Below are 60948 nucleotides of genomic sequence, written 5' to 3' on the forward strand. Positions count from 1 at the left end.
GCAGTTTGTCCTCCAGGATATCCACCATCAGAGAGGGGACCACCAGAGTAGGAAGCAAGGCAGCAGGGGCATCTGTGCCTGTCCCCTCCATTTCAGCAGACCCTCCAAAGCACTCACTCGGACTGCCACAACTACTCAAGGCTGGGGATGCAGGCCTAGTAAAGAAGCGATCGGGCATGGAAGGCCTCGGATCCGGAGGAAGCGGCATGGGTGGCTTCCAATGCCCAATTTTGCCCATGGGTGTGCCTGAGAGTGTCCTGACTTGGGGGAGAGCACTCCTGGATCTGTTGCTGCTGCAGAAGAGTAGCGGGAGGTCTGTAAAGGCTGAGAATCAGCAGAGCTCACCCTTCACACATCCACCATCTTGGGATGCCGCTGGTGTATGTTTTTCTTGACAGTTTAGGAAGGAGCCAGGTCTTTGTACAGACATATAAATGATATATGAAATGTAGACAACCAATTGTAATAAATAGATGGATAATTTTTTTTTGCACCAGTACTTGATCTTTTATACCAGACCTTAATCTGAAGGTTGCCAGGTAGGGCTTCATTATCTGGCCATTGAAATCTATACCTCATATAATTAGATTGTACTCATGAACGCAGAGAGGTTTTTGTACCAGACCGGCACTTACCAGGATTTGTATCTGGATGGATAGATGAAAAGACATAAACATCTCATTTATTCTTCCATTTACAGTATATGTGTACCTGTATAGCTTTCCCTCATATCTGGCCCATTTACTTTGGATAGATTAATTGATGACCAGCCTGGATGAGGGACTCATCAACACAGGGTGCAGGGAATTGTCCTTGAAGTGTAGAAATGACATCATTATTTTATAGTGGGTACTGGACATAACAGAAGAATAGAGTGGAATATGGCGAATGGTGTGTGTGGATCAACAGGCCGGCACTTCATTTTTTTCAATGTGAGGCCAAGAAACGCTTCAAATTCTTGAACTCTGATGGGTTTCCACTCACATAGGTGGTCCTAAACAAAGCTGAGGTTTTTGGTAATATACTGCTGGGCATAAAGATTGCATTGATCCACAACTGAACTAAAAAATCGTTTGTGAAAAAAAAAATAGAAAAATGAATAGGTGTAAAAATGTGGGGTTTCTGCCTGAAACTCTGGCTGTGCTGTAAATGGAGGGATTAGAGGTGCTGCTGAAATTGGATGCAGTTCTACAGTACATAAAGTGCCTCTGGGACACTAGTATTGGGCCCTGATCCTTGGTGGGTCATCTGACACTCACTACTTGTATTTGGTCATTCATCTGGGTGTACTGCATTGCTGGTGCTCACCACTTACATGAGATGCTGGTGGTTGCCTGCTGCTCCTCAGATCGCCTTATTCTTTTTGTTGGGACCCTTTCCTCCTCTGAATTGGTTACTGAACCACTGCTCTCCAAGGATTAATATGCAGAATTGGAGTCTGAATGTTAGAGTTCCATCTGTCATGCTGAGAATCTGGACTGTCTCCTTGCTGGTTAGAGTTGGGTTAAATGTTCGCGTTGAACCTAAGCTTGACTTGAACATTGACCGCTCATGTGTTCGCTGAATCCATGAACAATACAGACATACGGCAGGCTGTTCGTCTGCCACACCCCACAATGCACTGCGCCCTGACAGTGCATTGTGATTGGTCAAAGCAATGCACCGGACCACAGGTCAGGTGCAATGCTTTGGCCAATCACAGCACAGGATTACAGTTCACCCCGACCCCTTGTGACATCATGACAGTATTTAACTGTCATCGTGGCGCAGCTGTCAGACGGCGGGAGCCAGCATTGCGAGCGGACCGTTTTTGTTTTCAGGTAGCGGCAGGCATCATGATTGATGTTGGATCTACTACAGGGGGGGCATTTTTTTTACTTTTATTTTTAATAAAGGACTTGTCAAAGACTGCCTCCTGTCTTTTTTACACTACACATTATTTTCTGAATGGGCAGCTATACTATGTACCGCATACTTATTCACATGGGGGGATGGGATCTGGGGACCCTTTGTAAAGGGGGCTTCCAGATTCTGATAAGCCCCTCACCCGCAGACCCCCACAACCACAGCCCAGGGTTGTGGGGAAGAGGTCCTTGTCCCTATCAACATGGGGACAAGGTGCTTTGGGTGGGGGAAGTCCACCTTGCCTCAAAGTACACCCCCCATGTTGAGGGCATGTGGCCTGGTATGGTTCAAGGGGGGTGCTTGCTCATTACCCCCTTTTCCTGACCTGCCAGGATGCATGCTTGGATATGGGTCTGCTATGGATGTTGGGGGGGACCCCACACCATTTTTTTCAAATTTTGGCTTGGGGGTCCCTCTCAAAATCCATACCAGACCCGAAGGGCTTGATGCTAGATGCTGGTGCAGCACCCTCCTAGGTAGTTAGGGGGAGCCTAGAGTTTTTAGGCAGAGGCTGAGTATCAGCCTGGTACAACAGTCAGAGGAAGGTCAAATTCAAGTCAGGGCTGAGAAGCTCTGCAGACCATCTCTCTGACACTTCACCCTGTGCTAGAACTTTGGAGAAAGCAGTGGGTGGAGGTAAGGAGTGGCTGGACTCACTCATAAGGGTTCCTGGCCAATCCCTAACAGGAGTCTTGGCAAGGGGCCAGGACAGCCCTCAAGAGTGTGTGAGAATACTCAGTAGCAGGGAGAGTTCAGGTGGAAGATGGAGAAGTGAAGCTGGAGAGCAGGAGCCTGGGAGGAAGCCCAGATGGGCAGGGGCTCAACTACAGGCAGGGAAGCTTGGAAAGAGGAAAGCTCAGGACTTCGTTGGCCCCCAGAGCAAAGACCATCAATGCAGCGATTCAACCAGAACAACTGAGTAAGGAGTATCTAGAGCAGGGGTGGGCAAACTTTTTGACTTGAGGGCCGCAATGGGTTCATATATTGGACCCGGGGGCCGGACCAAGAGTAGATGAATGATGTGTATGTGTCATCCATAGTAAGTATAGTAATATTTCCCCATAGTAAGCATAGTAAGTAATCCCCCATATAGTAATTCATCCCCCATAGTAATTCATCCCCCATAGTAATTCATCCCCCATATAGTAATTCATCCCCCATAGTAATTCATCCCCCATAGTAATTCATCCCCCATAGTAATTAATCCCCCATATAGTAATTCATCCCCCATAGTAATTCATCCCCCATAGTAATTCATCCCCCATAGTAATTAATCCCCCATATAGTAATTCATCCCCCATATTAATTCATCCCCCATAGTAATTCATCCCCCATATTAATTCATCCCTCATATAGTATTTCATCCCCCATAGTACTATTCCCTCCCAAGTAGTAAGCCAAGTCCCCCCTGTGTCAATTTACTTACCTTTGCTCCGTGCGTTCCTCTCGCCGTGTTCCCGCGCCGTTCAGGTCTTCAGGGCGGACTGTAAGAGGAGCCTAGCTCCCCTCACGTTCGTCACGCTGCCCCGCCTACACACATCCTGACAGCCATCCTGACAGTATCACGCTCTGCGGGCCGGATTAAAAGGTCCGCCGGGCCATATACGGCCCGCGGGCCTGTAGTTTGCCCATTGCTGATCTAGAGTCTGGGGTGGTACAACAGGAGATGCTGGCTAGCTTTCCAAGAAGACAATTTAGAATAAAGGTAAAATTTTACACTCAAAAGCCAATTTTTTTGGGGTCCATCTGTTCAACTGCTTGGTAACACAAATTGCTAACCAGCCAACTCAAAGCATTTAGGTATCTAGATGTGGTGAATATGACTTGCCGAAGTTCAAACTGAGCATCACAATGGGGAAGAAAGGGAATTTAAGTGACTTTGAACGTGGCATGGTTGTTGGTGCCAGACGGGCTTGTTTGAGTATTTCAAAAACTCTTGATCTACTGGGATTTTCACGCACAACCATATCTAGAGTTTACAGAGAATGGTCCAAAAGAGAGAAAATATCCAATGAGTGGCAGTTGTGTAGAGGAAAATGTGTTGTTGAGGTCAGAGGTCAGAGGAGAATGAGCAGACTGGTTCTAGGTGATAGAAAGGCAAAAATGACTCATATAACCACTCAGTACAAACAAGGTATGCAGAATACCATCTCTGAACACACAACATATTTAACCTTGAAGCAGATGAGCTACAGCAGCACACCGGGTGCCACTCCTGTCAGCTAAGAACAGGAAACAGAGGCTACAATTCACACAGGCTAATCATAATTGGACAATAAAAGATTGGAAAAATGTTTCCTAGTCTAATGAGACTGGATTTCAGCAGCAACAATCAGATGGTAGGGTCAGAAGTTGGCGTAAACAACATGAAAGCATGGATTCATCCTGCCTTGTATCAACGATTCAGGCTGGTGGTGGTGGTGTGGTGGATCCATCCTGCCTTGTATCAACAGTTCAGGCTGGTGGTGGTGGTGTCATGGTGTGGTGGATCCATCCTGCCTTGTATCAATGGTTCAGGCTGGTGGTGGTGGTGTCATGGTGTGGTGGATCCATCCTGCCTTGTATCAACGGTTCAGGCTGGTGGTGTCATGGTGTGGTGGATCCATCCTGCCTTGTATCAACGGTTCAGGCTGGTGGTGGTGGTGTCATGGTGTGGGGGATCCATCCTGCCTTGTATCAATAGTTCAGGGTGGTGGTGGTGGTGTCATGGTGTGGTGGATCCATGCTGCCTTGTATCAATGGTTCAGGCTGGTGGTGGTGTCATGGTGTGGGGGATCCATCCTGCCTTGTATCAACGGTTCAGGCTGGTGGTGGCGGTGTCATGGTGTGGTGGATCCATCCTGCCTTTTATCAAAGGTTCATGGATGTGCAGCCGACAAATCTGCAGCAACTGTGTGATGTTATCCTGTCAATATAGACCAAAATCTCTGCAGAAGGTTTCCAATACCTTGTTGAATCTATGCAACGAAGAATGAAGGCCGTTTTGAAGGTAAAAGGGGGGCCAACCCAGCAGTAGCAAGGTGGACCTAATAAAGTGGCCGGTGAGTGTGTATAATTGTCTAAATTAGGCAACACTGTCATGTTTAATTAATACCATTAGTATTTTACTGTTTGTATTACATGTTTTCTGCCATACCTTTTAAATTTAAATTATTATTGTTCTTGCTGAAAGAAATTTGTGTTAGTTCTGATGGAACTATGAACTGCGCCCAGGGGCGGACTGACCATTTGGAAACTCGGGCACTGCCCGAGGGCCCGGGGTCAGTAGGGGGCCCCATGAGATGCCCCTGGTACCTTTTTCATAGGCTTTTCTGAGTTTGGGCAAGGACACAGGGGCCCCATGATCTCTTATTGCCCAGGGGCCCCATGAGTTGTCAGTCTGCCCCTGACTGCGTCCAAACTGTAATCTTAGAACTAATCATTTTGGGTCATTTTAAACCTCTTCATATCCTTCAGTGTTGACATTGAAGAGTACAAAAGCATCTTGACGATGATCTTTGCTGTCAAAGAGATCAACATGAACCCCGATCTTCTGCCCAATGTCACCCTGGGCTATCATATATTTAATACTTGTAATGATCCAAAGAAATCTTTGGGATATGCCATGAAGATATTGTCTGGAGAGAAGGAAGCTCCCAACTATTACTGTAAGGGACGTGGAGAAGTGGCCGGATTTATTGGTGACAGTAGTTTCCATTCAAGTCATGCGTTGGCTCAGTTACTTAGTCTGTATCGGTTTACACAGGTAAGTTATCCTTTATTTATTTCATGTATGTAACATGGTACATGGGACATAGTATGTTCAATAGATGACTTAGTACAGTCTGAGTGGAATATTTGTAGCTTTACTAACCTGAAAAGGATGCAGATGAAAATGAACAGAAACATATTTATACTATTTAGGTTACCCAGAACTTTGTAACCTGAAGAAATTATCCAGAGATAATTTTCCACACACTGGATCCCACTGGATCCCACCATATTACTAACCAGAATAAGAGAGCACTCCAGATGGCTTAATCCCACCATGCCCCTTTGTTGGTTCTTGGAGTTCTCTTCTGGTGTTTGGGATCGAGTGCTCATATTGTAGGCTCTGCAGTCAGGAGGTTCAGGAAAACAAGTGACGCTTCTTGTTTAGTTCTCCTTCGAGTAGCCTGGACATCTGCCGACATTACTGTATTGTGAGTGCCGGATCTGATTGGAAATCATTTCATTTATTAGAGTAGTCAGAAGCTTCCTTTACAATTAAAACTCGCCGAGTGAAGCCATTACTTCCAGTACGGAATCTCAACATTCTTGGACTGCATTGTTGTCTTATACCACAAGGATGACGAGTGTATTTCTAAACGTATTTTCCCGCAGCAACAAGTTTGACGGTTCTTTTCCAGAGAGAGATTTAATGGGCTCAGCAACAATCTATAAGACAAGTACAGACAAGGCAGATGAAAGAGTACTTAGAGTATTCATGCAATTATCAGACACCTTCAGAGGACCCACTTTCTCCTGTCATCATATAGCCAAAAAGGACCTTCCCTAATATACACATCTTCCCCATTCAGTAAAATGACAAGCACTCTGATTGGCCACTTTTAGTAGTCCCTTTGATCTTCTGGGTGACAGGTAATGCCTTTTGGCCTTTGACAGCTGCAGTCATAAATTCTAACCAAAGTTGTCCAGATATTTCCTAAACTGCATTCTTTTACCATTAATTAGATACACAAGTTATCCCTTGAAGAATGCTATTTACCATACTTAATACCCCTTTCCATGTTATTAGATGTTCGATGCTGGCCACGTCCTTTCAAGTCTGACTGAGCAAATTGCATTATACCACACTTGGAAGTTTGCAAATGCCTTCCTTTGAAATGTAACAAGTTGGCCCCAAGTGCCAAGGTGATGTTACATAAAATGAACATAGCATTAACATAGAGTTGTTGGCTATGCTTTTGTTGTATAAAACTACCTCAGTCAGATGCTGGCCTGGTCAATAACATTAATATACACCATATATATTGTGACATTATGAAAGGTGAGGTGGTTGATGTGCAACCTCGCATGCGTTCATATATTATAACCTTTTTGTGATGCAATAATAATACAATAAAACCTTAAAGTGTCATATATAATCACCAAAAACCCCCATAAATTGTCCAAAAAGAAAGAAAAATCCAACGAAAAGTCCAGTGTTCAAAAAAAGTCCCAGATTTCCAAACTTTATCATCCAATAGGAAGGATTGAATCCTATTCCATCCCGTGATAACCTCAAAGAAAAAATATAGATACTCTAGTGCATTATCCTTATATAAAAGAATATTCACTCCGTGCAAAAACACAACCTATAAAAATGTGCAAAAACTTTTTAGGTTGAATTAATAATTATATATAGTGCACATATAGACTACAAATTAAACTGTGAGCACTCCGTGAACACTGCAACACTGTGCAACCACCAACACCAATAGTATTACATACTATTACCCTCTGTATATATAAAATCAGCTCATCAGCATTAAATCAGAGATCTTCCATTTCCTCTTCAAAGATATTTTTCAAGGTCCTCAAAAGACAAGAAGGGTCTCAAGACTCATATTCAAAGTATAGGGAAAATTTTAATAGCCACTTACATTTACAATTCCAAATTTCCAGCTCCAAACATGGCTCCTATGCAAGTTCTAACAAACAAATGCAGTAAGCCATGTGTGAACAACCAACAAAATGGCCGCGGCGACACTTCCGGTCTGCGTACGTGCGTCTTGACGTCACACCTCTAACGCGTTTCGTCACTTCCGGACTTCGTCTGAAGGGATACGGACGTCCCACTTCTCACTCCTTTTAGATCAATGCCTCTCAATAGTCTGAGGCTACCGCCGCCATTTTAGAAGAGGGAAAAACAGGCAATACCAATTCCTCTGTCATTCTTATAGGTACACAAGACCTAACGCATATCGGTCTTATCAAAATACCATACCCAAAGTATAACAGGGGACTGCAGGTTACTTATACATATAACAAATCACAATTACAATATACAAATATTACTCCACTAATTCTTGCCTCAATATTAACAAAGATAATTTGATAAAATATTGCACCACATACCTAGACTATCTTACATATAATCATCACCATAATTCTAAAACCATTTTAATAAATACAGATAAAATAATGATAATTATATTAATATTAATAATAGCCCCTTAAAATTTCATTTCTATCATTATATCTTGGACTCTCATTAAAATCTTAATACTATACTCCCTCTAGTGGTCACTCTCATGAACTATCCGACCTTACAAATAAAAGCATATTTTATTATTATTTAATAGCTCATACCATTTAAAATATCAAGGTCAAAAATCTTTTTCACCTCAAATCATATAGTTCAATTCCCTTTACTACAACTACAATAAGACTGCAAATAAATGCAACTATAAAAATAAATAATTATATTAAATATAAATATATATATATATTATATATCATATTACATTATATTCTATTGCTCTCCTTAACTACCATCCTAAAATCCTAAAAGAATCCTATTAACAGCTCCCAACTAATATACTTAACTTTTCACTATTAAAAATCTGAAATAAAACAATTTAAGTCAAGTTCTATATTTAGACCCCTCGGTTTTAGTGTATTCATCCTAAATATCCAAAAAGTTTCATTTTGAGACAATTTTTGAATTTTATTCCCACCCCTCCAATGTCCTATTACAGTATCAATCCCACAAAATTTTAAAACACTTGGATATGAGTTGTGAAATTCTTTAAAATGTCTCGAGACACTATGGTCTTTTTTGCCCTTAATGATATTCCTCACATGTTCTTCCAATCTAACAGATAAATTTCTTTTCGTTCTACCTATATATTGGAAGCGGCATGGACATTGCAACATATACGTTACATAACGTGCGTTACATGTAATAAACCGCTTAATGGAAAATTCTTCTCCGGTTGAATGGGATCTAAAGGATGAAATCACCCTATCTTTTATCCCAGTAGCTCTACACATCCTACACTTTTTGCATGGAAAAAAACCTTTAAAATTGAACATCTCAAAAATGTTATCTTTTGGTGGAGAAATCACGCCTTTCACTAATGTACTCCTTAAATTATTCGCCTTTCTATAAATAAAGGACGGTTTGGCTGGTAGCACCGAACTTAAAATATTATCTTTTTTTAAAATTGGCCAATGTCTCATAAATATATTTTCAATTTCTTTATATTGACAATTAAAACCTGAAATAAACGCGTACTCAATTCCATTCTTCTTTTCTTTAATTTTTAATTTATTCTTAATTTTCCCATCCCCTAAGTAATTCTGACTTATTTTAAATCTAATTTTTTCCAATTTAATTGGATCATATCCCTTAGCAATAAACCTATTCATAATAACTTCTGATTGCAAAATATAGTCCTCCAATCTGGAACAATTCCTGAAAATTCTAGTAAATTGTCCCTTTGGTATGCCCTGTATCCACCGGGGATGGTGACAACTACTTGTAGGAATGTACCCGTTTCTGTCTGTATCCTTAAAAAAAGTTTTAAAATATAATTTATTATTCAACTTAAAAATAGTTAAATCTAAAAAAATTGACCAATTCCTTAGTGACATTATGGGTAAAAATTAGTTCATAACTATTTTTCCCAATATAGTCTAGAAATTGCTGCAGACTCTCCTCCGTACCCTCCCAAACTACCAGAATATCATCAATGTATCTTTTCCATGTTTTTAGCCCTTTCCAGTTTTTGCCATAGATTTCCTTATCCTCCCATTTAGCGAAAAAAATGTTGGCCAGACTGGGAGCAAATTTCGCGCCCATCGCGACACCTTTCCTTTGCTCATAATATCCACCATCATACCAAAAATAATTCTTCCCTGTAATAGGACATTGGAGGGGGGGGAATAAAATTCAAAAATTGTCTCAAAATGAAACTTTTTGGATATTTAGGATGAATACACTAAAACCGAGGGGTCTAAATATAGAACTTGACTTAAATTGTTTTATTTCAGATTTTTAATAGTGAAAAGTTAAGTATATTAGTTGGGAGCTGTTAATAGGATTCTTTTAGGATTTTAGGATGGTAGTTAAGGAGAGCAATAGAATATAATGTAATATGATATATAATATATATATATATTTATATTTAATATAATTATTTATTTTTATAGTTGCATTTATTTGCAGTCTTATTGTAGTTGTAGTAAAGGGAATTGAACTATATGATTTGAGGTGAAAAAGATTTTTGACCTTGATATTTTAAATGGTATGAGCTATTAAATAATAATAAAATATGCTTTTATTTGTAAGGTCGGATAGTTCATGAGAGTGACCACTAGAGGGAGTATAGTATTAAGATTTTAATGAGAGTCCAAGATATAATGATAGAAATGAAATTTTAAGGGGCTATTATTAATATTAATATAATTATCATTATTTTATCTGTATTTATTAAAATGGTTTTAGAATTATGGTGATGATTATATGTAAGATAGTCTAGGTATGTGGTGCAATATTTTATCAAATTATCTTTGTTAATATTGAGGCAAGAATTAGTGGAGTAATATTTGTATATTGTAATTGTGATTTGTTATATGTATAAGTAACCTGCAGTCCCCTGTTATACTTTGGGTATGGTATTTTGATAAGACCGATATGCGTTAGGTCTTGTGTACCTATAAGAATGACAGAGGAATTGGTATTGCCTGTTTTTCCCTCTTCTAAAATGGCGGCGGTAGCCTCAGACTATTGAGAGGCATTGATCTAAAAGGAGTGAGAAGTGGGACGTCCGTATCCCTTCAGACGAAGTCCGGAAGTGACAAAACGCGTTAGTATTGTGACGTCAAGACGCACGTACGCAGACCGGAAGTGTCGCCGCGGCCATTTTGTTGGTTGTTCACACATGGCTTACTGCATTTGTTTGTTAGAACTTGCATAGGAGCCATGTTTGGAGCTGGAAATTTGGAATTTTAAATGTAAGTGGCTATTAAAATTTTCCCTATACTTTGAATATGAGTCTTGAGACCCTTCTTGTCTTTTGAGGACCTTGAAAAATATCTTTGAAGAGGAAATGGAAGATCTCTGATTTAATGCTGATGAGCTGATTATATATACAGTTGCAAGAAAAAGTATGTGAACCCCTTGGGATTACGTGGAGTTTTGCATGAATTGGGCATAAAATGTGCTCTGAATGTCATCTAAGTCACAACAATAGAAGAACACAGTCTGCTGAACATAATACCACACAAACATTAGATGTTGCCATGGTTTAATTGCACATAACATGTAAACATTCACAGTGCAGGGAGGAAAAAGTATGTGAACCTTTGGACTTAATAAGTGGTTGACCCTCCTTTGGCAGCAATAACCTCAACCAAACGTTTCCTGTAGTTGCAGATCAGACCTGCACAATGATCTGGAGTAATTTTGGACCACTCCTCTTCACAAAACTGTTTCAGTGTAGCAATATTCTTGGGATGTCTGGTGTGAATCGCTCTCTTAAGGTCATGCCACAGCATTTCAATCGGGTTGAGGTCAGGACTCTGACTGGGCCACTCCAGAAGGCGTATTCTGTGCTGTTGCAGCCATTGTTTTGTTGAATTACTTGTATGCTTTGGGTCATTGTCCTGTTGCATCACCCATCCTCTGCGGAGCTTCAGTTGGCGGACAGATGGTCGTATGTTTTCCTGCAAAATGTCTTGATAAACTCTGGAATTCATTTTCCCATCAATGACAACAATCCGTCCAGGCCCTGAGGCAGCAAAGCAGCCCCAAACCATGATGCTCCCTCTGCCATGTTTTACAGTGGGGATGAGGTTTTGATGTTGGTGTGCTGTGTCTTTTTTTCTCCACACATAGTGTTGTGTGTTCTTCCCAAACAACTCAATCTTGGTTTCATCTGTCCACAGTATATTTTGCCACTAGTGCTGTGGAACATCCAGGTGCTCTTTTGCAAACTTCAAACGTGCTGCAAAATTCTTTTTGGACAGCAATGGCTTCCTCCGTGGTGTCCTCTAATGTACTCCATTCTTGTTTAATGTTTTCCTTATTGTAGATGTGTCAACAAAAATGTTAGCATGTGCCAGAGATTTCTGTAGGTCTTTAGCTGACACTCTGGGATTCTTCTTTACCTCATGCAGCATTCTGCGCTGTGCTCTTGCAGTCATTTTTACAGGACGACCACGCCTAGGGAGAGTAGCAACAATGCTAAACTTTCTCCATTTGTAGACAGTCTGTCTTACCGTGGACACATGAACATCAAGGCTTTTGGAGATACTTTTGTAACCCTTTCCAGCTTCATGCAAGTCAACAATTCTTGATCGTAGGTCTTCTGAGAGCTCTTTTCTGCGAGGCATGGTTCACATCAGACAGTGCTTCTCGAAACCAGTAAACCCAAAACAGGTGTGTGTCTTTTAAGGGCAGGACAGCTGTCAGCAACACATCCAATATCATCACACTGATTGGAGTCAAGGTTGGCTCACTCCTGGCTCCAATTAGCTCTGGGAGAAGTCATTAAGCTAGGGCTTCACTTACTTTTTCCTCCCTGCACTGTGAATGTTTACATGTTATGTGCAATTACACCATGGCAAAGTCTAATGTTTGTGTAGTATTATGTTCAGCAGACTGTGTTCTTCTATTGTTGTGACTTAGATGACGTTCAGAGCACATTTTATGCCCAATTCATGCAAAACTCCACGTAATCCCAAGGGGTTCACATACTTTTTCTTGCAACTGTATACAGAGGGTAATAGTATGTAATACTATTGGTGTTGGTGGTTGCACAGTGTTGCAGTGTTCAGGGAGTGCTCACAGTTTAATTTGTAGTCTATATGTGCACTATATATAATTATTAATTCAACCTAAAAAGTTTTTGCACATTTTTATAGGTTGTGTTTTTGCACGGAGTGAATATTCTTTTATATAAGGATAATGCACTAGAGTATCTATATTTTTTCTTTGAGGTTATCACGGGATGGAATAGGATTCAATCCTTCCTATTGGATGATAAAGTTTGGAAATCTGGGACTTTTTTTGAACACTGGACTTTTCGTTGGATTTTTCTTTCTTTTTGGACAATTTATGGGGGTTTTTGGTGATTATATATGACACTTTAAGGTTTTATTGTATTATTATTGCATCACAAAAAGGTTATAATATATGATTATTGCACTTTCTAGGGAGAAAGTATGACTTTTTGAGGGGTTTGAAGTGGAGGAGGTTATATATTTATTCGCATGCATTCATATCTAGAAGATTAAGGTGAACTCCAGTCCGGGTTTTCCAGGCCACTTTGGCAGGGTTGGTTCCGAACCAGATTTCGCGGTCCACTGATGACCACCAGCAGGTGGTATAAATAAAGTAGGACTGGAGCAAGAAGTTGCTCTTGGCCTGGGACTCAGGGAGCCGTACCCCAGGGAGCTGTGAATGAAAGATTTTTCTTTGTTCAAGAAAGGAAAAGGTTTGGATCAAGACAGCACTCATTGATTTGGGAGGCGGGGCCTGAACATGGCGGCGTGGGAGAGCTCAATGTAGGAGCTCGTGGACGGAGCTCCGTTGTCTGGCCTCCCCAAGCCTCCAGGTCTATCCCCTCAGGCATGCTTTGAGTTATGTGGCGGAGGACTTACCCTGGCCCGACGGTCCCCTGTTGAGAAGAGCTGGGTGCGGGCGTGAAGAGAGAGAGGAGCGGCTGGAGATCGGCAGAGAGAGAGTCCCTGAATGCCGGGAGACGAAGGAGGAACACGTGACCGGCCGCAAAGCATCACTGGGAGTTCGGAAAGCTGGCCGGCCGGCCGGCGTTTTGCAGTGAGAGAGCTGCGCCGACCCGTTTGCCGGTGGCCGATTCAATCTCCCCCTGGCACCTTGAAACCCCCCTAGCTAAAAGCAAACAGAGAAGATCTTTTTAAACCAGGACAAGGAGATCGAGGAGAGTCTGGGGAGTTGCCCCCCCCCCTCCCACAAACGGAATCTTGGAGGAATTGGCGAGTGAGCACTCACAAAGAAGAAAATATATAAGGAGGGTGAGTGACCATGACTGTACTTTATATTTTCTCGATGTGAAGTTCTGAATGGACCCCTAAAGAGAAGCATGGAGTAAGGGAAAGGGGGGCCCCCAGAGACTGTATAAAAGGAGGAAGAGGCCCGAGGGAAGGGGAGCTTGGGGAAAAGAAAGGAAGGAAAAAAAAAAAAAAAAAATCAGCAGGGTGTCAGGGAGGAGATTTGAAGGTGAAAGAACTGTTTTATCCCTCCTTACATATAAAATCCTATAGGAGTATAAGAAGAATATAAGCCACGGAGGAAAATGAAAAATAAAAACGTGAAAGGAAGTGGGCTTAAAGGGTCCCAGACTGGTACAATTAAAAAATATACCTTCCAAGGAAATGTAACCCCAGAAAGATCCCAGAGCAGGACTGAAAAAGGAGAAGTAGACTCTAGTATGGAAAGTAGTCCCAGAGCATCATTAGGCCTAGATACTAGCAACCAACAAATATCAGGCAATATAGAGATGGGAAAAGACTTACAAATACCTAACAAAAAAGAAATGGCAGAAATGTTTAAAGAATTGGAGAAAACAATAAAACAAGAAATGGTAAATATCCGTAGCGATCTGGGACACCTGTTGGAGAGAGTTGAAGAAACGGAGGAGAAGGTTAAGAGTCAGACCCAGGCGATCCTTGAACTAGAAAAAGAAATAACTAACATAGGGAAAGCCCAAGAAAAACTGCTATATAAGGTTGAGATACAAGAAAACAAAGACAGGAAGAGAAATATCCTGATACGTGGGGTCCCAGAGAACTCAAAGGGAGAAAGTCTGCAAGAGGTGGTTTGTAAAATACTTAATACTATAACAGACAGCCCTGAAATGGATAGGACTAAAATAGAAGGAACTTTTAGAAAAGGAAAAATTCAAAGAGTCCAGGGGAAAGAAAGGCCGAGAGATATATTAGTACAATTCTATGAGCTCCGGGATAAAGAAAAAATCTGGAAGAAGACCAAAGGAAAATCAGTAATTAAATATGAAGGAGGAGACATACAGATATATGCGGATCTGGCCCCAGAGACTCTGTGGAGAAGGAGATCTTTGAGACCCCTATTGGAAAGATTGAAAGAACAAAATGTGCAATATAGATGGGGGACCCCTGAATGCTTAATAGGATGGAAAAACGGGACTACAGCATACCTCAGGTTTCCAGAAGACTTGAAAAATTTTTTTGATAGTTTAAAAATTCAAAGAATGGAAATCCCTGGCTGGGAAGAAGAACAATGGGAAAATAGAACGAAGAGAAAAGAAGACTGGCAGCTTGTGGGGGGGAGGAGGCGGGGGGTAGGGGGGAGGGGGAGAGGGATGGAGGAGGAGAAATAGGTTTTTCCTTTTTTTTTTTTTTTTTTTTTTTTTTCTCCTCCCCCCCACCGTCCTCGTTTTATTGTGTCTGAGATAAATCTGGATGGGACCTGGGAGGTTATGGGGAGGTTAGACAAGGGGAAGTCGCCCATGGACGGAGTCTTAGCCCAAGGATTAAATCAAAAGTGGATCTTATAATCCATAAATGATTAGTAGGCAAATGATGGGCCTAAAAAGAGGGGGTAGGGGAGGGGGGAGGGGGGGAGCGGGGAGGTTGGAAGGGTGGGAAATGGGAGAGGGGGGATGTTATTTCTGCAAGATAAAAGAAGTTATAAAAGCAAGTGAGAAGGGAGAAGGAGGAGAGGAGAAGAAGGGAGAAGAAGAGGAAATGAGAAAAGGGGAGAGAAAAGGAAAATATAGATGGAGGAAAAAAGAGGAAAATTAAGGAAGATGGAAGAGATTCAGTTTATAACATATAATGTAAATGGGATGAACTGCCCTGGGAAAAGATATAGAGTATTTAAAGAACTACACCATAGGGCTGCCTCAGTGATATTTCTACAGGAGACACATCTTGAGATAAAGTCAAATGTTAGGCTGAGGTCTAGAAATCACCCAACATGGTACTACGCAGACTCCCCGGTTAAAAGAGCAAAAGGGGTAGCAATAGGTATGGCAAAGAATATTAGGTTTGAGTTGGAAGATAGAAAGACAGACCCAGATGGGAGATTCTTGTTTTTAAAGGGCAAGTTACAAGAGATTGAGTGTACACTGGCCAACATCTACTGTCCTAATAAAAAACCGGAGGCGTATCTGAAAAAAGTGTTGAGGAAGTTGATGGACTTTAAAAAAGGACGTTTGATCCTGGCAGGGGACTTTAACTTTTGTATGGATCCACAAAGGGACGCCACCTCCCATACAAAAAGAGAGGGAAATAGGGCCCTGAAATTATTGAAAAAAGAATTACACATAAGTCAATTGGTAGATTCCTGGAGAATTACACATATGCAAGATAGAGATTATACTTTCTTTTCAAATATGCATAAGAGATATTCAAGACTAGATTATATATTAATAGAACATCAATCATTTGACCATCTGATCCAAGTAGAAATAGAGCCAATATCTTTATCAGACCATGCCCCAGTTATCATGAAAATGGAATGGGGGAGGAGGAAAATCGGAGGGCTGGGATGGAAATTGAATGAGACACTTTTAGTGGAAAAGGAAATAGCTCAGAAAATAGGGCAGGAGATCGAACGCTTTTTTAAGGAGAATGAGACAGGTGAGGTATCAACAGCCACAGTGTGGGAAACTCACAAAGCATATATAAGAGGAATATTAATGGCAATTGGGGCAAGAAAGAAAAAAGAAAGAAGGGAGAAAATGAGTGACCTCTTAGAAGATATAAGTAAAATAGAACAAATACATAAGAACAGGATAACAAAAGAAATAGAGCTGAAGTTAAAAAAAAAGCAAGAAGAATTGAAAGAAGTGATAGAAGAGGAGAGGAGAAAAGTATATAACAGAGTTTTGAGTGAGAGATATAGATGGGGAGAAAGACCTGGAAAATATCTGATGAGAGCCCTGAGGAAAAAGAAAAATAGAAATTATATAGAAAAAATAAAAGATGCTAAAGGAAACATGTTGCATTCAAATAAAAATATCATCAAAGCCTTCACAGAATATTACAGGAAACTGTATAATATAAGTCCCCTGGAAGGAGTAGAAAACATACAAAGTGAGAAGAATCAAAAAAGAAAGAAATATCTGGAAATGGCAGGGTTACTAAAACTAAGTGAGGACCAACTGAACTCCCTAGATGTAGATATCTCACAGGAGGAAATAAAATTAGCTCTGAAGGGGTCAGTGTCGGGGAAAAGCCCAGGGCCAGACGGATATACAGCCAGATATTATAAAAAATTTAGTGAAATTTTAATACCAAAACTTAGAAATTATATGAACGCTCTAGGTGGAGAGATGGAAATAAGAAGAGAATCATTACAAGCCCAAGTAGTGCTCATACAAAAAGAGGGAAAAGACCCCTCACAGTGTTCGAGCTATAGACCTATTTCATTATTGAACACCGATATCAAGATATATGCAAAAGTCCTAGCAAATAGATTGAAAGAGCTAATGCCAGAATGGATACAAGAGGATCAGGTGGGTTTTGTCCCAGGGAGGGAGGGAAAAGACAATGGGTTAAGATCATTGATGTTAATCCAAAAGAGCAAAAAGGGAAAAGAACCGGTGGTGTTACTCTCTATAGATGCTGAAAAAGCGTTCGATAGAGTGAATTGGAGATTCATGACAGATACTCTGGAAGCCTTAGGTATTGGGCCTAGGATGAGAGAGTGGATAGGGAAGTTGTACAGATACCCTTCTATGGTCATTGCGGTAAATGGGGAGAGTTCAGAACCCATTGAGATGTCAAATGGAACAAGACAGGGATGCCCATTGTCCCCTCTGTTGTATGTTATATCATTAGAACCATTGTTGTCAACAATAAGGCTGAATAGAGATGTAAAGGGAATCCTGATAGGAGACACAGAACATAAAGTTGCTGCTTTCGCAGACGACTTGCTGTTCTATGTGGGAAATCCCAGGATAACACTTCCAAACTTAATGAAATTATTAAAGGAATATGGAGAACTATCAAACTTAAAGATAAACCCAACAAAAACGGAGATTCTAAATATAAACATCTTAAAAAGTGAAAAAGAAAAAATACAAAAGGAATTCCCATTTAAATGGAAAGACAGAGATATAAAATATCTAGGAGTAAAGCTTACAGCCTCATATAAACATCTATATAAATTAAACTATATTTCGTTGATAAATGAGATTAGAGACGAGTTAAAAAGATTGGAGGGAGGAACCCCGACATGGATGGGCCGTATTAATCTGGTAAAAATGATAATAGTACCAAAAATCATATATAGATATCAAATGATCCCAATTAAACTCCCAGAGATTTTTTTTAAAATAACTAAGAAACTGATAACAAAATACATATGGAGGAATAAAAAACCAAGACTGTCATACGAACTGTTGAGTAGGAGGAAAGAAAGAGGGGGTTTAGGGCTCCCAGACTTTAAAAGATATTACAAAGCGGTAATATTGGCAAGAACTATAGATTGGATATATAATTATAAAAAAAGTTGGGTGAGAATAGAGAATGAACTCAGTGGAATAGACCTGGGAAGAATGATATGGGTGCCAACACAGTATAGAGGCTTAAACGACAATGTAAATACATACACTTTAAATGTACTAAAGGTTTGGGATAATTTACACAAAAGTATGAAATGGACTTTTAATTCAACACTGATTCCACTAAAAAACACAGAGTTTTTCCCCCCAGGCAGAGAAGAAATAGGTGGGAGGTGGTTTAAAAAAGACAGGGTGCAATTGAGAGATATTCTGGTGGGAGATGAAATAGGATCATTTGGTGATTTGAAGAAAAAAGAGGGTGAGATCTTCACTAAACTAGATGAATTGCGGTATTTTCAATTGAGGTGTTTTGTCGGAAGTTTGCCAAAGCCTTTAAGGACAAAAGAAAATTGGAATCTGTTCGAAAAGGTATTGGGAACACAAGGTGATGGGAAACACGGGATTACTAAAGTTTACAAAATACTCACTGAATTAGACACATACACAAAGCCAACATATATAACAAAATGGGAAATGGATATGGGAGTTGTGATAGATGAGGAAAAGCAGAGGAGAATGTATAGATTAATTCACGAGAACGTCTCTATGAGAGAAGTAGAGATGAACTATAAGTGTTTGACGAGATGGCACATCACACCAAATGTTGAAAATAAGATATGTGGGGAGAGTTCATCACTGTGTTGGAGGGGATGTGGAGAGGTAGGCACTACATACCATATATGGTGGGGATGCCCTAAAATCCAGTTATTCTGGAAAACAGTAATCCACTTGATAGGAAAATTGACAGAAATAGATATAGAACTAGACCCAGAAGTATGTATTTTGCATAACATGGATATAACTGTAAATAAATACAAAAAATCAGGGATATGGAACTATATTAATGCTGCAAAAGCTCTGATACCCAAGTTCTGGCGTCAAACAGAGGTACCGAAGGAAGAGGACTGGATTGAAAGAGTTGAGCAGATCAAAAAGATGGAAAGGTTGAGTCATATCCAAGAAGATAGGTTGGAGGCCTATTATGGGAAATGGGAGAACTGGGAAAAAGCTAGATTATACAGGAAGTATAGGAAAGAATAAAAGATAACAACAGAAAAACTTCACTTGCTGATGTAAGAAGATGCAGAGAAAAGGTAGGATAGGCAGAGGGGACTTGGGGTGGGGGGCGGTGTTGGGAGGGAAATGTTGTACAGAGTAAATAAAGTAGAAATGTTGGATAATATAATTTTATAGAATATATTTCGTTATATATATATATATACCTACAATGTGTTGATGAAATGTATTAAAAATGGAAAAATGAATAAATATTTAAATTATAAAAAAAAAGAAAGGAAAAGGTTTGCACACCTTTTTGTTCTGTTGGTGACTGGGAGAAGCCCTTCACCCGTGATATAGGAATCTCTTCTGGTTGGTTAGTGCCTGGATGGCAAGGATTTATTTCCCGTTCTGTTTTGTTTATGATCCATGCAACCTTTTAAATAAAACTGGCTACAAGTCAGATTTTTAAGAAAGACCTGCCGTCTGGACTACCTCTTTCCCAGGGAAGGTGATTCCCCTAACTGAGATATATATAGATATATCTATATATCTATATATATATATATATATATATATATATATATATATATATTTTTAAATAAAATTACAATATCCTACATGCCCCCACTTGAATCAGTTCTATTCAGAATAGATTCACAGCCAATCAAACTGCTCACAATTTCCTGCTTCTTAAAGTGTTACTAAACCCCGGACCCTTCATTCACTATATCCGGTCTTCCTGGACCCCGCATTCACTATATCCGCTCTCCCCGGACCCCGCATTCACTATATCTGGTCTTCCTGGATCCTACATTCACTATATCCGCTCCCCGGACCCCGCATTCACTATATCCGTTCTCCCCGGACCCCGCATTCACTATATCCGCTCTCCCCGGACCCCGCATTCACTATATCTGGTCTTCCTGGATCCTACATTCACTATATCCGCTCCCCGGACCCCGCATTCACTATATCCGCTCTCCCCGGACCCCGCATTCACTATATCCGCTCTCCCCGGACCCCGCATTCACTATATCTGGTCTTCCTGGATCCTACATTCACTATATCCGCTCCCCGGACCCCGCATTCACTATATCCTCTCTCCCCGGACCCTGCATTCACTATATCTGGTCTTCCCGGGCCCCCTCATTCACTATATCCGCTCTCCCCGGACCCTGCATTCACTATATCTGCTCTCCCCGGACACTGTATTCACTATATCCGCTCTCCCCGGACCATGCATTCACTATATCTGGTCTTCCCGGGCCCCCTCATTCACTATATCCGCTCTCCCCGGACCCTGCATTCACTATATCTGCTCTCCCCGGACACTGTATTCACTATATCGGGTCTCCCCGGACCATGCATTCACAATATCCGCTCTCTCTGGACCCTGCATTCACTATATCCGGTCTCCCCGGACCCCGCATTCACTATATCCGCTCTCCCCGGACCCTGCATTCACTATATCCGCTCTCTCTGGACCCTGCATTCATTATATCTGGTCTCCCCAGACCTTCATTCATTATATCGGCTCTCCACGGATCCTGCATTCACTATATCTGCTCTCCCTGGACCCTGCAATAGAATTATCTGTATCTGTATACTTGGTACGTTTCCTGTTTCTTCCTGGGAATTTTCTGAGAGGAACATAGAAAGTGTCATTTCTTGCATCATGAGGAATCTGAGGCCACCTTGGGTATGAATCCAAGCATCGGGATCAGCACCAATCTATCTGGAAAGAAATAGAGGAAGGGTTCTTTAAACCCTAAGTCTGCCAGCTCTGATACCCTTCTGGCTGATTGCCAGAAACATTGCCTTAAGAGAGAGATGCCACAGCGAGGCAGGATGACTAAAGGGGTCAGGGAAAAGGAAATCTAATAACAGGGGCAAGACCCATTTTGAGAATATCAAAGATCTAGGTGGATTTAGGTGGATTCTGCTTGAAGAAACCCATTTGAAGAAACTCCAGCACGTGGCACATTCTCCGAGAGACTGGTGAAAAATTGTGCTTGCATGCAAACTTCCATATTCTATTTGTGCTGTCCATCTTGGCCTTAATCAGGTTATCTGTGACCATGTCAAAGCTTGTCATATTGATTAGCTTTTGCCTCTCAAGACCCAAGCCATCAGTTTGAGTCTCTCCATAGTCGAAATTTGGATGGGTCTTTCCGTCGGCAGGTCCGGCGTTACTGGCAGAAGGTGTGCTCAGTGAGAGGTGCAGCAGATACCAGGGTCTGCTTGGCTAATCCAGAATTACTGCCAGTACAGTCAACTTCTCCTGATGCACTCGGTGTAGAAGATTGAGGCTTACTGGGATCGGAGGAAAGGCATTTGTTGTGTATCCACCCCTATCACTTGTGGCTGACTGAAAGTTTGGTGTTTTCTGGGAAAGCAAGCAGGTCCACCTCTGGGAGAAAGGCCCATGCCACCAAATCCTGAAAGACTTGCAGTAATAGTGCCCATTCATTGTTGTCCCTGTTCACTCGGGAAAGGTAGTCCACCTTGATATTCATCTGGCCGAGCACATACACTGCTATTAGCAGTTGTAAGTTGGATTGGGCCCATTCCATGATTGGTGCAACCTTCCTCATAAGAGAAGCACTGTGGGTGTCCTCTTGCCTGTGGATATAGGTCACCACTGTTGTGTTGTCTTGCTTTATAAGAACAGCTGCACCCTAAATCTGAATTCTGAAAGCCAGGAGGGCCTAGAAAGCTACCCTCATTTCCAGTGTGTTGGAAACCATATTGGAAGCATTGAACTGCCAATGCTCCTGGGTCCAAATGTCCTTGCATAGGGCTTCCAAAGCTCCTTTTCTGGCATCCGATTGGACTACCAATACTGTGTTGTGAGTAAAGAGTGGTAACGTTCCATTCTCTCAGTAACCAGTCCAAACTTTTCCTCATCTGGGATGTGATCTGCATTCTTTTTTCACATTTTATTTTATTTTTTAATTCCATAAAGTTTTATTGAAACGTTAAAGGTATACATGCGCATAACAACATCATTGAATATACGGTGACAACAGTCGAATATGAGTCTAGAAAAAAGAGACGACTAGGTTATATTAAAGAGTCATCAAAGAAAGGCTAAGAAATGTTGTACCTCACAGTCATAAAGGAATAGCAGTACTTATCATCCATAAATGTTTGAAAATAAAAGTTGGTTCATGGGATTAAATTTCTCATAGCTTTGATTGAGGAAAAAGATATTTTCCAATCAGTAGAAGCAAACGCTGATAGCCCTATTAACAGCCGCAGCAGGAACTATGCCCCCGAGGACCAGCAGCGGGGTCCCTACACCTCACATTAACAGCAGGGACCACGTCCAGCATATGGATTGCTGCCAGATGGATAGCCAGCCCATTGACCAGCTAGGAGGGAAGACACCACGGGGTTTATTTACTAAAGCTGGAGAGTCCAAAATCAGACTCCCTTCTGCATAGAAACCAATCAGCTTCAAGGTTTCATTACCAAAGCTTCATTGAACAAGCTGAGGTTAGAAGCTGATTGGTTTCTATGCAGAAGGGAGTCTGATTTTGGACTCTCCAGCTTTAGTAAATAAACCCTCACTTGTCTTGCATGCAGGAGGAAGAAAAATGAACTCTGAGACTGCAGGTCTTGATCATGCAGGGTGTGGGCAGGGATTCACTCATCTGTGCTGACATGGAGCCATCAAGGGAAAAAATTTATTAGGTGAAGTGTCAGTTTCTAAACAGGGTTCAACAAACATACTATATATAGACGCGGTTCTCTTCCTGTGTTGCAGAAAAACTTTTGAAATCTGAAATTTTTCTGGAAATATCAAACCAGGACTTTGTCTTTTTGATCCTGCTCTTATAATTGGAATCTGTAGGATCCTATGAGTTTGGGTGGCCCTTACCATGTGGATGAAGGCCTCTACATCCAAAAAGGCAGGATAATCCTCTATGTTTTTAGAATAACTGGCATTGCTGGTTGGAGTAATCAGAGTGTCTAAGAGGTCCTGCGTGGCTCCAAAATGTTGCACTTGTTACCAGGGGCGGACTGACCATTTGGAAACTCGGGCACTGCCAGAAGGCCCGGATTCAGTAGGGGGCCCCATGAGATGCCCCTGGTACCTTTTTCATAGGCTTTTTTGAGTTTAGGCAAGGACGCAGGGGCCCCATGATCCCCTATTTCCTGGGGGCCCCATGAGTTGTCCGTCCGCCTCTGCTTGTTACTTTATGATGTGATCTTTCTGCAGTAAAAGCCTTTTGGACAACATTTGGAGATCCTTGGTGCGGCCAAATATGTGCATTTAGCTTGCACTGACAGTCTACAGGAGCCCTGCATGGCATCAGTGATCTGCTGATCACTGTTGCAATGCTTTCAAGGCTCCTACAAAAATATTAATTGGACTTTTTTTTTACCTGCAAAAGAATGTTCATTTATTATTATTATTTTTTTTTAAGGTGAACTTTGAAGCATCGCCCAAGAATGTTATTTAAAAGAATTGTGTATTTTTTTATGTCACCCTTTGAGATGCTCTAAAATGGTCTCTCTCTATTGAGCCATAATTAAAAAAAAAAAAGATGTTTTTTACATGTCCCCCAGGTCAGTGCTTGGCCCCCCATTCCCTTTTTTGTCAATCTCTTAACTCTAAGCTTAGAAAATGGCCATTACTGAAAACAATTATTCAGCTGATTGATTGGATTAATATGAGTGTAAAAACAGACCTGTTAGGACCACAGGCATTTATCGTGTTGTTGGTCCATCAACCTTCTGAGATCCGTATGGAGTTTAGCTAAGGAGGCAGCCACACCATTATCTGGAGACGCTTTGTCATTCAGAGGTTTGGAAGTGTTTGTCTCAAAGTGCTTTTTAGCTTTGGCACCAAATTGTAATAGGGTGCCTCCCATACATACACTATGGGCATTCCATAATGTAGAGGGAAATATATTGAGGTATCATTGCAGGAAAAAAATTCCAGATATGCTGAGCGAGCATCACGCTGCTATTCGGATATTGAATAATAGAATTGGAACTGGTGAGTCCCCTCTCCTCCAGGGTGATAGTGATCATTGCATGATCAGACCAGGTTATATCTGATCTGAAAATCTGATGCACCAATCACTTGTCAACCACAAAGAGATCTATACAGGAGTATGAATTATGTCTATGCAAATAAAAATGGGCAGCGCAGTGGCTAAATGGTTAGCACTTCCACCTGGCCAGGGGCGGACTGACAACTCATGGGGCCCCCGGGCAATAGGGGATCATGGGGCCCCTGTGTCCTTGCCCAAACTCAAAAAAGCCTATGAAAAAGGTACCAGGGGCATCTCATGGGGCCCCCTACTGACCCCGGGCCCTCAGGCAGTGCCCGAGTTTCCAAATGGTCAGTCTGCCCCTGTACCTGGCACTACTAGGGTTATTGGTTCGAATCCCAACCACAGCACCACCTGCCTGGAGTTTGCATGTTCTTCCTGTGACTGCTTGGGTTTCCTTTGTGGTACTCCAGTATCCTCCCACACTCCAAAGACATGTTGATAGGTTAATTGGGTCCTGTCTAAATTGGCCCTAGTATATGAATGTAAGTTAGGGACCTTGGATTATATGCCCCTTGAGGGTTAGGGACTGATGTGAATGTACTATATTGACATATAAGTACCTGAAATAAATTATAAAAAGTATAATCTCTTCCAATGGCATGCAGGCAGCCAGTCATCATAAATGTCTTTGTGAAACAAGTTGCTCAAAATTGGCAGGCTGGGCAGCGATGCTTTAGGGCTCCTGAGTCAGAGGCAATCCCTGGTCTCTGAGCGGAACTCTGTACTCACGTGGCCATGAAGCTCAGAGGATTTCATGCACCCCCCATAAGCGTTTTTTTTTTTTAAATCTTGAACTTATCCAAGGTGAAGACATGCTTGACAGATGTCTCACCATCAAAATGCATTGCAGCCTGCAATACGTGGGGCGTACTAAAAGAGCTTTGTGGGTTAGATTACGGGAACATGTTAAAAACATTAGAATAGGTAATCCCAAACATAGTGTATCCAAACACTTTGCTAGTCATCATGGGAAAGATCCCTCTGGATTGAGATTTTGGGGGATAGAACTTTACAGGAAACACTGGAGAGGTTGCCACAAGGTTAGAGCAATAAATCAGGCGGAGTCCAGGTGGATTTTCTGTATGCAAACACTGACACCTAGAGGATTAAATATAGAATTTGACCTCAATTGTTTTATAAGTGACTTTTAACTCCGCTTGGTATAGAGCTTTTTATTGTTAGTGTTTTATACATGGTCTTATAATGGTCTTAAAAGATTTTATGTATATGTAAATTTATGATTATTTATGATTTTATTCATGCAAACATGTGGTATGGGTGATACACAGGGAACTATACGTACAGTCAGGTCCATAAATATTGGGACATTGACACAATTCTAAAATTTTTGGCTCTATACACCACCACAATGGATTTGAAATGAAACAAACAAGATGTGCTTTAACTGCAGACTGTCAGCTTTAATTTGAGGGTATTTACATCCAAATCAGGTGAACGGTATAGGAATTACAATAATTTGCATATGTGCCTCCCACTTGTTAAGGGACCAAAAGTAATGGGACAATTGGCTTCTCAGCTGTTCCATGGCCAGGTGTGTGTTATTCCCTCATTATCCCAATTACAGTGAGCAGATAACAGGTGTCTCCGTTTGTGTGTGTTTGTTGGTGGCGAGTAACTCTTAAGGCCTGGCTAGTAGCTCAGGACTTGAAATTTTGAGCCCTGGTCTAACCATCTCTGGGTGTCAGACGTTTGGATAGGGGTGCAATTTCAGTGTTTGCCATGGGATCTCCTTTCCATAGATACAGCCCTATCTGTGTCCATTTCTATATTCCATTCCACACAATTGTTTATTATTTCAGTAATAACGTCCCATTTATGTATTTCCCAACATATTATCCAGATCAGTTATCGGCCCGCTGACCCTCACCTGAGTGATGGACAAATGTACCCAACCTTCTTCCGTACGATGCCAGATGATCGGATCCGTTTTGCAGCTATTATAAGACTTTTGCAGCATTTTGGGTGGAACTGGGTTGGAATATTAACAACATGGGATGGCAGTGGTGATGATGAGTCCAAAGAACTGAGTAAGATGATGAGCCAACATGGGATCTGCACAGATTATATCTTTCGATTCACTGTTGATATAGCTGGTAATTTTCGGAGAATGAGGATTATTAGTGAATCAGCAGCTAAAGTCATCATAGTGTGTGGAACCTTCGAAATAAAATTTTCCAATGTAATGTCTCGAATACCCTCTGTTACAGAAACTGTCACATTTATTTTCCCATCATCCTGGAGTAAACTAACTGGCATCAATATTGACAACTTTGCATTAATCAACTGCAGCTTCATTTTTTTATGGCCACAAAAAAAAAACCTAAACATTACTTATGATCCTGGAGCCAACTTGTCCAGCTCTTTAAATGACCCAATAATACAAGATCTTTGGATACTTCGCTTTCGCTGCCTTTCCCCAAACATATTCAAAAATTACTATTTACCATTAATCCATGGCATTTCTGTAAAACTTTGTTCAGGTGTACGAGATTTTTCAGGCATATTTTCTGCTTATACAACTCTTCCCTCCTATGCATACAGGGCTGTGTATGTTCTGGCCCACGCTCTACATGGGATGTACATGATGAAAAATACATCTGAACAAAATGGATTCCTGCACAGAGTAAGTTGGATAATAAGTGTTTGTATTACTATGATTCTATCCTAGATTATACACGGCTGAAAAAAATGAAAGGAAGACTTTGGAAACCCATCACATCTCAATGGGGGCAAATCTCCTGCTGGATCTCTATACTGATATGGACGGGGTAATGTGTTAGGAATGTAAGAACGCCCCATTGTTTGAGGATGATGCGGCAGACGAGTCCATTTTGCTGAAATGTCATTGCAGCAACTCAGAATGGCCCTCAGTAGTCTGTGTGGCCCCCACGTGCTTGTATGCATGCCTGACAACATCGGGGGAAGCTCCTAATGAGACCACGGATGGTGTCCTGGGGGATTTCCTCCCAGATCTGGACCAGGGCATCACTGAGCTCTTGCACAGTCTGAGGTGCAACATGGCAGCATTGGATGGACCAATACATGACATCCCAGAGGTGTTCTATTGGATTTAGGTCAGGTGAGCATGGGAGCCATTCAATAGTATCAATTCCTTCATCCTCCCGGAACTGCCTGCATACTCTCACCACATGAGGCCGGGCATTGTCGTGCATCAGGAGGAACCCAGGACCCACTGCACCAGGAGGAACCCAGGACCCACTGCACCAGGAGGAACCCAGGACCCACTGCACCAGGAGGAACCCAGGACCCACTGCACCAGGAGGAACCCAGGACCCACTGCACCAGCGTAGTTTCTGACAATGGGTCCAAGGATTTCATCTCAATACCTAATGGCAGTCAGGGTGCCATTGTCTAGCCTGTAGAGGTCTGTGGGTCCCTCCATGGAGATGCCTCCCCGGGCCATCACTGACCCACCACCAAAACAGCCATGCTGAACAATTTTACAGGCAGCAGAACGTTCTCCACGGCTTCTCCAGACCCTTTCATGTCTGTTCCATGTGCTCAGGGTGAACCTGCTCTCATCTGTGAAAAGCATAGGGTGCCAGTCCTGCTAATTCTCGTGTTCAATGGCAAATGCCAATCAAGCTCTATGGTGCCTGGCAGTGAGCACAGGTCCCACTAGAGGACTTTGGGCCCGCAGATCACCCTCATGAAGTTTGTTTCTGATTGTTTGGTCAGAGACATTCCCACCAGTGACCTGTTGGAGGTCATTTTGTAGGGCTCTGGCAGCGCTCATCCTGGTCCTCCTTGTACAAAGGAGCAGATACCGGTCCTGCTGATGGGTTAAGGACCTTCTATGGCCCTGTCCAGCTCTCCTACAGTAAAAAGTTGTCATTTTAATTTTTTTGAGCACTGTATAATTATGTGAAAGAAAAACTCCGGGAGTGAGATGGACAGCTATCTCCACCCTCCTCTCATTTCCTAGGCAATCAGGAAAACTGCAATCACCAACATTTTTTATTTCGGTATTCATGTTCAATATAACTAAATAAATGTTTGGGGTTTTTTTTAAAATAAGGGAGACAAGTAGTGGAATTTGTTTTACCCGTTATTGAATTTTGGTTTTACTATTTTCTTTATACAGTATATACTATGTTAAAAGAAACATTCATACAGTCCAGACTCATACATACACTCCCCGGCCACTTTAGCAAGTCCACCTTGCTAGTACCGAGTTGGACCCCCTTTTGCCTTCATTCTTTTTGGCATACATTCAACAAGATGTTGGAAACATTCCTCAGAGATTTTGGGCCATATTGACATGATAGCATCACACAGTTGCTAAATTGCTAATCAGCCAATCGCATGGCAACAGCTTAATGCATTTAAGCATCTAGATGTGATGAACACAACTTGCTGAAGTTCAAACTGAGCATCAGAATGAGGAAGAAAGGGGATTTAAGTGACTTTGAACGTGGCATGGTTGTTGGTGCAAGATGGGCTGGTCTGTGTATTTTCAAACTGATCTATTGGGATTTTCATGCACAACCATCTCTAGGGTTTACAGAGAAAGGTCTGAAAAAGAAAATATCCAGTGAGTGGCACTTGTGTGGAGGAAAATGCCTTGTTGATGTCAGAGATCAGGGGAGAATGGGCAGACTGGTTCCAGATGATAGAAAGGCAACAGTAACTCCAATAACCACTCGTTACAACCAAGACTACCATCTCTGAACACATAACACGTCCAACCTTGATGCAGATGATCTACAACAGCAGAAGACCACAAAGGGTGCCATTCCTGTCAACTAAAAACAGGAAACAGAGGCTACACTTCATGCAGGTTCATCAAAATTGGACAATAGAAGATTGGAAAAATGTTGCCTGGTCTGAGGAGTCAGGATTTCAGCTGCAACATTCAGATGGTGGGGTCAGAATTTGGCATAAACAACATGAAAGCATGGATCCATCCTGCCTTGTATCAACGGTTCATGGATGTGCATCCGACAAATCTGCAGCAACTCTGTGATGCTATTATGCCAATATGGATCAAAATCCCTGAAGAATGTTTCCAACACCTTGTTGAATCTATGCCAAGAAGAATGAAGGCAAAAGGGGTCCAACCTGGGCCTAGCAAGGTGGACCTAATAAAGTGCCCGATGCGTGTACACTACATTTTTTCACTGTATTGAAATTTAAACCATTCTAGTCCATTAAATAACCTCAAGTGATACAAAGGTAAACAGACTGTGTTAATACACCCCCCTAAGCAATAATTGTGCAGTATTGTACTGCAGGAAACAGTACAATATACAGTGAGGAGTCACTTTGGGTGGGGGGCCCATGGAACACAGCCCCCTTTGGAGGGGTGGGGAGACCCCTGTCTCAGCTCCCCATATCCCTATTATGTGTAAGTCACCCTGTGCTTGTTAGGGGTGCACGGTAAAATGTTCTAATATTGGTGTGGGGGTTGTTCATTGTTTACTGCCATGTGGTCCCATTGTTCTATTGTGTGTCTTGCTTGGGAGCAAACTGTTATTGGATGTATGTGTTTGTGTACTGGCTTGGTGAGGGGTGTTTCCGGCAGCCCTTCCCCCTGATGGGGTGTCTGCTGATGTGTGTCTGGTTACTAGATTTGGTTTGCCCCTCCCTGTGTCCATATGTAGGGAGGAGGGTTGTACACTTGAATGTCTATATCTTGTGTCTGTGTTAAAATAAAGCAGTCTTATTTCCTGGTTTTACTTTGAGTGGTGTCCGTGGATCGGTGTTCGGACAGGGAAGCGGGAGTCTAACGGAAATACCCTAGTGCCGTTGCGGTCCAGTTCCGTTACACCCGCACCATCAAAAGACCTTTGGAAGCTGCAGGAAACTCCGACGGGAGGAGGTCAGGCAGACCCAAAGCCACAGCAGAATCAAAAGACACGTTTCTGAGAGTAAATAGCTTGCATGACAGGCGGCTCACAGGACAACAGCTTCAACCACAACTTAACACTGATCAAAGTAATCAAGTCTCAGATTCAACTGTGGAGAGAAGACTTCGAGCTGCAGGTTTGACAGGTTGAGTGGCTGTAGGAAAGCCATTGCTAAGATAGCAAAATAGTAAAAAGAGGCTTGCCTGGGCTAAGAAGCACCACCAGTGGACTACTGAAGACTGGTATCAAAATTTGAGATTCATCACGCAGGGTTTTTGTATGTTGTTGAATAGGTGAAAAGATGACTCCTGGGTGTGTGACACCAACTATCACTTATGGAGGAGGATGCATGATAGTCTGGGACTCTTTTGCTGGATACAGGGTTAGCAATTGGCACTCACGAAACATTCCTCCTGACGTCAGAACTACTTTAGAAGGTAAAAAAACGAGGCGGTAGGCTTCAAATCATGGAGTGGCCAACATAGTCTCCAGACTTAAACCCCATTGAGGCAGTTTGGGATGAACTAGACAGATAGGTGAAAGCAAAGCAGCCTACAAGTCCAACACATTTCAGTAATAATGTTAGGAAGACCTTTCTGAACAGTATTTGGTTTCCATTGTAGAAAGAATGTCACAAGTGTGTTTGGCTGTTAGGGCTCATGTACACTGCAGCTGACAAACTCACGTTTAGGAACTGTTCTGCATTTTTTCAGCAGCCCCTGAACTCACCCTAATGTTTTCCTCTGTGTCCATGTACACATCTTTGTTTACAGTCAGTTGAGTTTACAGTCATTTTTTTGAATGCAACAAACTTGCGTTCAGACGTTGATTTTATAAGCATTTCAAACACTAAACGCGGCGAATCGCATTTCTAAGCGTTTGCGTTTGAAATTTTTTTTAACTCTTTCAGTTCCTGATTCTGTCCAGAGCCTTTATTCATCATGAAAAATGCATGCAAAGCATTTTCAAGGTACTCAGATGGACAAAACACTAAACACAGAATGTTCCTACCAAGCTTGTCACACATTGTAATGACCAATTCACACCTCAGACCTCTCCCGCCCTTGGAAACAAAAGATATGTTAATGACCATTCACACCTCAGACCTCTCCCGCCCTTGGAAACAAAAGATATGTTAATGACCAATTCACACCTCAGACCTCTCCCACCCTTGGAAACAAAAGATATGTTAATGACCATTCACACCTCAGACCTCTCCCGCCCTTGGAAACAAAAGATATGTTAATGACCAATTCACACCTCAGACCTCTCCCACCCTTGGAAACAAAAGATATGTTAATGACCATTCACAACTCAACTTCCTCATGAAGACCCCCTGCCAGGTGACCTTAATGACTCCCTCCACCAGATACCTTTCCTACCCTTGGAAACAAAAGAAATGTTAATTAGTAACTCACACCTAAGCTAATCTCCACACATACTGCTGTCTGTGCTTCTACTCTCTGTATTTCTATGAAAGTCTGAAATAGTTCATAATTTACCACTTTTCAGTGTATTCTGGGCATTTGGGAGGTTCTCCTGTGCTTATCTTTAAAAAATTCTTCTAAACGCACACAAACGCAGTATGCAAACACAGCTAAACAGATGTTTTTTAACCTACGTTTTCCAGCAGTCAGTTTCCATCATTCAGAAACGTCCCGTGTACATGGGGCCTTATACTGTATCTGCAAAAGGTGGCTACTATAATGAGTCAAATATTTAGATGACGTTTTGTTTAAGAAAAATGATTCCATGTCTTCTTTTTTATGTCCAATTGTTTATTTGTTCAAAGCTTTATATTCATTGAGACATTAACCGCTTCCCGAACCTCCTATAGCAGAAGCATGGCTGCAGGGAGGCAGAGCTGTGCAAAATCACGTATATATATGTGATTTTGCATTTCGGGGTAGAGGACACGTGCTGCACTATTTGCACCACCATTGGTGGCTACAGATGTTGATCACTGGGTCCTGGGCGGAGATTCCCCGACGACACCCGGCGATTACCGAGTATCACTGACAGGGGAGAGGTCTGTGTGTGAACAACACTGATCAATCTCCTGCCAGCAGTAACATGATGCTGTATTTTTCTCTGCACAGCAAAGAAATACACAGCAGCATGTTTCCCTAGGAAAACACACACAGCACACAGTTAACCCTTTGATTGTCCCCAGATGTTAACCCCTTCTTGCCCATTGCCATTAGTACACTGTCAGTGCTTTTTATTAGCACTGATCACTGCATTAGTGTCATTGGGATGTTATTGGCAATTAGTCAATCCACCCCCCCCCCAAGTGTCAGAACGCTCACCGCAGTCCCACTAAAAGTTGCTGATTGCCACCATTACTAGTATAAAAAAAATCCCAGTATATATACCGTCATTTGTAGACGCTATAACTTTCACGTAAACCAATTAATTTACACGTATTGGGATTTTTTTTTTTAGCAAAGACACGGAGCAGAATATATGTTGGCCTAAATTTATGAAGACATTTTATTTTTTTAATTTTTTAATTAGATATGATTTATAGAAAAAAGTCAAAAACTTTTTTTTTTCCTAATTATTGGTCTTGTTTGTTTTTTAGTGCAAAAAAACAAACAAACGCAGAGATGAAAAAATACCATCAAAAGAAAGCTCTATTTGTGGGAAAAAAGGACATACATTTCATTTGGGTGCAGCGTTGCATGACCGTGCAATTCTCAGTTAAAGTAACGCAGCTCTGTATCTCAAAACAAGGCCTGGTCAGGAGGGGGGGGGGGGGGATCTTCTGGAGGGCGAGGGGTTAAGCTGTGTAAATTGCAATAGAATCTAAAAAAATGGGGGTGTTCTAAAACTTTTGGCCCGCAGTGTATATATATCTGTATCTTTAAATGTATTTATATTTATTATAATAATTTGTGAATTCTTATGTTTATTTCTGGGTAAGTCTATTCAACAATTTACAAGCAAAAAAAATCAATGTGCAGAAAGATCTCAGGGCCCTTTCACGTTGTTGCTCTGTGGTTTAGCCACAGCGCAGTTACAGCTCAGTGTGCTGCAGTATTTGGGCAAACTACCCACACTTTCCATGGACTTCTATTAGAATGGGCATTTTTTATGCATTTTATAAAAGCACACCAAAAGATGAAGCATGAATGAACTTAGGTGTGCTTTCAGAAAACATACCAAACATGCCTGATCTAATGGAAGTCTACGGAAAAGTACAGGTAACCTGCATGAAAACAATGGCTAAACTGCGTTGCACCTGTGCTGTGGTCAAACTGCAGTGCAGCAGGTTACTTAGTCTGGCTGAAAAAAGACAAAAGTCCATCCAGTTCAACCATTCAAAAAAAAAAAAGTTATAATCCTACACCCACAGTTGGTCCAGAGGAAGGCAAAAATAAACCCAGCAAAGCACGATCCAATTCGCTCCTGCAGGGGAACAAATTCCTTCCTGATCCCCCGAGAGGCAATCGGATATTCCCTGGATGAACTTTCCCTATAAATGTTATATCCAGTTATATTCTGTGTATCCAAGAAAGAATCCAGGACTTTCCTACAGCAATCCACTGAGCTGGCCACAACCAACTCTGGAGGGAGTCTATTCCACATTCTCACAGCTCTCACTGTGAAGAAACCTTTCCGTGTTTGGAGATTACATTTCTTTTCCTCCAGACATAAAGAGCGCACCCTTGTCCTCTGTGATTACCTCAGGGGGAATAACTACACCGAGTTCACTATATGAACCACTGATGTATTTATACATGGAGATCATATCCCCCCTTATGTATTTATACATGGAGATCATATCCCCCCTTATGTATTATACATGGAGATCATATCCCCCCTTATGTATTATACATGGAGATCATATCCCCCCTTATGTATTTATACATGGAGATCATATCCCCCCTTATGTATTATACATGGAGATCATATCCCCCTTATGTATTATACATGGAGATCATATCCCCCCTTATGTATTATACATGGAGATCATATCCCCCCTTATGTATTATACATGGAGATCATATCCCCCCTTATGTATTATACATGGAGATCATATCCTCCCTTATGTATTATACATGGTGATCATATCCCCCCTTATGTATTATACATGGAGATCATATCCCCCCTTATGTATTATACATGGAGATCATACCCCCGTTATGTATTATACATGGAGATCATATCCCCCCTTATGTATTATACATGGAGATCATATCCCCCCTTATGTATTATACATGGAGATCATATCCCCCCCATATGTATTATACATGGAGATCATATCCCCCTTATGTATTATACATGGAGATCATATCCCCCCATATGTATTATACATGGATATCATATCCCCCCTTATGTATTATACATGGAGATCATATCCCCTCTTATGTATTATACATGGAGATCATATCCCCCCTTATGTATTATACATGGTGATCATATCCCCCCTTATGTATTATACATGGTGATCATATCCCCCCTTATGTATTATACATGGTGATCATATCCCCCCCATATGTATTATACATGGAGATTATATCCCCCCTTATGTATTATACATGGAGATCATATCCCCCTTATGTATTATACATGGAGATCATATCCCCCCTTATGTATTATACATGGAGATTATATCCCCCTTATGTATTATACATGGAGATCATATCCCCCCTTATGTATTATACATGGAGATCATATCCCCTCTTATGTATTATACATGGAGATCATATCCCCCCTTATGTATTATACATGGAGATCATATCCCTCCTTATGTATTATACATGGAGATCATATCCCCCTTATGTATTATACATGGAGATCATATCCCTCCTTATGTATTATACATGGAGATCATATCCACCCTTATGTATTATACATGGAGATCATATCCCCCTTATGTATTATACATGGAGATCATATCCCCCCCATATGTATTATACATGGAGATCATATCCCCCCTTATGTATTATACATGGAGATCATATCCCTCCTTATGTATTATACATGGAGATCATATCCCTCCTTATGTATTATACATGGAGATCATATCCCCCCCATATGTATTATACATGGAGATCATATCCCCCCTTATGTATTATACATGGAGATCATATCCCTCCTTATGTATTATACATGCTGATCATATCCCCCCCATATGTATTATACATGCTGATCATATCCCCCCCATATGTATTATACATGGTGATCATATCCCCCCCATATGTATTATACATGGAGATCATATCCCCCCTTATGTATTATACATGGTGATCATATCCCCCCCATATGTATTATACATGGAGATCATATCCCTCCTTATGTATTATACATGGAGATCATATCCTCCCTTATGTATTATACATGGTGATCATATCCCCCCTTATGTATTATACATGGTGGTCATATCCCCCCTTATGTATTATACATGGAGATCATATCCCCTCTTATGTATTATACATGGAGATCATATCCCCCCTTATGTATTATACATGGAGATCATATCCCCCCCCTTATGTATTATACATGGAGATCATATCCCCCTTATGTAATATACATGGTGATCATATCCCCCCTTATGTATTAAACATGGATATCATATCCCCCTTATGTATTATACATGGAGATCATATCCCCCCTTATGTATTATACATGGAGATCATATCCCCCTTATGTATTATACATGGTGATCATATCCCCCCTTATGTATTATACATGGTGATCATATCCCCCCTTATGTATTATATATGGATATCATATCCCCCTTTATGTATTATACATGGTGATCATATACCCTCTTATGTATTATACATGGAGATCATATCCCCCCTTATGTATTATACATGGAGATCATATCCCCCCTTATGTATTATACATGGAGATCATATCCCCCTTATGTATTATACATGGTGATCATATCCCCCCTTATGTATTATACATGGAGATCATATCCCCCCTTATGTATTATACATGGAGATCATATCCCCCTTATGTAATATACATGGTGATCATATCCCCCCTTATGTATTAAACATGGATATCATATCCCCCCTTATGTATTATACATGGAGATCATATCCCCCCTTATGTATTATACATGGAGATCATATCCCCCCTTATGTATTATACATGGAGATCATATCCCCCTTATGTATTATACATGGTGATCATATCCCCCCTTATGTATTATACATGGTGATCATATCCCCCCTTATGTATTATATATGGATATCATATCCCCCCTTATGTATTATACATGGTGATCATATCCCCTCTTATGTATTATACATGGAGATCATATCCCCCCTTATGTATTATACATGGAGATCATATCCCCCCTTATGTATTATACATGGAGATCATATCCCCCTTATGTATTATACATGGTGATCATATCCCCCCTTATGTATTATACATGGAGATCATATCCCCCCTTATGTATTATACATGGAGATCATATCCCCCCTTATGTATTATACATGGAGATCATATCCCCCCTTATGTATTATACATGGAGATCATATCCCCCCTTATGTATTATACATGGAGATCATATCCCCCCTTATGTATTATACATGGTGATCATATCCCCCCCTTATGTATTATACATGGAGATCATATCCCCCCTTATGTATTATATATGGAGATCATATCCCCCCTTATGTATTATACATGGTGATCATATCCCCCTTATGTATTATACATGGAGATCATATCCCCCCTTATGTATTATACATGGAGATCATATCCCCCCTTGTGTATTATACATGGTGATCATATCCCCCCTTATGTATTATACATGGAGATCATATCCCCCCTTATGTATTATACATGGAGATCATATCCCCCCTTATGTATTATACATGGAGATCATATCCCCCCTTATGTATTATACATGGAGATCATATCCCCCCTTATGTATTATACATGGAGATCATATCCCCCCCTTATGTATTATACATGGAGATCATATCCCCCTTATGTATTATACATGGAGATCATATCCCCCCTTATGTATTATACATGGAGATCATATCCCCCCTTATGTATTATACATGGAGATCATATCCCCCCTTATGTATTATACATGGAGATCATATCCCCCCCTTATGTATTATACATGGAGATCATATCCCCCTTATGTATTATACATGGAGATCATATCCCCCTTATGTATTTATACATGGAGATCATATCCCCCTTTATGTATTATACATGGAGATCATATCCCCCCTTATGTATTATACATGGTGATCATATCCCCCCCTTATGTATTATACATGGAGATCATATCCCCCCTTATGTATTATACATGGTGATCATATCCCCCTTATGTATTATACATGGAGATCATATCCCCCCTTATGTATTATACATGGAGATCATATCCCCCCTTGTGTATTATACATGGTGATCATATCCCCCCTTATGTATTATACATGGAGATCATATCCCCCCCCTTATGTATTATACATGGTGATCATATCCCCCCCTTATGTATTATACATGGAGATCATATCCCCCCTTATGTATTATATATGGAGATCATATCCCCCCTTATGTATTATACATGGTGATCATATCCCCCTTATGTATTATACATGGAGATCATATCCCCCCTTATGTATTATACATGGAGATCATATCCCCCTTATGTATTATACATGGAGATCATATCCCCCCTTGTGTATTATACATGGTGATCATATCCCCCCTTATGTATTATACATGGAGATCATATCCCCCTTATGTATTATACATGGAGATCATACCCCCTCTTAATCTCCTCTTCTCAGTAGAGAATAAATTCAGTTCCTCTAATCTTTCCTCATAGTTGATCTCCTCCATGCCTCCTATCAGTTTAGTTGCCCTTCTCTGTATTTTCTCCAGTTCCCCAATGTTCTTTTTGTGAATTGGTGCCCAAAACTGAACTGCATATACCAGATGAGGTGTTACTAATGATTTGTACCGGGGGGGGGGGGGGAAATGATATCTCTCTCTGGAGTCTATATCTCTTTTAACCTCCCTGGCGGTATTCCTTAGTGTAGCTCGGGGTAAAGTTTCAGTACCAAGAGCAGTAACCCCAAGTTACACTCGGGCTTACCATGCAGCGTTGCTCAGGGAGTCCCTGCAGCGTTTACCTTGTCCTTCGCTCCCGCGATGTGTCCCCTGCAGCGTCCTCGCCCATCTCCTCCGGCCGATTCCGGCATCCTTCTTCCGTGTTCCAGTCCCTGTGACGTCGGGACGTACGGGCGCCGGAACCAGCGGCAAATTTAAAAATTTTAAAAAATTTAATTTTTTTCTAAACTTATATTACATAGTATAACATTCCTGTATCAAACATTTCACATACATTTTGTCCCGAGTGCTTTGTCAGGCGCCCTGCCTGCATTGTTACTATTTTTTCTGCCTGGAAACTGAGAAACGTCCATGGCGTCCAAAAAGCGTCCCTTTAGGTCAGACGCGGTTTTAGACCGGCTAGAGAACAGCGATAGTAAATCAGAACCACTTGCAGAATTGAGTGATAATGATTGGTGGGGGAAATTCCTCATCAGACACTGAAAACGATTCTGCGACTGAGCTCAGCGATGTGCGAACTTGGCGCTATATTTCACATTTCAGTGTTTTTGGTTTGATTATATTATTGAATTAAATTTATTATTATTATATTATTATTTTTTATGATTATTTATTAAATTATAATTTATGATTTCGTGTTTCAAGTTTTATCACCCCCGGGATGTTTACTAGACTCTTGTTCGGACAGATTTCAGTGAGTTATTCCTAAAAATTACAAGACTACAATAAAAAACTACATATTTACATGCAAAATAATGGTACCGCTTTCAGCACCAAAAATCTGAAATAATCAGACCGCCAGGGAGGTTAATACAAGAGAGGATTTTTACTCGCTTTAGAACCCGCAGCTTGGCATTGCATGTCAGGTTGAAAGCATCTTAAGTGATTATATATGTTGTTTATAAGGATCCTGCTCCCTACTGCCCCAGTCTCTAGGACTAAGCTGATAAGGGTGCACCATGTCACACAGGCAGTCTTCACTTGGGAACATCGCCATGTCTTTGGTTGGCTCAATAAAGTTTAACATGAAAGTCATGTCCGTGTGCATATGTGTTCTTGCAGCCAGTACAATTTGGTGTTTGGGAACACAGCTACCATTGCTTTAGAAATCTAGAAATGTTTGACTCCAGCATAATGCTCCACCACCCTGTGCTCTACAGAGAAGTCATAGACATGGTCATCAACAAAATGGAGGCCCCCTACACCATTTAATGGAAGACCATGTAAACAGGTGCTTCCAAGGGTTAATGTTCTTTCCATACCAACTTGAGTTTAGACAGGAGCCAATTTACCTACCAGCATATCTGTTGAGTGTGGGAGGAAACCAGAGTACCCGTAGAAACCCATGCAGGCACAGGGAGAACATGGAAACTCCAGGCAGGTGGTGCTGTGGTTGGGAATCCAACCAACAACCTTAGTACTGCCAGGAGGAAGTGCTGACCATTTTACCACTGTGCTGCCCATATTCCATATTGACAATGTTTCGCAGGGCTCTCCATTCGCTCTGGGACCCAGAGATCGTTGACATCACATCAGGGAGGCAGTACTTCTGGCCAGGCATAGCAGGATTTTGGAGCACAAGGGGAAGGGGTGGAACAAGTTGGTGCTTCCTTGGCTCGGTGCAAGCACGAGAATCCACTTTTTAAAAAGAGTCTCAGCACTCTCTGCTGTTCCCCTTGCAATATGGAAAAGGTGGACCCAACAGCAACAGCAGTAACAGGTGCTCTGAACACCAGCCAGTAAGCAGGGTGCAGGGGTGCCTTCTATCCTGTGCAGGGGCAGACTGACTATTGGGGAACTCGGGCACTGCCCGAGTGCCCGGGGTCAGTAGGGGGCCCCATGAGATGTCCCTGGTACCTTTCATAGGCTTTTTTGGGTGTGGTTTGAGTGTGGGCAAGGACACAGGAGCCTCATGATCCCCTATTGCCCCGGGGCCCCATAAGTTGTCAGTCTGCCCCTGATCCTGTGTGATGTTTTTCTCCTCCAGTGGACTGGGACCTGTACCAATTCTCTTTAGGTGTATGTCTCTTGGATGTACAGTTTGGTGGCTCATGCTTTTCTGTTGGTCTGTTCACAGGGTTGTGGTTTGGAATTGTTTTCATTTTTTTTTTTGTCTGTCTTGACAGATAAAAGTTACAAATGGGCATATAAAAAATTGCTATGGAAAAACAAGTCAATAAAATTACAGATCACTGTGAGGCGGCACCTCTCATGAGGAAATGTTAGACACTATTCCCACTTTGTTGAAAGCTATAGGGTACATGGCTGACACCTCAGCCAGGTCTATGAGAATTCTGCTTGAAGGGCCCTTTGGCTCAAAACATGATTCGGGGATTTGCCATGGAAAATCAAACTCTGTGGTATACCTTTTTTCTGGAGACCTCTTATTCAGGCTGGACCTAGAAGCAGTTATAGAACTACTAAAAAGAAGAAAACATTTCCAGCAAAGAAGAAGAAGGAGCCTATAGGAAAGCATAGTTTTTGTTCTTTTCAATAGTCCTTAAATATCAATGAGTTTGCTCGGAAAGAAAATCTTGTATTCCCTAGAAAGGAAATAGAAGGGATGTGTTTTGCTTTGGCCTCCTGAACAGGCCTCCAAGAGCCAATAACAATGTCCTACCAGTGGGAGGGAGGCTTCAGGTCTTCCTTCCATGGTAGGAGAGCATGAAATCCAGTATTTTCATTTGAAATGTCATCGCTCACAGTTATAGGTTGGAGTTTTCAGATTCCCCAGAGATTTTTTGTAACTCAGCTTCTGGGGGACTGAAAAAAATCCTTAGTCATGATATTGCTTCTGGAAGATTGATGAAGCAGGCTTTTGGAGCACAAGGGGAAGGGGTGTACTGGTTGTGCCAGAACAGGTGATCAGGAAGGACAAGGATTCAATCCCCATGTGATCCTGGTGAAAAAAGAAATCTGGCAAGATTCAGATAATTCCAAACCTGATGATTTTGAACAAATCCATTTGTTACTAAATATTTTGAGTGGATACAAGCTTTTTCGAGTAGAAAGTTACTCACCTTTGGCTGCTTCATGGCATTATTCGATCTGAGGGATGCACATCTTCTCATTCCCATTTGTTTGAGTTTCCAAAGACGTCTTCGCCTTGTGGTCAGGGTGGGAGACAAAATTTCTCACCTACAGTTCAGGGCTATCCCTTTCAAGTTGTCCTCTGCTCCAAGAATTTTCACCAAGGTGATGGCTGAGGTCTTGTGTCCGAGAATGAAGGGGATTTCCATTGTCCTGTATTTGAATGATTTTCTACTGTTTGCCAACTCCAAGGATCAGTTAGTGACAAAATGACAGATAATGAAGGCCCATCTGGAGGATTTAGGCTGGTTGTTGAGACTGCAAAAATCAAATCTAGTTACTGCTCAGGTTCTCAGATTTTTGGGGTACACTGTAAATTCAGTGCAGGAAAAAAGCTTCCTCCCAGTAGAAAAAAGAGAGAAGATCCATTTAGTTTTAAAACATATTCAACTCAGTCAGTCGATGTCAGTGAGGTCAGCAGGGTCAACTCACAGCTTCTATACCAGCATTTTACCAAGCACATACAGTTTACGCAGTTTATACTCCAGAACTGGAATCATTGTCAGTTCCTGGAAAACACCATCAAGTTTTCTGGCTGAATGAAGAAGGCCCTTTGGGGATAGAGGTATAGGACCAATTTTACCAAGAAGTTAACACAAGTTGATGGGTGTGGGGAGCCCATCCGGATGGTCAAATGGCCCAAGGTTCCTGGTCAAAATGAGGAGGCCAGAAGGACATGTAAATGAGGAGACCTAATAAAATCAAGTTGGGTCTTGTTTCCTTTCAGCGCTTCAACCATGGCATGTATTTTGAAGCAGAGGGGCACCAAAAGCAGAACCATCTTAGCTTTGGAGGAGCATATTTGAAAATGGTCAGAACAAAATTTAGCCTTCCTAGCAGTTGTGCCCCTAAAGGTGAGTTTGAATCAGATAGCCAATGTTCTATGCAAAAGGAAGGAGTCAGAATGGAGCCTGAACTAAGTGGTTTTTCAAATGATTTAGAATGATTGAGGAGTTCCCCAAGTGGATCTATTCACAAGTCAGGCAAATATGAAGGTTCCGGACTTCTTTTCCCTTTACAGAAGGGATCAGGCTTTAGGGTTAGATGCAATGGCCCATGCTTGGTCTGTATCATCTGTGCTATGCATTCCCTCCTTTTCAGTTGATTCATCTTGTCCTGAATAAGAAACCATAGCTTTCATTCTGATAGCCTCCTCCTGCCCAAAAAGATTGTAGTTATCAACTTTACTAAGCCTGCCAACCAAGTCTTTGGGATGTTGCCAATCAGGGAGGATCTGCTCACACAAGGCCTCCTCTTCCATTCATAAATCAAGTCACCTCACACTAGCAGCCTGGTTTCTGGATCTACTTATCCGAGCTCCTAGTTTTCCCCCCAGCCCGTGCCCTCCCCCCCCCATCCTCTCCATCACGACTAGCAACGCCACCATCAATCCCACCCCACACGCCAAAGTCCTGGGTGTCACCCTGGACTCAAACCTTTCCTTCCAACCTCATGTCCAATCACTATCAAAGTCATGCAGGCTCCACCTCTGCAACATCTCCAAGATACGTACGTTCCTCACCCCAGACGCTACTAAACAACTCGTACACTCCCTCATTATCTCACGTCTGGACTACTGCAACTCCCTTCTCACTGGCCTACCCAAACAAATGGTATCCCCACTCCAGTCTATCCTGAACTCAGCGGCTAGACTCATTCACCTCACCAACCGCTCCACATCTGCCTCCCCCCTATGCCAATCCCTTCACTGCCCAACACATTAAATTCAAACTACTAACTCTGACATACAAAGCCATTCACAACGCTGCCCCAAACTACCTCACCGACCTGATACCCAAATACCACCCTACCCGTGCCCTTCGTTCCTCACAGGACCTCCTACTCTCTAGCTCCCTGGTCTCCTCCTCCCATGCCCGACTGCAGGACTTCTCCAGGACTTCCCTCATCCTCTGGAACTCCCTACCCCAATCCATCAGACTGTCACCTACCCTCCTCACCTTCAGGCGCACCCTGAAAAACCCATCTCATCAGGGAAGCCTACCCCACCATCACCTAACAACCGAACTCCTCCACTCCACCTACCACTCCATCCCCCACAGCCACTTCCTCCTGTACCACTATCCCCTCCCTCCTGGATTGTAAGCTTGAAAGAGCAGGACCCTCGAACCCCTTGTGTATTGTATTGTTACTGTATTGTCTCATGTTCTGTCCCCCACTATAATGTACAGCGCTGAGCAAACCCTTTGGCACTATATAAATACTGTATAATAATAATACTGAGAAAGAAAGGTTTATCAGGAAAGCTCATTACGACCTTACTGGTTAGAAGAACATCACAAGAGATATTTACTTCAAGATTTGGAAGCGTTTCAATTCACGGTGTGTGTCAAAAAGATTTGCTCTTCAGGATACAGTATCTATTTCAGAGTTTCTCCATGAAAGAATGGAAAAGGGGTTAGCGTTTAGCACCCTGAAAGGTCAGGAGGCAAAACAAAGCATTTTTCTTGAAAGAACTTTGTCACAGGACTTAATTGTAAGGTTCTTTAAAGCTCTGGCCTGACCTCCAGCACACACTAATTGTTATTTCTAGAAGGAGACCCCCATCCTCCAGCACAAATACTTTGGCCTCCTCCTGTATCTTTACCATAACCTATAATCTCCAGTTCTGTCTTCAGATACTCAAAATGTTTAGATGGTATCAAAAGATTTTGAGACTAATTTTGTAACACACCAACAGACAGCAGCACAAGACCTCATGCAAAGTCACAGGGAGCACTAACCTTCATAAGTCAGTGAGCCAAAAGACATTGTCCTGTGTACATTGAGCTGTGCAACTGGTGCTATTCTGACCACATGCGTTACCACATCTGCTGTTTCATCATAGACATCAAGTTAGAACAAAGAGCAAATGTGAAATTCTGTGTGAAATGAGGCACATCTGCCGCAGAAACATTTTCTATGATTTGGCAAGTTTACGGCAATGCTACAATAAGTCCCTTGAGGTGTTTTTAAGTGGAAGAACATCACTGGAAGTCAATGAGAGATCAGGAAAACCTTCAATGAGCTTAACCCCCGAAAATGTTGAAATTACGAAACCATTCAGACACGTGTGCATTATGATTGTTGGGGAACAATCCACAGCATTGCTGCCATTTTTGGTGTGTCACAGTTCAGGTAATTCTCACGTGTGGTTTGAACATGTGCCGTGTTGCAGCCAAGTTCATCCCCAGGATGCAATGATCTCACTTTCGCACTCACTCACTATTCTGGCCACGTGCGTTGCCACGTCTGCTGTTTCATCATGGACAGCAAGTTAGAATAAAGATGGATGGATGGCATAACTTGTTATAAATTGTATTTAAAAGTATTCAATGTGACTTCTGTTTATGTGACTGTATTGCAGTTTTACAAAATTATTCACAGAATTAAATTCAGTTTTGGAATGAAATACAACACCGCTTCTGTCAGTTATGTCAGCTGTATGTTGGCTAACCATTAGTAGGACAGCATAGTCTCCATTTTTCCATAATAGCAGAATTGACAAGTTGGAAATTGTTTGGTAGAAAGTTACGTTAGAAATGTTTGACCGAGAGTGAAAGTATTACAAAACAAAAAACACCCTTATTGGATGTTCCAGCAGATTGGAAAGAGTTTTCTACCACAGATACTGCAGACTACTGACATTGACCCCGGTTCCAAAATACAAAATAAAAAGAAATCCATTAAGTTTCCAACTCAGCCTAACCCAAGTGTAGAGTTATTTGTCAAATGAATGGTGGAGGAAATGGAGAATATGGCCTTAGGATCCATCCCATGAAATCTGACTGTTGAACAAGATCGAACCCTTAGAAGACCAGAAAAGAGAGGAATGACCTAGTTATAAAACCCTCAGATAAAGGTGGAGGAAATGGAGACTATGGCCTTAGGATCCATCCCATGAAATCTGACTGTTGAACAAGATCGAACCCTTAGAAGACCAGAAAAGAGAGGAATGACCTAGTTATAAAACCCTCAGATAAAGGTGGAGGAAATGGAGACTATGGCCTTAGGATCCATCCCATGAAATCTGACTGTTGAACAAGATCGAACCCTTAGAAGACCAGAAAAGAGAGGAATGACCTAGTTATAAAACCCTCAGATAAAGAAGGGAATGATGTGGTAATGAGTAATGAACAATACATAAGGATGTGTCTGAAAATTCTTAATCACAATCAATACCAATCACTCCATATGAAGCCTCCTTTGTCCTCTCTCCGAAAGTAATATCCTGAGTGTAACAGTCAGGAAAATGTCTTTTTTTTCAGATTTTCCTAAATATATGCATAGAGATCTCTCCAATCTGAAAATAAAATGAATGATTGATGATTGTCTGGATTATTAGATTGGGAGATTCTTTCTGATATCAGAGAGATGTACATGAAGACATTCCATGGAAACCAGTGAAGAATAAGTGATTCTCCTGACTCATTCATTCCTTTTCCCATTTATAGAAAGACCGCCTAGAAACTTCAATCTAACTCTATCAATCTTTGTAATTTCAGAGCATAAAATAGTTTCTAAACTTTTATACCTGTATATGGTAATGTGCATATTTCTATTTTCCCTTCAAAGCTGCACAAATATGTGAGAAATGTTCATTACACCGACCCAGACGAAGGCGAGATCTACTTTGTCAAGAGAAGAGAAGTTCCAAGCGATCTTATTTTACAAATTTGGGTTGGTGTAAATAAAACACATTTTTATCATATCCCAATTTCCACTATCCAGGGCCCAGATTATGTGCCTGAAAGACTTCCTAAACTGAGTAATCCCATCTTCTGGAAACGAGGCAAAGTAAGAATTGACTTGATCATTTCCTGTTTATATCATTTGCTGAGGATGTTCATAATTCAGATTTATAGGGACTTTTGTTAGCCTTATGTTGGGATATACTAGCCAATGTGCCTGTTCATGAGTGGGGTCATCCATGGCGTTGTTAAAGGTTGTTGATTGCGGTAATTCTGTGTATGTGAAAGTTCCTTGTAAAACATGTCATTTCTATGTTATGTGTGTGTGTGCTCTGGAATAAAGTGATAGAGGGGGTATTGAGGGCTGTACAACTCATGGGGCACATGTGACACATATGGCATGGGATATCATTATAAAAGAACAGATTAGCAGCAATGCATCCAATGGAGGCCTCGGGAAGATCAGGATGTCCCTATAATGTCATTAGTATTCTATGAAAAGTATAAAAGCAACACGAATGGCTAGAAAAGACATTTAACTTGGTGCCGGTTTAAGTTTTCCATGTTTTAGTGAACATAAATCTCGAAGAACCTGCAAAGCTCCTAGAGGAGTGTCTGGGATAAATGGTGTCTGATGTAATGGGACCAAACAGGACGAGTTCTTCTAGCTGGTGTCAGAATATATTCAGTGATAGTATTAGGGGGGACAGTTGTGGGATATTATTAGGGGTGACAGTTGTGAGATATTATTAGGGGGGGGACAGTTGTGGGATATTATTAGGGGGGACAGTTGTGGGATATTATTAGGGGGGACAGTTGTGAGATATTATTAGGGGGGACAGTTGTGGGATATTATTATGGGGACAGTTGTGAGATATTATTAGGGATGACAGTTGTGGGATATTATTAGGGGGGACAGTTGTGAGATATTATTAGGGGGGACAGTTGTGAGATATTATTAGGGGGGGCAGTTGTGGGATATTATTAGGGGGGACAGTTTTGGGATATTATTAGGGGTGACAGTTGTGAGATATTATTAGGGGGGGACAGTTGTGGGATATTATTATGGGGACAGTTGTGAGATATTATTAGGGATGACAGTTGTGGGATATTATTAGGGGGGACAGTTTTGGGATATTATTAGGGGTGACAGTTGTGGGATATTATTAGGGGCGACAGTTGTGAGATATTATTAGGGGGGGCAGTTGTGGGATATTATTAGGGGGGACAGTTGTGGGATATTATTAGGGGAGCAGTTGTGGGATATTATTAGGGGGGAAAGTTGTGAGATATTATTAGGGGGGACAGTTGTGAGATATTATTAGGGGGGGCAGTTGTGGGATATTATTAGGGGGGACAGTTGTGGGATATTATTAGGGGGGGCAGTTGTGAGATATTATTAGGGGTGACAGTTGTGAGATATTATTAGGGGGGGCAGTTGTGGGATATTATTAGGGGGGACAGTTGTGAGATAATATTAGGGGTGACAGTTGTGGGATATTATTAGGGGGGACAGTTGTGGGATATTATTAGGGGTGACAGTTGTGAGATATTATTAGGGGGGGCAGTTGTGGGATATTATTAGGGGGGACAGTTGTGGGATATTATTAGGGGGGACAGTTGTGAGATAATATTAGGGGTGACATTTGTGGGATATTATTAGGGGGGACAGTTGTGGGATATTATTAGGGGGGGGGCAGTTGTGGGATATTATTAGGGGGGACAGTTGTGGGATATTATTAGGGGGGACAGTTGTGAGATATTATTAGGGGGGGGCAGTTGTGGGATATTATTAGGGGGGACAGTTGTGAGATAATATTAGGGGTGACAGTTGTGGGATATTATTAGGGGGGACAGTTGTGGGATATTATTAGGGGGACAGTTGTGGGATATTATTAGGGGGGGCAGTTGTGGGATATTATTAGGGGGGACAGTTGTGAGATAATATTAGGGGTGACAGTTGTGGGATATTATTAGGGGTGACAGTTGTGAGATATTATTAGGGGTGACAGTTGTGAGATATTATTAGGGGGGACAGTTGTGGGATATTATTAGGGGTGACAGTTGTGGGATAATATTAGGGGTGACATTTGTGGGATATTATTAGGGGGGACAGTTGTGGGATATTATTAGGGGGGGGGGGCAGTTGTGGGATATTATTAGGGGGGACAGTTGTAGGATATTATTAGGGGGGACAGTTGTGGGATATTATTAGGGGGACAGTTGTGGGATATTATTAGGGGGGGCAGTTGTGGGATATTATTAGGGGGGACAGTTGTGGGATATTATTAGGGGGGAAAGTTGTGGGATATTATTAGGGGGACAGTTGTGGGATATTATTAGGGGGGGCAGTTGTGGGATATTATTAGGGGGGACAGTTGTGAGATAATATTAGGGGTGACAGTTGTGGGATATTATTAGGGGGGACAGTTGTGGGATATTATTAGGGGGGACAGTTGTGAGATAATATTAGGGGTGACATTTGTGGGATATTATTAGGGGGGGCAGTTGTGGGATATTATTAGGGGGGGGCAGTTGTGGGATATTATTAGGGGGGACAGTTGTGGGATATTATTAGGGGGGACAGTTGTGAGATAATATTAGGGGTGACATTTGTGGGATATTATTAGGGGGGGCAGTTGTGGGATATTATTAGGGGGGGGGGCAGTTGTGGGATATTATTAGGGGGGACAGTTGTGGGATATTATTAGGGGGGACAGTTGTGAGATATTATTAGGGGGGGGCAGTTGTGGGATATTATTAGGGGGGACAGTTGTGAGATAATATTAGGGGTGACAGTTGTGGGATATTATTAGGGGGGACAGTTGTGGGATATTATTAGGGGGACAGTTGTGGGATATTATTAGGGGGGGCAGTTGTGGGATATTATTAGGGGGGACAGTTGTGAGATAATATTAGGGGTGACAGTTGTGGGATATTATTAGGGGTGACAGTTGTGAGATATTATTAGGGGTGACAGTTGTGAGATATTATTAGGGGGGACAGTTGTGGGATATTATTAGGGGGGACAGTTGTGGGATATTATTAGGGGGACAGTTGTGGGATATTATTAGGGGGGGCAGTTGTGGGATATTATTAGGGGGGACAGTTGTGAGATAATATTAGGGGTGACAGTTGTGGGATATTATTAGGGGGGACAGTTGTGGGATATTATTAGGGGGACAGTTGTGGGATATTATTAGGGGTGACAGTTTTGGAATATTATTAGGGGGGAGCTGTTAGATACTATTGGGGGGGGGGGCAGTTGTGGGATATTATTAGTGGTGATAGTTGTGAGATATTATTATGGGGGGGCAGTTGTGGGATATTATTAGGGGGGGCAGTTGTGAGATATTATTAGGGGGGGCAGTTGTGAGATATTATTATGGGGGACAGTTGTGGGATATTATTAGGGATGAGAGTTGTGAGATATTATTAGGGATGAGAGTTGTGGGATATTATTATGGGGGGGCAGTTGTGGGATATTATTAGGGGGGGCAGTTGTGAGATATTATTATGGGGGACAGTTGTGGGATATTATTAGGGATGAGAGTTGTGGGATATTATTAGGGGGGGGCAGTTGTGAGATATTATTAGGGATGAGAGTTGTGGGATATTATTAGGGATGAGAGTTGTGGGATATTATTAGGGGGGCAGTTGTGAGATATTATTAGGGATGAGAGTTGTGTGATATTATTAGGGGGGCAGTTGGTGGGAGATTCTGAGCAGTGACTGATGTCATTATGGGATAGTTTTAGATACATTGATACAGACATTGGTGAGAGGAGACCTGTCATGAACCCAGTGCCACCAGAAGTAGAAGTCCTAAAGACAGTCGTGTGCAGATTATGGAGCTATAAGAAGATCAGTGACAGATCAGATGCATTAAACCTTCACATCGGCAAGGTCAGAGGGGTAGGCTGCACATTTTCTGCCCTCCCTTTGCTGGTCACCCAAAATTAATGCTAGGATAAGGATCTTATAGGAATTTTTAGAAGGGCCCTTTGCAATTTTTCTTGCCATTTTTCTTAAAGGGAAAATACACTTTAAAAATTGTACAGTACTGTCCCAAAAAAGGCAAGAGAGCCACCTCATACCAGACCCTTATCTAGGTATGCAGCCTGGGTAGCCAAGAAAGGGAAAGCAACAAGCATGTAGCCCCAATCCTGAACCTAGACTATATACTGTACACCCCCATTACAAGGCACCCTGTCCTTTTGTTTAGGGGACAAGGACATTATCCCCAAAGCTTGAGAATAATGGGGCCCCCAGATACTCCAGCCCCACGCGTGAAAAACTATGGGGTACACAGCATTCCTTGTTACTAATTCACACAAAATGTATAATATAAATAAAAAACAAAAAGTCCCTAATAATAAAAAAGTCTCCTGATATAAATGTGATGTCAGTTACATCATCTAGCAATGTGGATCCTCGTCCGTCATGACTGTCCACCATCGTCATAACCTGCCAACTTGACAACCCATCCTCTGATGGTGTTAAAACAGAACTAAAGTCTCCAATTAAAAAACTGCAAGCAGGCAGGCTCTTTTTTGCAGCAGAGACAAGCAATGTGTCTAACTCCATAAAATAAACCTACCTGTCTGCTCATACTCTACTTTAAAATGTATCCCAAGCTGTGCATTTGAAGCTCAATTTACATTCTAGCACAGATCCTGGGTGCGCATGCACAGGAGTGATGTCACCCTGCATGAGCCAATGAAGACAGTCACAGCCTGGCAGCCAGAAGAAGCCAGGTGGAAGATGCTAGTGAGGGAACTCAGAATGTTGAAGGAGAAGCAAGTATTGCCAACTCTATAGGGAGCTAAATCCAAACCTAATTGAAATTACTGGGAGCATGATGTTAAAAATCAGCGCAGGCCATTTTTTAGGCTAATAACCAAGGGATTATCAAATAAATGACACGAGGTGCTGGGTACTGTCCTGAGCAACATGTGGCGAAGAATAAAAATGTTTTAAACATTTATTTTGGCGTTGAGCAGCAATTTTAATAATACTTAAAGTGAAGCAAAAAATTCCCATTGAGAAGCAGCATGTGGAAACATGCCAAAGCACCATCATGCAGCTAAAACTTTATTGGCCGATGTTGGATTGACATGGCAGAAAGAAAAATTAACAATTTTTTACAAGTTGGAAACGGCTGCATAAATATTTGGGGTTAAATGTTGTTAGCTCCAAAGCTTCATAATCCAACACGAATATGGATGCAGAATGCAGGATTGAGCCTGTAAAAAGTTGAGGAAGTTGAGAAATTAGATATGCAAACCACCACTACTCTTGCTGTATAGCTCGCCTACCATTAGAGATGTTCCAAATGTACCTGGGTTCGGTTTGAGACAGGTTTGGTGAACATTACTGAAGTTCAGGGGCTGAATCTGAACCCCACTGAAGTCAATCTGAATCCCAGCTGATGGCTTTGAGAGGAAGCTGATTGTTTGGTACATCCACTGGGACTGCGGTATGGTCATGTACAATGGTTGGCTGCTCTGATGTCACCGTATGTCAGTGCTGACAACCATTGTTTCTGATCACCGCCATAGGAGTACAATGCCACTATACCAGTGCTGCCAGTCAGTGTCCCCAAACACCACCACGCCAATCTTCAGTGTCTCTAATGACTGCCACACCAGTCCCAGTGTCGCCTTAAGGCTTTCTTCACATGTCTGAGGCTCTCTAAAGGACAGGAGAATTTGAGAGGTGAAGAAGAGGCATTGTATCACCTCCTCACTACTGCAATAACCCCTTGGACCTTGCACAAGTGCCCCAATTCCCTGGAATATGTTGAGTTCAGCAGGAGTACAAGGGATATAATTTCTAACACAACTGCAAAGTAATTTATGCCCCTAGAAAGCCTGAAGGTTCTCCTTGGATCTGTGGCCTCTCTATGTAGCTAGGCTGTGAAAAAGTCTCACACATGTGATACCAGCATACTTGGGAAAAGTGGCAAAATGTGTTTGGAGTGTAATTATAAGTACTTCTATAATACAGTATGTGTTAGAAATATCTTATTCATTGACAACTTTGGGTAAAAAATTAATTTTCATTTCATTCCACATTTTCCAAAAACGTATGGCAAAAAAATTGTATCTACATACTTTGGAGGAGTAGCAGAATTTTGGGGTGTAACTGTAAGTTTGCCTATGTCGTGTGTGAGAAAAACGTGTTAAATGACAACTTTGTAGAAATAAAGTTTTATTTTCTTAATTTTTCTCCAAAAAAGGTGACAAAAAATTATAACTTCAAAAAACTCGCCATGCATTTTACTAAATACCTTGGACTGTCTACTTTCCAAAAAGGGGTGATTTTCGGGTATTTGTACAATATATATTTATATATATATATATATTGTGACAGTAGGCAGGTAAAATCACCTGGTTGCGTCCAGGATGGCCGATACATTTGTCCGCGATTTCGGCTTTATGTGGATTTGTTCCACTAGAGGGAAGTGCTGAGCCCTTCAGCAGTGAGGTAATGAGCCCAACTGAAGGTAGTGGGCTCATTGGGGCCTCTATAAAACTTCCCAGCCTGCTTAGGGAGTTGCTCCATCCTGGAACCAGTTTTGTAACTGAGTAGACTGGGGAGCATCATACCTGTCTGTTCGGTGAGACAAACGCCTGTGTGGCTAGCCTCAAATTAACAGGGAGATAGGGCCTGGGTGTAGCACAAGGCTGCACCTAGTTGATAGCTAGGGAAGCGTTTTGTATAGTAAGTGGCCAAGGTGGCAATGATTTATTTTCATGTTTCTTTTTAGTTTGATTTTTTTCTCTTGTAAATAGTGTAAATAAATTGCCCCTTTGTTTTTTTCACCTACACTGCTGTTTTGCTGTGCCTGTTTTGTGTTGTGAACTCACCCAGGGGGTCACACACACCTGCTGCCGAGCAAACCCTGTTACAATATATATATATTTATTTATCGTACATCACGGGACACAAAGCAGACTATTCATGTCTGTGTGAGTTATATGCTACCTATAGGTGAATGGACACTGGCCAACCAATCAGAGAGGAGTCCTCCCCTATATAACCCCTCCTACACAGGAAGTACCTTAGTTTTTTGCCAGTGTCTGTAAGGTGGATGGTCATTGTAGGTGTTGCTTGTGCTCCTGGAGCATACTCATGGTCTAAGACAGTTCCTCGGAGAATCATGGAATTTAATTGGATCCATTCAGAAAGCTGTTAGCCAAAATGAATGGTACCCAAGCCTCACTGGAGAAGGAGAAGAATCCTCTGTATTTTGTCTGTAATGCAGGCGTATGGCATTGGACTCATAACTGGAACCCCCCGCAGGATTGAGTTTGACCAAGGGGTTTTCCAGCAGGGTGCTGTACAGGTCCAAGGCACTGGCCCCACAGTATGGAGACTGAATCTTTGAAGGTTTATGAGACGAGTCCGCTGTGATGAGTGAAGGTTGGACTTATGGTGTAAGGCTGAGTCCTGCGGTGGGAATGGTAAGATGCCTCCTCTTTTTCGCTTTTTTAAACAAGAGAAAGGAAAATGGAATTCCAAGGAATATCTGATTGCCTCTTGGGGGATCAGGAAGGAATTCTTTCCCCTGCAGGAGCAAATTGGATCGTCCTTTGCTGGGTTTTTTTGCCTGTGTGTATAGGATTATAACTTTTTTTTTGTTGTTGTTATGGTTTAACTGGATGGACTTTTGTCTTTTTTCAGCCAGACTAACTATGTAACTATGTAAAATGGAGGTACTTCCTGTATAGGAGGAGTTATATAGGGGAGGACTCCTTCCTGATTGGCCAGTGTCCATTTACCTATAGGTGGCATATAACCCACATAGTCATGAATAGCATGCTCTGTATCCCGTGATGTACTCCAAGAAATAGGTTTTACAGGTAAGTATGTAGAAAAGATCCATATATATATACTGTATATACATAAATTGTTTTTTCATTACTTACTGTAATTTTCCTTTCCTGGATCCTCCTCATGTCAGCCTACAACCAGTCAGCTCCTCCCTCTCTGACCCCTCCAGAACAACCTTTTGACTGGCCTATAAAGTGTGGCTGTATCCCTCAGTCAGTGTTCAATATGTCACAGCTTGCGACTGAGACTGGTCCATGAATCTCTGACTCAGGTGGTCTGCCAATCCCAGAAGGTAGGATGCTGCTAAAGATCTGACATTCCTTTCTTCCCATAAGAAAATCTAACATGCTATACCCAGGAGTGGCAAGTTTCTTGTACCGCCTTGATGGGCTATGTAGGCTACTGTGGTCCGATTGTCAGAAAGAATTTTCAGTGCTCACTTACACAACAGAGACTGGAATGCTAGCACAGTGCATAGAATGGCTTCTAGCTTCTAGATCCTCTGGGTCCACCTCTTCCCCAGTATACACGATTCTCCAGCAACAGCCTCCGGGGATGAAAAAGTAAGAGGGTTCAGATGCTGGGTAGGGGCAAGCTTAGGGTGCAACCTTGGTCAGATTCTGCCAACCCTATCATGCCATCTTCAGCTGTAACATTGAACACGCAAGTTTCTCTGCCCAGTTGCTGGAACAGAAGACATTTACCCCTAGACACCTTTGCAAAATTCCTGATTTTACAGTTGTTTTATGAATCACTAGTCCTCTGTAAGTGTTCAAAAAGGTATGCAATAATGTAGGCAAAACAATGCCACACAGTGTTACAGCTTGTTTCTGGGGGATTGAAGCCATACAAGGAGCGATTGTGTCAGTTTTGTATAGGTAGGCCAAGAGGTGGCTACCCTCATGCCATCTTGTGTGTTGAGTTATTTTGAGGGGACAGCAAATTTACATGATATACAAGCAGATAGAATCAAATACTTACAAAAATGTATGGGGTGGACTCACTTCTGGGAGGTGACCCTCAACATCCCAAAACTAAGGCCAAAGAGTCACTCTCAATATTCCAAAACTAAGGCCAAAGGGTCACCCTCAACGTTCCAAAACTAAGGCCAAAGGGTCACCCTCAACATTCCAAAACTAAGGCCAAAGGGTCACCCTCAACGTTCCAAAACTAAGGCCAAAGGGTCACCCTCAACATTCCAAAACTAAGGCCAATGGGTCACCCTTAACATTTTAAAACTAAGGCCAAAGGGTCACCCTCAACATTCCAAAACTAAGGCCAAAGGGTCACCCTCAACATTCCAAAACTAAGGCCAAAGGGTCACCCTCAACATTCCAAAACTAAGGCCAAAGGGTCACCCTCAACATTCCAAAACTAAGGCCAAAGGGTCACCCTCAACATTCCAAAACAAAGGTCAAAGGGTCACCCTCAACATTCCAAAACTAAGGCCATAGGGTCACCCTCAACATTCCAAAACTAAGGCCAAAGGGTCACCCTCAACATTCCAAAACTAAGGCCATAGGGTCACCCTCAACATTCCAAAATTAAGGCCATAGATTCACCCTCAACATTCCAAAACTAAGACCAAAGGGTCACCATCAACTTTCCAAAACTAAAAAGAATGCAATAAGAATTGCAAGCATGCAATCAGGGCAGCTAAATTAGATTATGAGAGACACATTGCAGAGAAGAATAAAAATAAATCCAAGTTATGTAAAGAAAAAGGAAGGGATGAATAAACATGACAGTCATTTTATTACCAGTATATTGAATATACCCTTATTGCTGACAGAGACCAATGTTCAAAAATACTAGAAAAACCTAACATGAACAAATCACCAGGACTGGGTGGCTTACACCCCAGAGATCTCAAAGAACTTGTTATAACCAGACCATTGTTTCTAACAAAAGAAATTATGAAAACCCCAAAATACCACCCCTGAAACCAAAGCTAATTTTTAAAGGGAAGTAAAAAAAAGAAAAAAAAAAGCTGTTTAACCTAAAATAGTGGCTCTATAAACATACAATAGACATCAATAAACACCCCAAATAAATGAGAAACCCCAAAATACTGCCTCCTGAATGGACCTCCAACCTGCAGAATTTACCTTGAACCCGTGGTGGAGGCAAACCTGAACCTTATTCCTATTTGTAACATTTAGTTTGTATCGCCTCACGAGATATGATGGACATTTACAAATAATAATAATAATATCTGATTTCAGGTTCCGATATCTCGATGCTCAGATCCCTGTTTACCCGGCAGCAGAAAAAAGTTTGGATCTTCCATACATAAATGCTGCTATGAGTGCGTCCCGTGTCCGGAAGGAGAGATATCCAACATTTCCGGTACGGTTTGTATTTGTTAGTAAGGGATTGTTGGACGGGGCAGATGTTATCGCTGTAGCTACAGTGTATGTCAGGGAATAAGACGTAGGAAGTGCGTCTCTACAATGTGAGCACATTTCCCCAGGTTTCCCTGCAATACAGAAATATACCTGTTGATCCTGCCAGAAATGCACTCACCTCATAGTTCCTGCTGTCGGCACAGAAGTTTGTGGCCTGAAATCAAAAGAAATGGTGTCAGCCCTGCCCAAGTGTATTTCGCTATTGCTGCTACTACTGCTACTACCACTACTACTGCGACAACTACTGAATCCCTCCCTTCTCATTTTTCATCAAAAGGTGTTTTTGCATGGTATATTTAAAGTGGACCTGTCATAGACGAACTGGTGTACATGAATCAATTCCCGATATGTCGCAATGCACAGCAATATGTAGGAGGAGGGCAAAAGGGTTAATATAGATAATCATCGTGTTCAATATAGAATAGTTTGGCCCATCTCCTTATCACCGCGAGACCTACTATTTCCAGCCATTGGAAATGAGACCTTCCCCCAATATACAGGATGTCATGTGGTTGAAAGAATAAACACACAAAGCCATTTTCAGGTAATGCTACCTTACAAAAAAAAGAGATTTTTATTCTTTTTGGAACCATGGCTTGCATACTCGAAAGCCTCTAAATTCTTAAAAGAACAATTTCTGAAATTCTCTTCAAAAGTGATGAACACTACAGACCATTAACTACTTAAATACCTCCCTATAGCCGGTATACTGCTACAGGGCGGCACCTGCGCGTAGAATCATACATATATACGCCATTTTGCACTTCCAGGTAGGGGGCGCGCATGAGCCATACTCGTGTCGCTATTCACGGCCACGGATGTCAATCATTGGGTCCTGGCCGGTAATTACCCGCCGGCGCACAGTGATTACTGAGCATCTCCAACGGGGAAGAAGTTGTTTTGTTTACAAACAGTCCACTTCCCTGTCGGCTCGGGCACACTGCACAGCACAGCCATCCAAAGCAGTGTGCTTACAGTGAAGAACACACCCCCGCCCCCTAGTAAAACACTCCCAGCACACAGTTAACCCTTTGATTGCCCCTCACATTAACCCCTTCCTGCCCAGCGCCATTAATAGTGTCAGTGTTTTTTTTTAGCACTGATCACAGTATTGGTGTCACTGGTGTCATTGGTGTCTTCTGCCAGTACTCCTGGCTCCTCTCTGTTCAGAGCCTCTTTATGAAACAGCTTCTTATGGGGACACCCATGTGGGCTCGCTCACGAGTTCCACTATCTGCATCAAACTTCACCCATAGACATAGACAGTGACACTCAGCACCGTACTCCCCACCCCCAGCTCCCTCATCACTGGCCTTGATTGACAACAGTGGGAACCAATGGCTCCCACTGCCCCAGCAAAGCCAGTGAGACCGGGAAGTGAGGGGAAAGAAGAGCCACAGATGTGAACAGTGCTGGATCGAATGAGGGCTCAGGTAAGTAAAAGGAGGGCGTGAGGGAGAGATATTGATGCCTAAGCATTTGTTACCTTAAGGCAAGGAATGCATTAATGTAAAAAATATTTCAGCCTTATAACAACGTATACATTTAGATTTGGAATAATTGAAAAAAAAGGATATAAAAATATATCTTAAATGAATGAATCTCTTTAACATTTTAATATTATATATTTAGATAATTTAGTTGTTACTATATTTATTTATTTCAGGTACTCGGGCAGCACAGTGGCTAAATGGTTAGCACTTCCGCCTGGCAGAACTAAGGTTGTTGGTTCAAATCCCAGCCACGGCACCTCCTGCCTGGAATTTGCATGTTCTCCCTGTGCCTGCGTGGGTTTCCTCCTACACTCCAAAGACATGCTGGTAGGTTAATTGGATTCTGTCTAAATTGTCCCTAGTATGTGTATGTATGAATGTGAGTTAGGGACTTTAGATTGTATGCCCCTTGAGGGTTAGGGACTGATGTGAATGTACAATATATATGTAAAGTGCTGTGTAAATGGACAGCGATATATAAGTACCTGAAATAAATACAATAATACTTATAGTGCCATTAATTTACACAGCACTTTACATACATATTGTACATTCACATCAGTCCCTAACCCTCAAGGGGCTTAAAATCTAAGGTCCCTAACTTACATTCATACATACACATACCAGGGCCAATTTAGACAGGAGGCAATGAACTCAGAGAAAACCCACACAGGCACAGGGAGAACATGTAAACTCCAGGCAGGTAGTTCCGTGGTTGGGAATCAAGACGAAGACCTTAATGATGCTAGCCAGAAGTGCTAATCACTTATCCATATTTTATTTCCTCTCCCATAATGCACTGATGGAAATCCCATTGCTAGCTGTGAGACAACACAAGACAATTCATTTCCTCAGAAGCTCTGACCCCGATGCTCATTGTATTTGTATCGTTCTTCCTGCAGACAGTGAAAACTGCATGAAATGTTCTGATGAAGAATGGCCAAATGAGAAGAAGGATCGGTGTGTTCCAAGAGTGGTGGAATTTCTCTCCTACACTGATGACACCATTGTTCCAGTATTTTCAGCTGTCTCCATCCTCTGTTGTCTTCTGACTGGTTTAATATTGGGGATATTTATACATTACCAGGACACCCCCATTGTTAAAGCCAATAACCGGAACCTGAGCTATCTTCTCCTGGTCTCCATCATGCTGAGCTTCCTCTGTGTATTCTTGTTCCTCGGCCATCCAGTAGATGTGACCTGCATGCTGCGTGTCACCTCTTTTGGTGTCATCTTCTCAGTTGCCGTCTCTTCTCTGCTTGCCAAAAGTATCATGGTGTGTATTGCTTTTAAAGCCACCAAACCTGGGAGTCCCTGGAGGAAATGGATGGGAACCAAACTGCCCAATTGTATCATTTGTGTCTTCTCATTGGTCCAAGTCATAATATGTGTTACTTGGTTGTCTATTTCTCCCCCCTTCCAGGATCAGGACATTCACTCTTATCAGGGGAAGATCATCATTCAGTGTAATGAGGGTTCAGTTATCGGCTTCTACTCTGTCCTGGGATATATGGGGCTTCTGGCAGCTGTGAGCTTCATTATCGCTTTTATGGCCAGGACATTACCGGACAGTTTTAATGAGGCCAAGTACATCACCTTCAGCATGCTGGTGTTCTGCAGTGTCTGGATTGCCATGATCCCGGCCTATCTGAGCACCAGAGGGAAATACATGGTGGCTGTGGAGGTCTTTGCTATAATGGCATCAAGTTCTGCACTTCTTGGCTGTATATTCTTCCCAAAATGTTACATAATTCTGCTCAGACCTGACCTGAATACAAAGACAGTTATCCGCTAATGTGTGAGGAGCAACACTGGGTTACCTGTAGTCATAGCTTTATCTCTATTATTGGTAATTTTAGTATTTTACTAGTATATTGATAATGAACAATGTTAAATATAAATCTTCAATGAAGAAGAATCACAGAGACCAGAGGGGAGCAAAGTATCCAAAACATCCTAAAACGTCAGATACCAGAACCACCCATCACTCTTCCAGAGAAGGAAGACTTCACTAACCACCTTCCCGGAAAATAAATATTCAACATGTTTTTTTATATGCTGACTGTGATGTCATTTTTTTATTGTCAGGGTCACATTAATTATATTGTATGTAGATGTATCCGGCTATATTAATAAATATATTGGTATATAATAAATATGTCGGTATATTCAAATATAATTTTTAATATTAGTTACAGTTGATGAGATCATGTTCCTAGTTCAGATTTTAATTTATAAGCTGATAATAATATCCGGATATTTTCTTTATAGGACCCAATTAAAAATCTTTCTCCTTGTATGAATGCCTCTGAAAATTGCTGCCACAAGGGAGGATTCGGCTTCCCCACACAATGCTGCAGAGACAACACTCCTACCCCAGACCTCGCCAGATCCTGATAGGAAAACTTTCTTAAGCTAAAAACAGGTTCCAAGAGCTCACCGATCAATCAGAGGTTTTATTCTGAAGAAAACATTAAACATCAGAATTACAACAACCACAGAGCTTCATGTATTTTGCACTAGATTTTCTTATTCATAAGGACCCCATAAGACAGATATCTGCATCTTCAAGATCTTCTAGTCAGATGTGTCAAAGAAAAAGATAAAAAGAATAAGAAGTAACTGTGACGGGAGTCACTTTGGGTGGGGGGCCCATAGAACCCAGGTCACTTTGGAGAGGTGGGGAGACCCCTGTCTCAGCTCCCCATATCCCTCTTATGTGTAAATCACCCTGTGCCTGTTAGTTGTACGGGGTGATCTGTCCTAATATTGGGGTGGGGGGTTGTTGATTGTTCTATTGTGTGTCTGGCTTGGGAGCAAACTATTATGGGATGTATGTGTTTACGTGTATTAGCTTAGTGGGCGGTGTCTCCAGCAGCCCTCCCTCCTGATGGGACTGTCTGCTGGTGTGAAGTTTGAATACCTTTGTGTCTCTTGTTGATA

The 60948-nt window shown here is 41.8% G+C and overlaps 1 protein-coding gene across 1 annotated transcript; it reads left to right on the forward strand.

Annotated features, from left to right (window-relative positions):
- Positions 1-5395: 5395 nt before the first annotated feature.
- LOC149452307 (vomeronasal type-2 receptor 26-like) lies at positions 5396-60123 on the forward strand. The gene is made up of 6 exons (XM_089689526.1): positions 5396-5650; positions 26397-26649; positions 27037-27179; positions 46150-46371; positions 56330-56453; positions 58908-60123. Exons 1-6 carry the CDS (start codon positions 5396-5398, stop codon positions 59798-59800), a joined length of 1890 nt encoding a protein of 629 aa, XP_089545652.1. The 3' UTR covers positions 59801-60123.
- The last annotated feature ends 825 nt before the right edge of the window (positions 60124-60948 follow it).

Source organism: Staurois parvus, unplaced genomic scaffold (genome assembly GCF_062004578.1).
Source record: "Staurois parvus isolate SC_StPar_1 unplaced genomic scaffold, SC_StPar_1.0 ptg000483l, whole genome shotgun sequence".
Classification (NCBI taxonomy): Eukaryota; Metazoa; Chordata; class Amphibia; order Anura; family Ranidae; genus Staurois; species Staurois parvus.

Coding starts and splice junctions, on each gene's coding strand:
- LOC149452307 (XM_089689526.1), top strand. CDS start 5,396: ATGATCTTTGCTGTCAAAGAGATCAACATGAACCCCGATCTTCTGCCC. Junction 27,180..46,149: donor AAAATGGATTCCTGCACAGA/GTAAGTTGGATA, acceptor TTCCCTTCAAAG/CTGCACAAATATGTGAGAAA. Junction 56,454..58,907: donor AGAGATATCCAACATTTCCG/GTACGGTTTGTA, acceptor TTCTTCCTGCAG/ACAGTGAAAACTGCATGAAA.